Consider the following 72,089-nt stretch of genomic DNA (forward strand, 5'->3'; position numbering starts at 1 on the left):
TTCCTTATACTCCTCAAGCACCTCATTTACTTCATGCTGCCTATAATTATTGTAGATCTCCCTCTTTTTCCGAACAAGATGTCCAATTTCCCTTGAAAACCAGGGCTCTTTACAATTTTTATTGTTTCCTTTCAACCAAACAGGAACATAAAGATTCTGTACTCTTAAAATTTCCCCTTTCAATGTCCTCCATTTCTCTTCTACATCTTTCCCATAAAACAAAATGTGCTAGTTCACTCCTTTTAAATCATCTCGCATCGCATCAAAGTTAGCCTTTCTCCAATCAAAAATCTCAACCCTAGGTCCAGTTCTTTTTTTTTATTTTTTTTTATTTATATTTTTATTATTATTGGAGATAAGTACATAGTCTATTACATCATTACTGTCTTACATTTTTAAAATGATAACATTGACAGTTATTATTACATTGTCTCCAATATTTTTTACATTTTTCTTCGTTTTTTTTTATAACTAGATAGAACTAAAAGGATAGGTGAAATAGAGGGAAAGAAGAGGGAAAGAGAGGGGGAAAATAAAAAAAAAATAAATAAAAAAAAAAAAAAAAAAAAAAAAAGAGAGAGGGGTGAAAAAGGTAATTAAGGAAGAATGGAAAAGTTTGTTTAAGTTTAAAGACATCATTCGAGATATGTTCGTATATTTCAAAGTGTAGTATTTCATCCAATCTTTAGTCCGGGTGCTAGTCAGGTTCCTGTGCTGAACTATTCTGACCCTTTAAGTACTCAATAAAAGGAGACCATGTTCCAACGAATAATTCCTGTTTGTCCAACAGGGCAAGTCTAATTCTTTCCACATTTAAGGTCTCCGTCATTTCTATAATCCACATTCTGATTGTGGGGGCCGTAGGGCCTTTCCAAAATTTTAGGATTAATTTTTTTCCTGTTATTAAACTGTAATCAATAAAGTTTCTTTGTGTTATTCTAAGTGTTTGATTTAATTCTAATATTCCGAGTATTATTAATTTTGAGTTTGGTTCCAGTTGTGTTTTGGTTACTTTGGATATTATACTAAAAATATTTACCCAAAAATTTTTAATTTTTGTACAGCTTGTAAACATGTGCGATAACGTAGCTTCTGAATGTTGACATTTATCACATATAGGTGAGATATGTTGAAAAATTTTATGTAATTTTGTTTTGGCGTAATGTAACCTATGTATTACTTTAAATTGTATTAGAGAGTGTCTGGCGTTTAGTGAACACTGATGTATGTATTGTAAACTTTCTTCCCAAGTGTCTTTCGTTATTACCTGATTTAATTCTTTTTCCCATGCTTGTCTGTGTAAGTCCGTCATAGGGATGTCACTGTCTAATAAGATATTATATATAAAAAGATATTAATTTTTCTGTATTAGGATGCTTATTCCAACATTCGTCAAGAATCTCTGGGTTTCTATTTCGAAAGTTTTTAGAATTTGATTTAACATAATTTCTAAGTTGAAGATATCTGAAATAATCATTCCCTCGAAGTCCATAAACCTGTTGCAACTCCTGAAATGTCAAAAAAGAGCCTTCCTTGTAAAGGTGTCCCATATTTTTAATTCCATTATTCTTCCATTGTGTAAAACCCCCGTCTAAACATGAAGGCTTAAACAATGAATTATTCACGATTGGAAGAGAGAAAGAGATAAGTTATCTAATTTTAATGTATTTTTTAATTGTTTTCAAATTTTTATAGCACTAAATATTATAGGGTTTTCCCTGTAAATTTTCTTGTTTAATTTGGACGTAGCAAATAATATCGAACCAATGTCATAAGGCATACAATCTTCCTTTTCCATTTTTAACCAGTCTGGTTGCTGGTCTATTTCTCCCAACCAGAAGTTCATATTTTTAATATTAACTGCCCAGAAATAAAACAAAAAGTTAGGTAAAACCAAGCCTCCATTATTTTTTGATTTACACAAGTGTCTTTTGCTTATCCTATGATTCTTATAATCCCAGATAAAATCATTAACAATAGAGTCCAATTTTTTAAAGAAGTTTTTTGCCAGGTATATCGGAATCGTCTGAAAAAGGTATAATTTTTGTGGTAAAAAAATCATTTTTATGGCATTAATTTTGCCAACCATTGAGATAGGTAATGTTTTCCAGTATTGGATATTCTTATGTAATTTATTCAATAATGGAGGGAAATTCGCTTTAAATAGTGATGTATATATCTTAGTTACGTAGATACCTAGATATTTAAATTTTTCATTTACTACTTTAAATGGGAATAGTTGTATTATCTGTTTGTTATGTTCCCTTATTGGCATAATTTCACTTTTATTCCAATTTATTTTGTATCCTGAAAGTGCACCAAATTGGTTTATTAGTTTTAATAGGTTTGGGATACTAATTTCTGGTTTAGTGATGTAAATTAATACGTCATCTGCATATAAAGAAATTTTATTCACTGTGTCTTTAGTGTTATACCCATATATTTCCGGATGCCCCCTAATTCTTTCTGCAAGTGGCTCAATTGCAAGTGCAAATAGTAATGGAGATAACGGGCATCCTTGTCTACAACCTCTAGATAGACTGAATTTAGATGAAAGTCTTTGGTTGGTAAGTATTCTAGCCGTAGGATTTGTGTATAGTAGTTTTATCCATGTGCAAAATTTCTCCCCTAGCTGCATCTTTTCCATCACCGAAAATAAATAAGGCCATTCGACCTGATCAAATGCTTTTTCAGCGTCAAGTGAGATTATTGCTAAATCTTCATTAATAATTCTCTTGGTATATATAATATTAAATAATCTTCTTAGATTATAATATGAATACCGTTTCTAAATAAAGCCTGTTTGGTCAGGGTGTATTAATTTATTTATCACTGTACTTAATCTACGTGCTAGTATTTTAGTTAGTATTTTCTGGTCTGTGTTCAGAAGTGCAATTGCTCTGTATGATCCCGGATCTTCCGGATCTTTATCGGCTTTAGGAATAAGCGTTATTATAGACTCATTTAAGGTGTCTGGGAGTTTCTGTTGAGTGTAAATGTAATCATATAGTCTTTGCAAGCGTGGGCTCAGCAGATCATGAAATTTTTTGTAAAATTCTGAACCTAGACCGTCTGGCCCTATTGCCTTACCATTTTTTAGAGAGCCAATAGACTCCTCAATATCCTTTATCGTAATTTCCCTTTCTAATAATTCTCTATCATTTGCATCTAAACCTTTTAAATTACATTTTATTAAAAAATCTGCTATTCCTTCTGGTTGTGCTACCGTTTTAGTTGAATAAAGGTTATGATAGTATTGTAGAAATCTATCATTTATATCTTTGGGCATTTTTAATAATTCTCCTGTCTCTGTTCTAATTTTATGAATTATTTTTTCCCCTTCCATTTTTCGCAACTGGCGTGCTAAGTTTTTTTGTGGCTTGTCTCCAAATTCAAAACTGTAATTGTTTAGTTTTTTGGTAAAGTTTTATTACTTGTTCTGAGTACATTTTATTTAATTTATAATTCAGTACAGCAATTTTATTATGTTTTAACGTAGATGGCGTTCTCGCATTTTCTATATCTAGTAACTTAATTTCACTTTCCAGTGCTTGTTGTTTAATCCTGTTTTCTTTATTATAAAATGCTTGTGCAGAGATTAATGTACCTCGAGCATACGCTTTAAACGTCTCCCACATAAGGGAAGCAGGTGTGTCAGGGTTGTCATTTACCTCAAAAAATATTTGGATTTGTTTAGTAATATATTCCTGGCATGATCTTTCGTTCAAGATTTGTGGGTTAAGTCTCCAATATGTTTGTTTCTCGGACATTCCATTTAATTTAATCATAAATGTTACTGGTGCGTGATCTGAAATTATGATGTTGTGATATTTTGAATTATAAATAAATGGAATAAACGTAGAGTCAACTAAAAAGTAATCTATTCTTGAGTATGATTTGTGTACTGGTGAATAAAATGAATATTCCCGTCCGGTTGGGTTTTCTATTCTCCAGATATCCTTAATATTAGTGGTATTAATAAATGAATTTAAAAATACACTTGAATTGGATTTTGTTTTTTTTTTGCCTTGATGATCTATCTAAGTATGGGTCTAATGTACAATTGAAGTCTCCTCCGATTATTAATTTGTATTGTGCAAATTCAGGAATTTTATTAAATGTTTTGTTGAAAAAAGTGGGGTTATCGAAGTTAGGCCCATAAACATTTAGGAGGATCACTTTTTCTCCATTTAACTCTCCAACCACTATTATATATCTGCCATCCATATCCACTATTATTGAAGAGGACACAAAAGGTATTCCTTTACGAATTACTATTGCTACTCCTCTTGACTTGTGGGAAAAAGAGGAATGATATGATTCGGCGATCCACTTAGCTTTAAGTCTATGTTGAGATTGCTTTTTAAGATGTGTCTCTTGAAGAAATATTATATCTGTTTTAATTAGATTTAGGTGTGCCAAAACTTTACTTCTCTTAATTGGTTCATTGATTCCCTTGACATTCCAACTACAAAATGTTATTCCCTGACCCCTTCTTGTCATGTTAGCATCTTGCATATTGCATCTGAGGTGGTCTATAACCGGGCAGAAGGAACAACACATAGAATCTGACCCTGCTCCCAAACCTCAGATAGATGAATTTAAATTCGAATACATCATTCTTCCGATCATATCTCCTTGCCTTGGTCTTGTTTTTCCATTCAAACCTTGAGTTAGAAAAATATTTGAAGAAAGAAAAGTGATAGGGTTGGTTAGTGTAGGGTGAGGAAAAAAGAACTACATCTACGATTGGTGTAGTTAGTGATAGCCACACTAACGTGGCTAGAATTCTAAGGACTTCCGTAGCCTTTGTAAAACGAAAAAATTCCCAGCTCCGTGCCCGAGGAAGAGGAAAGGAAAAAAAAAAAAAAAAAAAAAAAAAAAAAGAACAAGGGGGAGGAAATTATATTTAACATTCAATAAACTTCTTATGGGAGTATCAAATTTATTTACCTAGTCATACTTATACCCACACAATATATATGCTCCTACCTACGTATGCGCTTATATGTATATGTATACATACCCACATGCCTATTAGTATCAACACGTAACCCTGTAAAAAGGTTCAAGCCACCAAAATGATTTTAAATTGAAAAATAGAGCGAAAAAAAGAAAAGGAAATCCGTCTATCTTAGTTATGATATAGGTTAATTTACCTCTAACATATCTTTCTATATACTATATTATATAATTCCTTTCTTCATTTATCAAAGACTATTAAGTGTCGATCATTGTTATCCATCTTATACCGTATTAACTTTTATAAGAATTAATAATGTTAATAATATTAGTGGAAATAAGGATATTTAATAAGTATTAGTTGTTACCTATATAGTTTGATATGAATTTATATATAATAGCAGTGATTAGTAACCGAAGAAGAGCCCAAACAAAAAAGAGAAAAAAGAGGGAAAAACCCTCGAAAGATCGCAGTTTTTATCCAATGTCCTCCATCATTTTCGGTTTCCAAGTGTCTTTAAAGTTCTTGAACGAATTTTAAAGGTCCTTTTAGATCTGGCGGTCATCGTAGACCATGTCTCCTAAGGAGTGATGTAGATTCTTCAGTCTGGAGGTGTGTTACCGACTTCCTTGGCGAATTCGAGTGCTTTTTCATGGTCTGTAAAAAATAACTCATTGGAATTGTAGGTGACTCTTAGTCTTGCGGGATAGAGTAGGCTGTATTTCAGATCCGGTACACTCTTCAATATTCTTTTGGTCTCATTGAACAGCATTCTTTTCTTGAAGACCTCTGTCGAGTAATCTCGGTATATGCTAAATCTCACGCCTTCAAAAAGAAGTTGACCGCTCCGAACACTTTTTTTCATTATCTCATCAAATTCATGATCCTGTAGGACTTTTACGATTATTTGTCTTGGGTGGGCAACATCTTGCGTACGACGTCGCTGTGCTCTATGGGCACGACCGAGTAGAGGTTTGTGATCCAGTTTTAAGACTTTATGTAGAAGGTCTGCCACGAAATCCCGAGTGCCCATTTCCCTCTCGCTTCCTTCTTTCACCCCTACAATTCTTAGATTCTTACGTCTTTGACGCCCTTCCAGATCAATACATTTATCATTTATTTTGCTCACCATACTTGTGAGACGTTGGTTTTCAATAAGGAGCTGACTTACTGTTTCTGCACTTGTCGCCGCACATTTCTCAAGCTCGGTTATCGCTATTCTGTGTTGATTAAGTTCGTGGCGGATAGGGTCCATCTCTGTTTGAACCTTTGTTTCCAACGAAACGAGTCTAGCTTCCACCGCTTCCATCTGGTTTTTGACCTCTTCCTCCCTCGTCCGCTTCCAGTTTTCAAACATTTGTTCAACTGTGGCGTGTATTTCTGCTTTAAGATCTACCTTGAAGGTGTCTAATTTCTCTCCAAAAATCTTCAGTTCAGCAGCCAAAAAGATTCTCAGATCATCCATTTCCGATTTTCTCCCTTTGGGTTTCTTTGGAAGTTCTTCTTGGGCCATCACTTTCTTTGGAAGCTCTTCTTGGGCCATCACTGTAACTGAGGCCGAGGCTTCTGTAGGGCCTTCTTCTTCCGTCTGGGATCTTCCTTTACCCGATCTTCTTCCACGGGGGGGGGAGTGTTGTATCGACATATCTTGAGTCGCAGGCCTGATGACGTCACGCAGGCTGCCGTTTCAGATTACGATCGCTGCAGGTAGGTCCCGTTTTCTCCCGTTTTTTCCCTTCCTCGAGTCGGAGCTGGTTGGCGCTGGACTTTAGGTCTCCATAGCGCCACCGGAAGTGAGGTTCAGCACTGCCCCTCCTCTAGTAGGTACCTCTATGTATTGCTGCAAAAAAACTATCCTGCACACATTTTACAAACTCCAAACCATCCAGCCCATTTACAGAATGTGTTTCCCAGTCTATGTGTGGAAAATTGAAATCTCCCACTACCTTGTGCTTACTACTAATATCTGCTATCTCCTTACATATTTGCTCGTCCAATTCTCGTTCCCCGTTTGGCGGTCTATAATACACCCCTATAAGCGCTGCTACACCTTTCCCACTTCTCAGTTCCACCCAAGTAGCCTCCCTAGATGAGCCCTCCAATCTATCCTGCCAAAGCACTGCTGTAATATCTTCCCTGACTAGCAATGCAACACCTCCACCTCTTACCCCTCCAATTCCATCACACCTGAAGCAACGAAATCCTGGAATATTTAGTTTCCAATCACAGCCCCCCTCAACCATGTTTCACTGATCGCCACAACATCATACTTCCAGGTGTCTATCCAGACTTTATCTCATCCACCTTTCTTACTATGCTCCTAGCATTAAAATATGCACATTTAAGAAACCCCCCTGTCTCTTATTCTCTGTTTATTTCCTTTTTTTTCTTTCTCCTCTTGTGTCCGAGTGCTTCCATTTTCTGCTTCCTGCCTCCCATTCAGTCTACTAGCTTTCTCTATTTGAGAGTCCCTTGTGCTCGGTATGCCAAGGCCGGCTGAATTTCAGTCTGATGAAAGGTCCCGATGCAAACATCACCTATCCCTGTTCTCCAGAGATGCTGCCTGACCCGTTGAGTTACTCCAGCACCTTGTAACTTTTTCTGCAGGATCTCCTAGATGCTAACCATTTTAACTCCCCTGCCATTCCCACACAGACCTTTCTGACCCGGGCCTCCTCCATTACTACAGTGAGGTCACTCACAAACTGGAGGAACAGCACCTTATATTCCTCTTGAGTAGCTTACAACTCAGAGTATGAACAGAGAATTCTTCAAATTCTCCTAACATTAAAACTGCCCACCCTTCCCTGTTCTCCACCTAGATACATATCAATTTTCCTCTCTCCCTCCCCTCCCATCTATATTCCTTCCACTAGTTGCACTTTACACCCATCTTCTCTACTTATCTCACACCGTTGTGTCTTTCATCTGTTGTTTGTCCAACCATCTGTCTATCAACCTTCATTCACCTATTACCTGTTGCTTTGTCCTAACCCTCTTCTCCTCCAGCTTTCTTCCCAGTCCACACACAATCTATATGTAGAAGAGTCCTGACCTGAAATGTCACCCATCCAAGTTGTCAGAGATGCTGCCTGACCCACTGAGTTACTCCAGCACTTTGTGACTCTTTACATAAAGCAGCATCTGCAGTTCACCATCACTTTTATTGTCTATTATTGGCAAATCCAGAAGTTCAGAGCGGGAAACACAAGATACATTCAGTTCAATAATTGTTCCAGACTGGGATACGGACACATTGGAAGTTGCAGCTTGTTTATGGGACCCGAGTCTGTCAGGGCTGGAGTAGTTGTCTTCAGCGATCAGTCCGGAGCAGGTGGGGGCTGAAGTGGGAAGTAGCAGCAGCATTGAGCCTGGGTCTGGGCAGCAGATTCCCCACACGGTGGTGGATCAGGGTATCAGACATCTCCTCCTGCAGGACTGCCTGAAACAGGAAACACAGATGAACTTCATCAGATGTACTCACGCCGACATTCCCCCTTGCAGGAGGGAGAGCACAGTGCTGGATCACTGCAGTGTTGTGTGACAACATGGAGATGATACACACATCCCCACTCCCAGCCCTCCCACCATATCCCCTGTGCTCAGTCACACCGGCACCCATGGACATTAACAAGGTCACTGACGTAAATGCAGTCCAGTGGGACAGAGTGGAAAGTGCAGGAGTTATGTTAACCTTGTCACCAGCCCTGGTCAGAACACTCATGTTGCTGGCAACTGTGGTGTTAGAGAAGGAGTACATCAGGTTCGGTCGAGTCTGATATTAAAGTCATCAAATGTTGACATTTAATGACATTCTAAATTAGACAGAAGATCTATTGATTGATTGCTCAGCATCCAGGCAGAGCTGGCAAAGGGCAAATCGGATAACAAGACATGGAGCAACAGGTGAAAGTAGTAGGAAGCATGGAATATAATTGACTTATGATTTACAAATGTTAATTATTTAAATGAATTAAAAGCCACATGGAACGTGGGACAAGTGGACAATTCTAGAGTTGAAGATGGATTCAAAGGAAACGCAACTTTGGCAAAAATAATAGTAACCTGGGGATGCAAAGGGTTTGGGAACATCAACAAGTGACAACCAGGAATTGGGAGTATGTGTGGCTTTCTTGGGAGCTCAAAACCTGGTGGGAAAGTGAGTGGTCAGGACACAGAGATGCTGACGTCTAACATACGTGTAAATGTTGACAACATGCTCAGTTTTCCCTTTGTAAAGAGACCCGGACAGGATAAGTCAGTGAATGAGGGAGGTGGAAAGAAGTGGAGATGCGGGAAGTTCATTGGATAGATTGGGAAATGGAAACGTGGTGTGGAGAGATATAGTGATCTTGGTGCCCAACTCAGGCCTAATGTCCAGATTCAGAGTCACTTATCAAAGACAATGTTTCACAGGCATCCTTGGAATCCAGAGTAAAGAATAGAAACTGAAGTGGGCTCCAAGGGTCCTTGAACCCCTCTTCTCCCTGAATGAAATCAAAGCAGATCACCAACCCCAACCTCGTGCAGTCCTTGGTTTGTTAATACCTATTCCACAAATCTTGCATCAAGTATACCCACCAACTATGTATCACAGACTTCTGGGGTGGAGACCTCAATACTTCATGCTTTCCCTCCTCTCTGGGCTTAATGCCCTTTGTCCCGATACAGTGACCCCATTCACAAATGTTAAATATAGGGAAGAGGAGGGGAAACTGGGAATCTTCGGCAACTCTGCATCACTCCAGCTCCCAGGAAACCCCTTGTAAACACAGTAACTGGAAAATGATTGGACACTCGATGTTGGCTTGAAGGAAGGTGGTATTTGTTGAAGCAGAATTTAGCCACCAAGGCAATGAATGTGACTTTGTCATTAGTCCACTAACGAGATACCTCCATCACTGGCACTGCCCCTTCTTGCTGCAGAACTGAATGGTTCCCTGGTCATTTCAGAGTCCTGTGGGTCTGGAGTCACCTGTGGACAAGACCAGGAGAGGCCACCACTCGTACTTTCCAAAGGATGTCACTGACCCAGGGAGTTTGACCACGGTCACTGCTTTCACGGTTAGATAAGGACCAATGAGATGGAGGAGGGAGAGGAATGGCCACAGTGCAACAGGGTGGGGAGGTCCAGGGTCACAAGACCTGTTCCTGCAGCAACTCACCGTCACCTCCCCACAACCCCATCGCCTGGTGCTGCAAGGATGGCAGGCACAAGGGTATCGTAACCAGCTGGCATTACTAAATGCTCAAAGCTTTGCTTTGAAACCTGTACTCACTCTGCCACCCCAGGATGCTCTGTTTGATTATGTCCATCGCTCTGTTGGTTCTGGGGCCCTTCTGAATCTTCTCACGTGATCCATAAAAAGGAATTCTCACAACTGCAGTTTTCTCATCAAACGTTCCCCGATGATCAACTTCCACCGGCTTCTTGTCTGTATCTGAAGACTTCTCCAGGAGAATCACAGCACAGATGTCTTCTCTCTTTCTTCCTCGATTGTCTATTGAGAAATTAATCAATGTTGAAATTGCTTATCCTTGAGTGTTTATACCTCAATTATTTCTACATGCTTAGACACTTCCTGCAAAATGACAATGCAAAGCCAGGTGATTGACCACTCAGCACCTCACAGCTCTCCCCCTATCCCACCTTAGTGTCGCAGTGAGATCACATCTCTCTGTTCTGAGTTCCAGTAAATATCAGCCAATCTTCCTCACCCTTTCCTCAACGCCTCAATGCCTCACCACGGGAATGGATTTATTTTACTGCTGCCCAGGGATATCCTTCCTTGGAGTGTTCCAGGTGTATTCTCCCCAGGCCAAGCACATGGTGACCATCTCAGATCCCAGGACAGAGCTTCATGGTATTTCACTTGTACCAATGCAGCGGCAGGCGAGTCAGCACCTTCTCACGTGATTCATACAAAGGGATCTGCCGATGTTCCCAGAGAATTCTCACAACTGCAGTTTTCTCATTAAACATTCCCAGGTGAGCAACTTCCACCGGCTTCTTGTCTGTATCTGAAAACTTCTCCAGGAGGATCACAGCACAGATGTCTTCTTTCTTTCTTCCTCGATTGTCTATTGAGAAATTAATCATTGTTGAAATTGCTTAACCTTGAGTCTTTAATCTTCAATTATTCTATCACTCTGAGAGATTCCTAATGCTAAACCAGGAGTCGAACTTCCTTGTCATGTCCATATGAGTGAGCTCTGAAATACCTCCCAGTACTCCACAACTATTTGCCACATCTCCTTCCCCAGCTCCATTATATCTCAGTGACATAACATCTAAGCTCCAGTGAGTATCAGACAATCTTCACCCTTTTTTCAGTACTACTCCTTAATCCAGGAGTCCATTCCTTGTATCTGTGCTGCCCAAGGATATTGTTCTTTGACGTGCTCTGGTTGTGGTCTCCCCAGGCCCAGTACAGCAACACACCTCCTCTCTCTGGTCCTCCCTGCCCCCTGCAATGAGTGGCATTGGCCTTTTCCACTGACCTGATGGATGTTTTGTGAGCTCATTCTCCCAGTTCCAGCACATTGGCCACTTTCTCAACATCTGGGACATTTCTCCCACTCGGTTTCCCATAGATTCACATATTATGTCATATCCACCACTTCAGTACTGCCAGGCTTTGCATCCAACACTTAGACACAGGACTGCAACGTCATCCAAGTTATTGCACAGAAACATCTCCACACTATCATGTCCCCTCAGGTTCTAGGTGTCCACTTCAGGTCACCCCTCATTCTTGTGAACACCAAGGAATGTACACCCAAACAGTGCAGCTTCCCTTAGAAACATAGAGAATAGGTGCAGGTGGAGGCCATTTGCCCCTTCTAGCCCACACCGTCATTCATTGGGATCATGGTTACATTGACTTCAGCTCAGCCTTTAACACCATCATCCCACAGAGACATGTGGAGAAACTAACCCTGCTGGGCCTCACCACCACCCTGCGTCACTGGATCTTGGACTGTCTGCCTGAGAGACCACAGTCAGTCCGTGTTGGCAAGAACGCCTCGGGCTCGATCATGCTGAGCACCGGCTCCCCTCAAGGCTGTGTGCTCAGCCCGCTGTTGTTCACACTGCTCACACATGACTGTGCTGCCAGATTCAGGGACAATAAGATGATAAAATTTGCAGATGACACCACAGTGGTGGGACTCATCAGTGGAGAGGATGAAACAATGTACAGGGAGGAAGTAAAACAACTAGGGGACTGGTGCGGCAACAACAATCTAGCATTAAATGTCGACAAAACAAAGGAGATGATTGTTGACTTCAGGAGGTCGCAGCCCAAACACACACCCCTCAACATCAGTGGGACCACGGTGGTGAGAGTGGAGAGCATAAAGTTCCTCGGCGTGTAAATTACAGACAGTCTCACCTGGTCCAGGAACAACACTGGGATTGGCAAACGGGCCCATCAGCGACTGCACTTCCTGAGGAAACTCAAACAGACCTCACTCCCCACCAACATCCTCAGGACTTTTTACAGGGGCACGGTGAAGTCTGTACTCACTTACTGCATGAACACGTGGTATTCCAACTGTAACTGCTCAGACAGGAAGGCTCTGCAGAGGGTAGTGAGGGGAGCAAAGAGGATCATTGGCGTCTCCCTACCCTCGGTACAAGAACTGTTCCAGAGCCGCTGTCTGAAAAAAGCTCTGAGAATAGTTAAGGACAAACTGCACCCCCTCCACACACATCTGGATCTCCTGCCATCAGGCAAGAGATACCGTAGCATCAAAGCCCGGACAACAAGACTGTTAAACCGCTTCCTGCCACAGGATGCGAGGGTGCTAAACAGTCACTCTGTACGCAGTCACCTGATTCTGCCGCTTTGCACTGACATTTTAATAACTCTGGCACTAGCCACTCAAATCAGCTGCCCTGGACATTTTTATTTTATATATTTTTATTTTATTTATTAGAAGTAAATTCAGAGACCAGCAGAGGAGGACAACGGACTTAATTAGGAAAGGGAAAATAGATTATGAAAGAAAACTGGCAGGGACATAAAAACTGACTGCAAAAGTTTTTATAGATAAGTGAAGAGAAAGAGATTAGATAAAACAAATGTAGTTCCCTTGCAGTCAGAAAAAGGTGAATTGATCATGGGGAACAAGGATAAGGTGGACTAATTGAATAACTACTTTGGTTCCTTCTTCACTAAGGAAGACATAAATAATCTGCCAGAAATTGCAGGGGTCAAAGGAGATGGTGGAACTGAGTGAAATCCAGGTTAGTCGGGAAGTGGTGTTGGGTAAATTGAATGGATTAAAGGTCGATAAATCCCCAGGGCCAGATAGGCTGCATCCCAGAGTATTTAAGGAAGTAGCTCCAGAAATAGTGGATGCATTAGTGATAATTTTTCAAAACTCTTTAGATTCTGGAGTAGTTCCTGTGGATTGGAGGGTAGCTAATGTAACCTCACTTTTTAAAAAGGGAGAGAGAATAAGGGGAATTACAGACCAGTTAGTCTAACGTCGGTAGTGGGGAAACTGCTAGAGTCAGTTATTAAAGATGGGATAGCAGCACATTTGGAAAGTGGTGAAATCATTGGACAAAGTCAGCATGGATTTGCGAAAGGTAAATCATGTCTGACGAATCTTATAGAATTTTTTGAGGATGTAACTAGTAGAGTGGATAGGGGAGAACCAGTGGATGTGTTGTATCTGGACTTTCAGAAGGCTTTCAACAAGGTCCCACATAAGAGATTAGTATACAAACTTAAAGCACACGGTATTGGGGGTTCAGTATTGATGTGGATAGAGAACTGGCTGGCAAACAGGAAGCAAAGAGTAGGAGTAAACTGGTCCTTTTCACAATGGCAGGCAGTGACTAGTGGGGTACCCCAAGGCTCAGTGCTGGGACCCCAGCTATTTACAATATATATTAATGATTTGGACGAGGGAATTGAATGCAACATCTCCAAGTTTGCGGATGACACTAAGCTGGGGGGCAGTGTTAGCTGTGAGGAGGATGCTAGGACGCTGCAAGGTGACTTGGATAGACTGGGTGAGTGGGCAAATGTATGGCAGATGCAGTATAATGTGGATAAATGTGAGGTTATCCAATTTGGTGGCAAAAACAGGAAAGCAGACTTTTATCTAAATGGTGGCCGATTAGGAAAAGGGGAGATGCAACGAGACCTGGCTGTCATGGTACACCAGTCATTGAAAGTAGGCATGCAGGTGCAGCAGGCAGTGAAGAAAGCGAATGGTATGTTAGCATTCATAGCAAAAGGATTTGAGTATTGGAGCAGGGAGGTTCTACTGCAGTTGTGCAGGGTCTTGGTGAGACCACACCTGGAGTATTGCGTACAGTTTTGGTCTTCAAATCTGAGGAAGAACATTATTGCCATAGAGGGAGTGCAGAGAAGGTTCACCAGACTGATCCCTGGGATGTCAGGACTTTCATATGAAGAAAGACTGGATAGACTCGGCTTATACTCGCTAGAATTTAGGAGATTGAGGGGGGATCTTATAGAAACTTACAAAATTCTTAAGGGGTTGGCCAGGCTAGATGCAGGAAGATTGTTCCCGATGTTGGGGAAGTCCAGGACAAGGGGTCACAGCTTAAGGATAAGGGGGAAATCCTTTAAGACCGAGATGAGAAAAACATTTTTCACACAGAGAGTAGTGAATCTCTGGAATTCTCTACCACAGAATGTAGTTGAGGCCAGTTCATTGGCTATATTTAAGAGGGAGTTAGATGTGTCTCTTGTGGCTAAAGGGATCAGAGGGTATGGAGAGAAAGCAGGTATTGGATACTGAGTTGGATGATCAGCCATGATCATATTGAATGGCGGTGCAGGCTCGAAGGGCCGAATGGCCTACTCATGCACCTATTTTCTATGTATCTATGTATCTAATACAGTGGTACCTTTTTTCAGGTGCCAAATATATGTTAACATGATACATATTCTGTACAACTCCATTTTTAATATTTTTTTAAAGAGGGAAATGGGAGAAAGAGGGATAATAGAGAGTAGAAATACGTGTAGTATGTATAAAAAAAAAGAGATAGTAAGGGAAAGAAGCAAGAAAGAAGAAGGAGCAATAGTGAGATTAGCAAATTGGCAATAGGAGATGAGTTTTTATATTGTTGATCATCTTCCACCCATGCCCTGGACATTTTAATGACAGTTTTGACCATTTATTATCTAAATGGTGGCCGATTGGGAAAGGGGGAGATGCAGCAAGCTTTTTTCACACAGAGAGTGGTGAATCTCTGGAACTCTCTGCCACAGAGGGTAGTTGAGGCCAGTTCATTGGCTATATTTAAGAGGGAGTTAGATGTGGCCCTTGTGGCTAAGGGGATCAGGGGGTATGGAGAGAAGGCAGGTACGGGATACTGAGTTGGATGATCAGCTATGATCATATTGAATGGCGGTGCAGGCTCGAAGGGCCGAATGGCCTACTCCTGCACCTAATTTCTATGTTTCTATGTTTCTATTTTAATGTTGCTGTTTTACCTGCTGTTAATTATTTATACTGTTTCATCAGGGACATGTTGTATGTGTGATGCTCCGATATTCCCTGGGAAACTTCTCATTTTGCACTGTACAACTGTTGCTTTTCAAGATGACAATAAAGGTTGATTGATTGATCGTCCTCAATCAATAACCTGTGCCTGCCTTCTCCCCATATCCCTAGATTCCACTAGCCCCTAGAGCTCTATCTAACTCTCTCTTAAATCTATCCAGTGATTTGGCCTCCACTGCCCTCTGTGGCAGGGAATTCCACAAATTCACAACTCTCTGGGTGAAAAGGTTTTTTCTCAGTCTTAAATGGCCTCCCCTTTATTCTCAGACTGTGGCCCCTGGTTTTGGACTTGCCCAAAATTGGGGGGGAAACCCCCCAATCTAGCTTATCCAGTCATAGAAACTTAGAAAATAAGTGCAGGAGTAAGCCATTCGGCCCTTCGAGCTTGCACTGCCGTTCAATATGATCATGGCTGATCATCCAACTCAGTATCCTGTACCTGCCTTTTCTCCATACCTCCTGATCTCTTTAGCCACAAGGGCCACATCTAACTCCCTCTTAAATGTAGCCAATTAACTAGTCTCAACCTCCTCCTTTTCCCTTTCTTGTCCCCACCCACCCCCGCCCCCGATCAGTCTGAAGAAGGGTTTCGGCCCGAAACGTTGCCTATTTCCTTCGCTCCATAGATGCTGCTGCACCCGCTGAGTTTCTCCAGCTTTTTTGTGTAACAGTCTCAACTACCTTCTGTGGCAGAGCATTCCAGAGATTTGCCACTCTCTGTGTGAAAAATGTTTCTCTCATCTGGGTACTAAAGGATTTCCCCTTTATCCTTAAACATAGAAACATAGAAACATAGAAAATAGGTGCTAGAGTCGGCCATTCGGCCCTTCGAGCCTGCACCGTCATTCGATATAATCATGACTGATCATCCAACTCAGTATCCCGTACCTGCCTTCTCTCCATACCCCCTGATCCCCTTAGCCACAAGGGCCACATCTAACTCCCTCTTAAATATAGCCAATGAACTTGCCTCAACTACCTTCTGTGGCAGTAAATTCCACAGATTCATCACTCCCTGTGTAAAACTGTGACCCCTTGTCCTGGACTTCCACAACATCGGGAACAATCTTCCTGCATCAAGCCTGTCCAACCCCTTAAGAATTTTGAAGCTTCTATAAGATCCCCCCCTCAATCTTCTAAATTCTAGTGAGTACAAGCCGAGTCTATGCAGTCTTTCTTCATATGAAAGTCCTGACATCCCAGGAATCAGTCTGGTGAACCTTCTCTGTACTCCCTCTATGGCAAGAATGTCTTAATTAGGAAAGGGAAAATAGATTATGAAAGAAAACTGGCAGGGACATAAAAACTGACTGCAAAAGTTTTTATAGATAAGTGAAGAGAAAGAGATTAGATAAAAACAAATGTAGTTCCCTTGCAGTCAGAAAGAGGTGAATTGATCTTGGGGAACAAGGATAAGGTGGACCAATTGAATAACTACTTTGGTTCCTTCTTCACTAAGGAAGACATAAATAATCTGCCAGAAATAGCAAGGGTCAAAGGATATTCCCTAGGACATTGAGGGAAGTTAGTGTAGAAATAGCCGGGGCTATGACAGAAATATTTCAAATGTCATTAGAAACGGGAATAGTCCCCGAGGATTGGCGTACTGCGCATGTTGTTCCATTGTTTAAAAAGGGTTCTAAGAGTAAACCTAGCAATTATAGACCTGTTAGTTTGACTTCAGTGGTGGGAAAATTAATGGAAAAGATACTTAGAGACAAATATATATAAGCATCTGGATAAACAGGGTCTGATTAGGAACAGTCAACATGGATTTGTGCCTGGAAGGTCATGTTTGACTAATCTTCTTGAATTTTTGAAGAGGTTACTAGGGAAATTGACGAGGGTAAAGCAGTGGATGTTGTCTATATGGACTTTAGTAAGGCCTTTGACAAGGTTCCTCATGGAAGGTTGGTTAAGAAGGTTCAACTGTTGGGTATAAATGCAGGAATAGCAAGATGGATTCAACAGTGGCTGAATGGGAGAAGCCAGAGGGTAATGGTGGATGGCTGTTTATCGGGTTGGAGGCAGGTGACTAGTGGGGTGCCTCAGGGATCTGTGTTGGGTCCTTTGTTGTTTGTCATGTACATCAATGATCTGGATGAAGGTGTGGTAAATTGGATTAGTAAGTATGCAGATGATACCAAGATAGGGGGTGTTGTGGATAATGAAGAGGATTTCCAAAGTCTACAGAGTGATTTAGGCCATTTGGAAAAATGGGCTGAAAGATGGCAGATGGAGTTTAATGCTGACAAATGTGAGGTGCTACACCTTGGCAGGACAAATCAAAATAGGACGTACATGGTAAATGGTAGGGAATTGAAGAATACAGTTGAACAGAGGGATCTGGGTATAACCGTGCATAGTTCCTTGAAGGTGGAATCTCATATAGATAGGGTGGTAAAGAAAGCTTTTGGTATGCTAGCCTTTATAAATCAGAGCATTGAGTATAGAAGCTGGGATGTAATGTTAAAATTGTACAAGGCATTGGTGAGACCAAATCTGGAGTATGGGGTACAATTTTGGTCGCCAAATTATAGGAAGGATGTCAACAAAATAGAGAGAGTACAGAGGAGATTTACTAGAATGTTGCCTGGGTTTCAACAACTAAGTTACAGAGATAGGTTGAATAAGTTAGGTCTTTATTCTCTGGAGCGCAGAAGGTTAGGGGGGGACCTGATAGAGGTCTTTAAAATGATGAGTGGGATAGACAGAGTTGATGTGGACAAGCTTTTCCCTTTGAGAATAGGGAAGATTCAAACAAGAGGACATGACTTCAGAATTAAGGGACAGAAGTTTAGGGGTAATATGAGGGGGAACTTCTTTACGCAGAGAGTGGTGGCGGTGTGGAATGAGCTCCCAGTGGAAGTGGTGGAGGCAGGTTCATTGGTATCATTTAAAAATAAATTGGATAGGCATATGGATGAGAAGGGAATGGAGGGTTATGGTACGAGTGCAGGCAGGTGGGACTAAGGGAAAAAAAATTTTGTTCGGCATGGACTTGTAGGGCCGAGATGGCCTGTTTCCGTGCTGTAATTGTTATATGGTTATATGGTTATTATATGGTTATATGGAGGGACTGAGTGAAATCCAGGTTAGTCGGGAAGTGGTGTTCTCTAGCGAGTACAAGGTTAGTCGGGAAGTGGTGTTCTCTAGCGAGTACAAGCCGAGTCTATCCAGTCTTTCTTCATATGAAAGTCCTGACATCCCAGGAATCAGTCTGGTGAACCTTCTCTGTACTCCCTCTATGGCAAGAATGTCTTTCCTCAGATTTGGGGACCAAAACTGTACACAATAAAACTGTACACAGTATTTTTATAATTGTATATGTTTCTATAAGGTACCCCCTCATCCTTCTAAATTCCAGTGAATACAAGCCTAGTCTTTTCAATCTTTCCTCATATGACAGTCCCGCTATCCCAGGAATCAATCTTGTGAACCTACGCTGCACTCCCTCAATCACAAGGATGTCCTTCCTCAAATTAGGAGACCAAAACTGGACACAATACTCCAGATGTGGTCTCACCAGAGCACTATACACGTGCAGAAGAACCTCTCTACCCCTATACTGAAATCCTCTTGTTATGAAGGCCAACATTCCATTAGCTTTCTTCACTGCCTGCTGTACCTGCATGCCAACTTTCAGTGACCGGTGTACAAGAACTCCCAGGCCTCGCTGTACCTCCCCCTTACTTAACCTAACCCCATTGAGATAATAATCTGCCCCCTTGGTTTTGCCGCCAAAGTGGATAACCTCACATTTATCTAAATTATACTGCATCTGCCACGCACCTGCCCACTCAGTCAACCTGTCCAGGTCACGCTGCAACCTCCTAACATCCTCTTCACAGTTCACACTGCCACCCAGCTTTGTGTCATCCGCAAACTTGCTGGTGTTACTCGTAATTCCCTCATCCAAATCATTTATATGGTAAATAGTTGTGGCCCCAACACCGAGCCTTGCGGCACTCCACTCGCCACTGCCTGCCATTCTGAAAAGGACCCGTTCACACCTACTCTTTGCTTCCGGTCTGCCAACCAATTTTCTATCCATGCAACACCCTACCCCCAATGTGCTCTAATTTTAGTCACCAGTCTCCCTTGCGGGACCTTATCAAAGGCTTTCTGAAAGTCTAGATACACAACATCCACTGGCACCCCTTCATCCATTTTACTTGTCACATCCTCAAAATATTCCAGAAGATTAGTCAAGCATGATTTCCCTTTCATAAATCCATGATGACTTGGACTAATCCTTTTACTGCTAGCCAAATGCCCAATTATTACCTCTTTAATAATTGACTCCAGCATCTTTCCCACCACCGAAGTCAGGCTAACTGGTCTGTAATTCCCCGTTTTCTCTCACGCTCCTTTCGTGAAAAGTGAGTTAACATTAGCTATCCTCCAGAACAAAGGAACTGATCCGGAATCTATTGAACATTGGAAAATGATCACCAATGCGTCCACTATTTCTAGAGCCACCTCCCTGAGGATCCTGAGGTGCAGACCATCAGGCCCAAGGGATTCATCATCCTGCAATCCCATTAGCCTACCCAATACTATTTCTCGCCTAATGAACATTTCTTTCAGTTCCTCTACCCCCTCAGATCCTCTGTCCTTCAGTACATCTGGGAGATTGTTTGTGTCCTTAGTGAAGACAGATCCGAAGTACCTATTCAACTCTTCTGCCATTTCCTTGTTGCCCATAATAATTTCACTCAAGTCTGCCTTCAAGGGACCCACATTTGACATTTGATCTTGATAGGACAACAGTCTCACCTCAGGAAGATCATAAGTTCATAAGTGATAGTAGAATTAGGCCATTCGGCCCATCGTCTACTCTCCATTTAATCATGGCCGATCTATCTCTCCCTCCTAACCCTAATCTCCAACCTTTTCCCCATAACTCCTGACATACGTACTAATCAAGAAACTATCTATCTCTGCCTTAAATATATCCACTGACTTTACCTCGACAGCCTTCTGTGGCAAAGAATTCCGCAGATTCACCACCCTCTGACTAAATACACTTCTCTTCATCTCCTTCCTAAAAGAACGTCCTTTAATTCTGAGGCTACGACCTCTAGTCCAAGACTCTCCCACCAGTCCTCTCCATATCCATTCTATCCAAGCCTTTCACTATTCTGTATGCTTCAATGAGGTCCCCCCTCATTCTTCTAAACTCTAGCGAATATAGGCCCAGTGCAGCCAAACATTAACCCACTCACATCTGGGATCATTCTTGTAAACCTCCTCGGGACACTCTCCAGAGCCAGCACACCCTTCCTCTGACATGGTGCTCAAATAGCTCGCAATATTTCAAATGCGGACTAACCAGCACCTTATAGAGTCTCAGCATTATATCCCTGCTTTATGACATAAGCCCCCTCAAAATAAATGCTTGCATTGTGTTTGCTTTCTTTACTACTGATTCGAAACTTCCCTGGACATGGTGAAACTTCCCTGGACTGACTCCAATGCTCCCATATCCTTTTCTAGATAAGGAGAACAAAATTGTGCATAAGGCAGGGATGGGATATTGAGTTGGATGATCAGCCATTATCATATTGAATGGCGGTGCAGGCTTGAAGGGTCGAATGGCCTAATCCTGCACCTATTTTCTATGTTTCTAAATAATCTTCCATCGCATGTGGAAACCATTCAGTCCATCGTGCCTCTGCTGCTCAGAAAGGTAATTGACACAAGGACATCTGATGATGGGGTCATTGCCATGAAACATTATCTCTGTACCTCACATAAGTGTTGGCTCAAGGATAAACATTGACCCTGGACACATGGAACAACTCACCTCCCTTTGAAATAAAGCCAGTGGAGACCTCGGTGTAACCGAGAGAGCAGACACCAGTCGACAGAGCAGGGCAGCCCCAGTGCTGTACGGTGAATGGTGCTTGGGACACACTTGTTACTAGAAGCAGGGCTGGCAACATTGGGTGAATGTTGGGAGTGAGACACCACTCGACAGAGCAGGGCAGTCGCAGTGCTGCACGGTGAATGGTGCTTGGGACACACTTGTTACTAGAAGGACAAAGATACACAGAAATGTACAGAGGCATGGATACACATCCTACCTTCAATCCACTGCAGAGCGTTGCGGAGATCAACAGTTTCACGGGACACTTTGTAGATAAAGAGAACAAGTGGTATCCCCGGATTTTCACAAACGGAAATGTTCAGTAATCTCACAATATCTGTGTGGACATTCCCTTCACCGTAACACTCCACTGGTACAGAAAATAATGTGTTAATCATTCAGCATCTTTCACATCCATTACACACCCCCTCCTCCCCACCCTGACTGTCTGCTGTCTAGTTTCTCACCGCACACTCTCACTCGGCCCCTCTACCTCCCTGCACCATTCTTTGCTATCACACACAATAGACAATAGGTGCAGGAGTAGGCCATCCGGCCCTTCAAGCCAGAACCACCATTCAATGTGATCACATTCAATATGATATGGGGAGAAGGCAGGCACTGGTTATTGATAGGGGATGATCAGCCATGATCACAATGAATGGCGGTGCTGGCTCGAAGGGCCGAATGGCCTCCTCCTGCACCTATTTTCTATTTTTCTATCATGGCTGACTATCCCCAATCAGTACCCCGTTCCTGCCTTCTCCCCATATCCCCATGACTCCACTATCTTTAAGAGCCCTATCTCGCTCTCTCTTGAAAGTATCCAGAGAACCTGCAGAGAATCTACAGCTAATTTCATCTCTCCTGTTCCACTTCCACATTGCCCTTCATTTCCCTATTGTTCCAACATTTATTCCTCTCCGCTTTAACCCCCCCCCCCCCCCCCCCCCCTCCAGAGTTCAATTCTCCACCGGTGTCCGGGGCAGATAATCCCCGGGAATCTACCGAAAGTTTCCACGCCGCGCAGTTTGACACAACCGCCCCTGATCCTTAACTCTGTCCCCTCGATTCAGACTCTGGTCACTGGTGGAAACCCACATCTCCACATCTCCTCCATCGTGTCCCCTGCGGTCTGAGTTGTTTCAATGAACGTTCCCTTATTGTTCGGACACCAGTTCTTGAGCACAATACAGTGCCGGAGGAAGTCGGCATGTCAAGCAGCATCTATGGAGGGAATGGGCAGACTGATGGAGGGTCGCTTTCCACCGGAGATGTTGCCCGGCCCCCTGAGTTCCTACAGCTCCGTGTTGTGCTCAAGTTTGCAGCATCTGCCGTTTCTTATGTTTCTCCCGCTCAGTCCCACCTTGGCAGTGGACGGTTTTCCGCTCGTTCCACCAGGTGATTCCTCGGAAACTCGCATAAAGAGCGGTCAGACTGGTTAGTATCCATGTGATTCCTCGGGAACTCGCATAAAGGGCGGTCAGACTGGTTAGTATCCAGGTGATTCCTCGGGAACTCAGCGCATAAAGGGCGGTCAGACTGTCCACAGCCCAGGTAATCCCTCGGGAACTCAGCGCACGAAAGGCATCCATAGATACGGCGAGAGCAGACAGCGGTATCCACACTCACACCAGAGCAAAACACCAAGCAGGAAACTAATCTGAAGCAAGGAGCGGCTCGATGTCGGTGCACGAACCGATTGCACCGCTCCCCTGTCACTCAGGCCAGAGCAGGGCGGATTTAGATGAAGAGAGGCCTCTAAGGTGTTCTACTTGTGAGGCCCCTTCCACCCCCCAATCACCCACCCCCACGACTAGAGCAAGATGGTCCACCAGATTGACACCGATTTACAGCCCAGCGTGGCCAATGAGACAAGGAGCTGGGAAGCTGCGTTTATTTATTTATTTATTTGTTTATTTGTTTCCAGTGCGAGTGTCGAGTTCTCGGCTTAAAACAGTATTATTCTGAAATGGAGGGCAAGGAAAATTACCGAAGGGTTGTTTAGAGACTACAGCGCATATCTAAATGGCGTCAAGTTGGGAAAGGGGGAAGTACAACGGGATCTGGTGGTGTCCTTGTTCATCAGTCTATGATAGCAAGCATGCAGGTACAGCAGGCAGTGAAGAAAGCGAATGATACACAAAATTGCTGGAGAAACTCAGCGGGTGCAGCAGCATCTATGGAGCGAAGGAAATAGGCGACGTTTCGGGCAGAAACCCTTCTTCAGACTGAAAGCGAATGGCTTGTGGCCTATTCTTGCTATTGAGGGAGCCCAGCGTAGGTTTACAAGGTTAATTCCTGGGATGGCGGGACTGTCATATGCTGAGAGAATGGAGCAGCTGGGCTTGTACACTGTGGAGTTTAGAAGGATGAGAGGAGATCTCATTGAAACATATAAGATTGTTAAGAGTTTGGACACACTAGAGGCAGGAAACATGTTCCCAATGTTGGGGGAGTCCAGAACCAGGGGCCTCACGCAGTTTAAGAATTAGGAGTAAGCCATTTAGAACGGAGACGAGGAAACACTTTTTTCTCACAGAGAGTGGTGAGTGTGGAATTCTCTGCCTCAGAGGGTGGTGGAGGCCGGTTCTCTGGATGCTTGCAAGAGAGAGCTAGATAGGGCTCTTAAAAATAGCGGTTAGGGGAGAAGGCAGGAACCTTCTGATTGGGGATGATCAGCCATGATAATATTTATTGGTGGTGCTGGCTCGAAGGGCTGAATGGCCTACTCCTGCACCTTTTGTCTATTGTCATATGTAAGAAAGGTCTACGACAGTGTCAAAAATATTATACACCTTGCAGGGTTCTCATAGATTTTTTTTCCCTGTTGCCAGCCGGGCAACATTGGCAGCTTTTTAGGTTGCCAAATAACAGTTTAGATCAAGATCAAGATCAAGATTCAAGATTCAAGATTCAATTTATTTGTCATTTGGACCCCTTGAGGTCCAAACGAAATGCCGTTTCTGCAGCCATACATTACAAATAAATAGACCCAAGACACAACATAATTTACATAAACATCCATCACATCGCTGTGATGGAAGGCCAAAAAAAACTTTTCTCCCCCCTGCCACCCCCCCCCCCCCCCCCGATGACAGAGTCAAAGTCAAAGCCCCCGGCTGGCGATGGCGATTGTCCCGCGGCCATTAAAGCCACGCCGGGTGATGCAAGGTCGCACACCGGGTTCTTGATGTTAGAGCCCCCGGCGTGCGCTGGCAGAGTCCCGCGGCCATTCCGAGCCGCGCGGGGCGGTGCTGTAAGGCCCCGCTCCAGGAGCTCTTCGACCCCGCAACTCGGGCGGGAGAAGTCGCAGTTGCGGGAGCCCTGAAAAGCGTTCACCCTACAGGGACCCGCGGGCTCCCGGTGCCGCCGTCCGCCAGGCCCGCAGTTGCAGCCTCCGAATCTCCGGAGGTCGGGCCGCAGCAGCGCTCCACCTGCTCTGGACTCGGCCAGCTCCGCGACGGTGAGGTGAGTCAGTCGGCACCAGAGCCCCCGGTCTTCCTGTTGGAGGCCGCTCCACGTTGCAGCCCCAACGACAACGGAGTCCCGACAAAGAAAAGGTCGGGTCTCCCGTGCAGGGAGATATTTAAAAGTTACCCCCTCCCTCCCACCCCCCCCCCCCCCCCCCCCCCCCCCCCCCCCCCCCCCCACACACCCCACCCCAAAAAAATAACTAAAACGACATAAAAACAACATATAAACTAGACAAAAAAAAATAAAAACGCAGACGGGCTGCAGAGGCCGCTGCTGACGAGAGTCGCGCCGCCTACTAATAGGTGGTCATTTAAGACGGCTTGCATGACGTGTGCGATAATGTGCTCGGACGAAGGTAGTTACCAGTCAGAATTATGCTCAATGAAGCATTCACATATTATTTCTGCGTCAAATAAAGTCACAAACTAAACATATTCACAATCAAGACATGATATATACCACTTGCACCCGCTGAGTTTCTCCAGCATTTTTGTGTACCTATGATATATACCACAATGGCATGCAGCAAAATTACAATACAGTAATTCTTTTTAATTCTTCAACTATTTTTACACATTGCAATGAATGCAATTTATATTCTTTCTTTCCACTTCCAAACAAAATTGTGGTTGAATTATTCAGCGTATGATCAACCTCGGTGAGACCAAGCGCAGGTTTGCTGATCGCTTCACCCAACACCTCCACTCAGTTCGCAATAACCAGCCGGATCTCCCGGTGACTCAACACTTCAACTCCCCTTCCCATTCCGAATCCGACCTTTCTGTCCTGGGTCTCCTCCATGGCCAGAGTGAGGCCCACTGCATATTGGAGCATCAGCACCTCATATTTCACTTGGGCAGTTTACACCCTAGCGGTATGAACATTGACATCTCTAATTTCAGGTAATCCCTGCTTTTTCCTCCCCTACCCAGCTCTCCCTCAGTCCACTGTCACTGCCTCTTCCTTTCTTCTTCCCGTTCCTCCCACCCTCACATCAATCTGAAGAAGGATCTTGATCCGAAACATCGTCTATTTCCTTCGCTCCATAGATGCTGCCACACCCGTTGAGTTTCTCCAGCATTTGTGTCCATCCATTCACACAAGTTCTGTTATCCCACTTTCCTCACCCACTCCCTACACATTAGGGGCAATTTTACAGTGACAAGTTACCCTACAAAGCCAATGCATCTTTGGGATGTGGGAGGAAACCCACACGCGTGCAGGGAGATTGTGCAAATTCAACACAGACAGTGCCCAAGGACAGGATCGAACACAGATCTCTGGTGTGTGAGGCAGCAAGTCCACCAGCTGTGCCACTATATTTTGTTTTCCAACACACAAAAAATGATACGTTGATAACTTTGGTTACTAAAAAAATTAAAATATCCACTTTATTCCATCTGCCATGTCTCTGCCCAGTCTGCCATCCTGTTCAAGTCTTCTGCAGAGTCCCTGCCTTCTCTACACTACTTGCCCCTCCACCTGTTTTGATATAATCTGTAAACTAGGCCACAATCCCCTCATCCAAATCATTGATATATACAACACAACCAGTAGCAGCCCCAGCACCGACCCCTGTGGAACTCCACTAGTTACTGGCAACTAACCTGAATAAATCCCCTTTAGTGTCACGTTCTGCCTTCTGCCATCCGGCCAACCTGTTATCCATGCTAGTATCTGCCCTTGATACCATCGCTCTCATCTTCTTTAGCAGTTTTACGTGCAGTACCTTACCAAGGCACTCGGAAAATTGATCTGTCGGTGTAGCGGCAGAATTTCATATCTATCGGGAAATTAACTACCTAGTCGCTAAATGGATGAGCAGCGATAAGGGGAATATCTTCGATACGCATGCGATCAGAGACCTTCAGAGCTTCTTCACAGATAAGTCTTCAAAAACACAGCATTGATTAATAAATGCTTTATTGTTGTTAGAAAACGGTAAAATATATCCAAACTTCTTCCGACGTTACTGCAATCTTCATCGAACTCCAGCTTATTACTTTAAACATTAGGAAACTCCTCGTGTCTCCGTAACACTGGCATGATCTCCTTGAATGCTCACATGATCTCGCATGTCTTGCATGGTCGCAGGGTTAACCTTCTCCCTACACGCTCCAAACTACACTAAAAACTAAACTTCTGTGCAAGCACATTAGCTCCAAACACACCCAAAAACCCACCCACAATATAACAGGCAGCCTAAAATTTAAAGGCACATGCCACATGCAAAACAGACCAAATGGGATCTGGGTGGGGCTCTGGGTGGGGAAGACAAGGCACTTTGAGTTCAATAGTGATTAACCCCAAATTCCTGATTAAAACCCAAATACAGCTTAAAGTTTAGCCTGTTTCCAGAGTCCATGTTCAGCTGTAAAATAAATGGTTGTAAACAATAGAATGTGAAGAAACATTCTGAACCGTTAGGAAACATATTTATTTTAAAACTTGTTCTTGATTTAGAAGCTATTGCATTACAAAATTGCCCAGTTCCATCACAATACGTAATTTGAGTATAATCATGTCTCATCTCTTCTTTGACTATATAGCAGGCAACAAAAAAGCTTTTAACTGTAGCTCAGTGCACGTGACAATAATAATCTAAACTAAATGTAATGATTCCAAAGTAGTTTGATGCAACTATCAAAATTAATTCAACTGTTATATCAATGGTTACAAACAACTTTATGTAAAGAATTAATCTCCTCATTTATTGGCCCGGAGCAGGTGGGGGTTGAAGTGGGAAGTAGCAGCAGCATTGAGCCTGGGTCTGGGCAGCAGATTCCCCACACGGTGATGGATCAGGGTATCAGTCGACTCCTCCTGCAGGTCTGCCTGAAACAGGAAGCACAGATGAGCTCCAACAGATGTACTCACGCCGACATTCCCCCTTGCAGGAGGGAGAGCACAGTGCTGGATCACTGCAGTGTTGTGTGACAACATGGAGATGATGCACACGTCCCCACTTCGAGCCGTCCCACCACATCCCCTGTGCTCAGTCACACCGGCACCCATGGACATTAACAAGGTCACTAACGTAAATGCAACCCTGGGCTACAGTCCAGTGGGACAGAGTGGAAAGTGCACGAGTACAGGAATGTTAACCTTGTCACCAGCCCTGGTCAGAACACACTTGGGACACAGCACATGTTTCTGGTCACCGTGGTGCTGAAAAGGGGTCATTACAGATTTACAAGGAGTGGTCCCAGCCAGTAGCACTGTCCAGACTGGGAATGAGAAGGACGAGAGTTGACCTGGTGAACGTTCTCAATGTTACAAAAGGGTTTGATGGGAGAAGATGCTTCCACTAGTGGCTGGAACTGGATGCAGGGTCACTGATACAAAACTGTCACAGAGAAATTAAACACAATTCAGGGGAAACTTCACCCCGGAGAGAGGCAGGAAGGTGAAACTCCCTACTACTGGGCAAGGTTGAAGAAGGGGAAGCTGGATAATCAGACAATGGGTGAGGATTGGAAGGACACACTGAGTGGTGTGAGAGAGAGGGATGGGAGGTAGCTGGTGGTGAACAGAAATACCAGCATGAACCAGTCAGGACAAGCGTCCTGATTCCCTGCTGTAAACACTATCCGTGGAACAATGTCCAATGCAGATAGACACAACTTGTTCAATGCCGGATATGGGACTGTCACAGGACAAACAGGTGGATGTGCAACAGTGACCAACAGATGATATGGGACCCACAGTTTCCTTCATCATCTCCCCGTCACACACAGAGGCTGCAGCATGTGCTGCTGGAATTGTATGTCATGTTGGGGGGAGTGATTTAGTTGAGTCTGATATTGGGGTCATAACATCTAGAGAATTGATGACATTAGGGTTAGAGTCCGGTAGGCGGCGCGGCTCTGGCCAGCAGCGGCCTCTGCAGCCTGTCCGCGTTTTTATTATTTTTTGTCTGTGTTTTTGTGTAGTTTTTGTTATTTTATGTTGGGGTGTGTGTGTGGGGGGGTGGGGGTGGGGTGGGAGGGGGGGGGGAAACTTTTTGAATCTCTCCCTGCACTGGAGACCCGACCTTTTCTCGTCGGGTCTCAGGTGTCGTTGAGGCCGCAACGAGGAGCGGCCTCCAACGGGAAGAAGCCGGGGACTCTGGTGCCGACTCACCGTTGCCGTCGCGGAGCTGGCCGAGTCCGGAGCGGGTGGAGCGGTGGAGGAGCGCTGCTGCTGCTGCTGCTGCTGCTACCGGAGAGTCGGAGGCTCCAACGGCAGGTCTGTGGACGGCGGCGTCGGGAGCCCGCGGCTCCCTGGAGAGAGACCGCTTTTCGGGGCTCCTGCAACGGCGAATTCTCCCGCCCGAGTTGCGGGGTCGAAGAGCTCCTGGAGCGGGGCCTTACATCACCGCCCCGCGCGGCTGGAATGGCCGCGGACTCTGCGAGCGCACACCGGGGGCTCCAACATCAAGACCCGGTGTGCAACCTCGCACCACCCGGCGTGGCTTTAATGGCCGCGGGACAATCGCCATCGCCAGCCGGGGGCTATGACTTTGACTCTGACATCGGGGGGGGGGGAGAGTGCAGTGGAGAGATAAGTTTATTTGGCCTTCCATCACAGCTATGTGATGGATGTTTATGTAAAATGTAATTATGTTGTGTCTGGGGTCTATTTGTGTGTAATGTATGGCTGCAGAAACGGCATTTCGTTTGGACCTCCAGGGGTCCAAATGACAATTAAATTGACTCTCTCTTGACTCTTGATACTAGACAAGTCAGAACTTATATTGACATATTGTTTAGCATCTGTGCAATGCTGTGAGGACACATTGGGAAACTAGATAATGAGTGTCAAGAGTTAAACGGTGGCAAATGTTTCAGTGAAATAGCTGAAGGTTTCAAATGCACATTCCTTTCAGGAATCATAAACCTTGTGGGATAAAGGGTCCAGGCAGTGCTCTGTTAGAGTTAAAGATGTTGCAATGGGAGACTTACAATATTGCCTCAAATCATAGTAATCTTGAGGAATTAGTCAAAAGATGGCAGAGAAATTGTGAGGATGCTCATCATTGTTGACATTGTAGATATTGGTGGGAAAGCACACGGTCATGGTTGTCCAAATTGTAAAAAAACAAAACTCTATGGTTGCTGCAAATTATAAATAAGTCAATGAGAACAGAATGTTTTCAAAATGTTTCTTTCACAAAGAGACAAGGACAGAATGAGTGAAGCGGCCAGAGCAAAGTGGTCAGGTAGAGGTAGTGTTTCTGCCTCACAGCAGCAGAGATCCATGTCCGATCCTGCCTGTGGGTTCTAGTGTATGGAGTTTGTACGTTCTCTCTGTGATTGTGTGGGTTTGTAGGTTAATTGGCTTCTATAAGTTGCAAATTGTTCCTAGTGTGTAGGTTGGCACGATCTCGGTGGGCCAAAGGGCCCGTTTCCACATTGTAAAGTCTAAAGTAGACAAAATGTGGAGAAAGTGGAAGTCCATCGACTTGGTTGGAAAAAGGGAGGTGTCTTGGAGACTGATGTTGGTTTTGGAGGAACAACACAGAACTACGGACTGGGATAGGGGCAGTTAGTAGATGAGGTGTATATTATATAAATGGTGTTACCTGCCTCCAAATTAAAGGGGGAGCAGTGTGATGTATGGGATATAATTAGCATATGTTATATCTTGTGTGAGGGGATGCATGCGCTGGGGGAGACTCAAGGTAGAGTCCTGGAATAATGAAGTTTGATAGTTTACTTCCGTATCTGAGTGTTATTTTAAGTCAGTTCCAAGCACCCAAATAAACAACAGTAGGGAAATGCTTTGTATGACTTATCCAAGGCCTGGATTTGAAGAGCAAAGTTTGCAAGGAACCAGGGAGGGCTTGATCACTGTCCAAAGCAAGTTTCAGTAATGAATTGTGGACTGGTCTCAATGCTAAACAATCATCTCCTTATCCTGTGACTGTGACCCATTTATAACTATTCATTGTGGAGAAGGGGAATGGAAACAGGGAAACCCTGGCTACTCTGCATCATTCCAGCTTACAGGAAATCACTGTTAGGCCACTGTAAGGGGGAAATTATTGGATGTTGGATAGGTATATGGACGGGAAAGGAATGGAGGGTTATGGTCTGAGTGCAGGTAGATGGGACTAGGGAAGAATAAGTGTTCGGCATGGACCTGAAGGGCTGAGCTGGCCTGTTTCCGTGCTGTAATTGTTATATGGTTAATTGTTATATGTTATATGTTATATGGTTGTTTTCCTGAGGGAAGATGATATCTGGTGAGCCTGGTTATGTGTCCGGAGAAGATTGGAAAAAACTATGTGGGTCTGGAGTCACCTGTGGACAAGACCAGGAGAGGCCACAACTCGTACTTTCCAAAGGATGTCACTGACCCAGGGAGTTTGACCATGGTCACTGCTTTCACGGTTAGATAGGGACCAATGAGATAGAGGAGGGAGAGGAATGGCCACAGTGCAACAGGGTGGGGAGGTCCAGGGTCACAAGACCTGTTCCTGCAGCAACTCACCGTCACCTCCCACAACCCCATCGCCTCGTGTTGCAAGGTGGGCAGCACGACTCACGTCCCAGAGGCCTCTGCAGTCCATCTGTCTTTTTATTATTTTTTGTCTTGTTTGAATGTAGTTATTATTTTTTTTTGGGGGGGGTGGGGGACTTTTAAAATCTATCCCCTGCACGGAGAAGCCGACCTTTTCCCTGTCGGGTCTCCGTTGTCATTGGGGCTGCACCGTGGAGCGGCCTCCAGCAGGAATGACCTGGGGCTCTAGTCACGGAGCTGCGGACCTACTAACCATCGTGGAGCTGGCCGAGTTCGGAGCGGGAGGAGCAGTGGTGGCGCTCGGCTGCGTCCCGACCTCGGGGACTCGGAGGCTTACCGCAGGTCTGGTAGACAGGAACACCGGGAGCCCGTGGGTCCCTGCTGGGAGACCGCTTTTCGAGGCTTCTGCAACGGCGACTTCACCCGCCCGAGTTGCGGGGTTGAAGAGTACCTGGAGCGGGGCCTGACATCATCGCCCGGCGTGGCTTGGAATGGCCGCGGGACTTTGCTAGCGCACGCCGGGGGCTCCAACAACAAGACCTGGAGCGTGGCCTTGCATCACCCGGCGCAGCGTAAATGGCCGCGGGAAAATTACCATCGCCCACCGGGGGCTTTGACTTTGACTCTGACATCGGGAGGGGAATGGGAAGTGCAGGGGAGAAATAAGTCTTTGCCTTCCATCACAGCGAGGAGGAGATGCGCTGTGATGGATGTTTGTGTAAATTGTGTTGTGTCTTGGTTCTTGTTTGTGTGCATGACTGTAGAAACAACATTTCGTTTGAACCTCAACGGGTTCAAATGACAAATAAATTGTATTGTATTGTAAGGATGGCAGGCACAAGGGTATCTTCAATGTCATTAGAAACGGGAATAGTCCCTGAGGATTGGCGTACTGCGCATGTTGTTCCATTTTTTAAAAAGGGTTCTAAGAGTAAGCCTAGCAATTATAGACCTGTTAGTTTGACTTCAGTGGTGGGCAAATTAATGGAAAAGATACTTAGAGATAATATATATAAGCATCTGGATAAACAGGGTCTGATTAGGAACAGTCAACATGGATTTGTGCCTGGAAGGTCATGATTGACTAATCTTCTTGAATTTTTTGAAGAGGTTACTAGGGAAGTTGACGAGGGTAAAGCAGTGGATGTTGTCTATATGGACTTTAGTAAGGCCTTTGACAAGGTTCCTCATGGAAGGTTGGTTAAGAAGGTTCAACTGTTGGGTATAAATGCAGGAATAGCAAGATAGATTCAACAGTGGCTGAATGGGAGAAGCCAGAGGGTAATGGTGGATGGCTGTTTGTCGGGTTGGAGGCAGGTGACTAGTGGGGTGCCTCAGGGATCTGTGTTGGGTCCTTTGTTGTTTGTCATGTACATCAATGATCTGGTTGAAGGGGTGGTAAATTGGATTAGTAAGTATGCAGATGATACCAAGATAGGGGGTGATGTGGATAATGAAGAGGATTTCCAAAGTCTACAGAGTGATTTAGGCCATTTGGAAAAATGGGCTGAAAGATGGCAGATGGAGTTTAATGCTGATAAATGTGAGGTGCTACACCTTGGCAGGACAAATCAAAATAGGACGTACATGGTAAATGGTAGGGAATTGAAGAATACAGTTGAACAGAGGGATCTGGGAATAACCGTGCATAGTTCCTTGAAGGTGGAATCTCATATAGATAGGGTGGTAAAGAAAGCTTTTGGTATGCTAGCCTTTATAAATCAGAGCATGGAGTATAGAAGCTGGGATGTAATGCTAAAATTGTATAAGGCATTGTTGAGACCAAATCTGGAATATGGTGTACAATTTTGGTCGCCTAATTATAGGAAGGATGTCAACAAAATAGAGTACAGAGGAGATTTACTAGAATGTTGCCTGGGTTTCAACAACTAAGTTACAGAGATAGGTTGAATAAGTTAGGTCTTTATTCTCTGGAGCGCGGAAGGTTAAGGGGGGACTAGATAGAGGTCTTTAAAACGATGAGAGGTATAGACAGAGTTGATGTGGACAAGCTTTTCCCTTTGAGAATAGGGAAGATTCAAACAAGAGGACATGACTTCAGAATTAAGGGACAGAAGTTTAGGGGTAACATGAGGGGTAACTTCTTTACTCAGAGAGTGGTAGCGGTGTGGAATGAGCTTCCAGTGGAAGTGGTGGAGGCAGGTTCGTTGGTATCATTTAAAAATAAATTGGATAAGCATATGGATAAGAAGGGAATGGAGGGTTATGGTATGAGTGCAGGCAGGTGGGACTAAGGGAAAAAACAGTTGTTCGGCACGGACTTGTAGGGCCGAGATGGCCTGTTTCCGTGCTGTAATTGTTATATGGTTATATGGTAACCAGCTGGCATTACTAAACGCTCAAAGCTTTGCTTTGAAACCTGTACTCACTCTGCCACCCCAGGATGCTCTCTTTGATTATGTCCATCGCTCTGTTGGTTCTGGTGCTCTTCTGAATCTTCTCACATGATCCATGAAAAGGGATCAGCCGAATTCTCACAACTACAGTTTTCTCATCAAACGTTCCCTGGTGATCAACTTCCACCAGCTTCTTGTCTGGATCTGAAGACTTCTCTAGGAGGATCACAGCACAGATGTCTTCTCTCTTTCTTCCTCGTTTGTCTATTGAGAAATTAATCAATGTTGAAATTGCTTATCCTTGAGTCTTTATACCTCAATTATTTCTACATGCTTAGACACTTCCTGCAAAATGACAATGCAAACCCAGGTGATTGACCACTCAGCACCTCACAGCTCTCCCCCTATCCCACCTTAGTGTCTCAGTGAGATCACATCTCTCTGTTCTGAGTTCCAGTAAATATCAGCCAATCTTCCTCACCCTTTCCTCAACGCCTCAATGCCTCACCACGGGAATGGATTTATTTTACTGCTGCCCAGGGATATCCTTCCTTGGAGTGTTCCAGGTGTATTCTCCCCAGGCCAAGCACATGGTGACCATCTCAGATCCCAGGACAGAGCTTCATGGTATTTCACTTGTAACAATGCAGCGGCAGGTGAGTCAGCACCTGAGGGGAACAGTTAATGTTTCAGATCAGAACTTCTCTCTAATTAGCTCGTTGACCTGAAACATGAACAGTTTCTGCCCCAACAGGCACTGCTTGACTTGCTCAGCAGGAGATGAAGAATTAACATGGCAAACTATGTAGTTCAGTGTTGTTCTTGCTGTTGGGCTGAAGTTTAAACTTGCCAGCTTTCTTACTGTAAAGTGCTGATGATAGTCCCTGAAGTAAACATCCATTGTTTAGTGATTCAGATATCTCTACCTTAAACATATATATTTCCACAACTCTCTGGGGCAGGGAATTCCAGGGATTATCACCTTCCAAGAGCGAGTTTAGAATGTCCAGCCACTTGTGTTGTATTTATAGCCCCTCATTTGTAGCTGTCCCACTAGTAGAAGTGTCTCAATATCTGTCACATTCCCTCATGGTCTTGTATGTTTGAATAAAGTCACACCTCATTCTTTCACACTCCAACAATAAACAGAAACAAACTGGTTAGAGGAAGTAAACTGTGCATAGTCCTCCAGGTGTGCCCTTATCAACACTGCTTTGGACCAATAAAACATCTCTCTGGTCTGAAACCAGCCCTTTCGCAATAAAGATAAAAATGCCAGTTTAGTTTAGTCAGTTCAGTTTTAGTGTCATGTGTACCGAGGTACAGTGAAAAGCTTATGTTGTGAGCTAACCAGTCAGCAGAAAGGCAATACATGATTACAATCAAGCAATTTACATTGTATAGATAGATATGTGACAAGGGAATGATAGTTAGTGCAAGATAAAGCCAGCAAGGTCTGATCAAGGATAGTTTGAGGGTCACCAAAGAGATAGACGGTAGTTCATCACTGCTCTCTGGTTGTTGTAGGATGATTCAGTTGCCTGATAACAGCTGGGAAGAAACTGTCCCTGAATCTGGAGGTGTGCGTTTTCACACTTCTGTATCTTTTGCCTGATGGGAGAAGGGAGAAGAGGGAGTGGCCAGGGTGCGACTCGTTCTTGATTATGCTATTGGCCTTGCCGAGGCAGCGTGAGATATAAATGGAGTCAATAGAAGGAAGGTTGGTTTGTGCGATGGTCTGGGACACGTACACAATTCGCTGCAATTTCTTGCGGTCATGGATGGAGCTGTCCCAATACCAAGCTGTGATGCATCTGGATAAAATGTTTTCTGTGGTTCATCTGAGAGTTATAGGGGACATGTCAAACTTCCTGAACCTTCTAAGGAAGTCGAGGCGTTGGTGAGCTTTCTTGGTCATTGCTTCAATATGGGTGGTCCAGGAGAAATTGTTAGTGATATTAACTCCTCAGAATTTGAAGTTTTCAACCTTCTTTTCTTGGGCACTGTGGCTGCAAACTGTATGTGTAACACTTTGTTTCCTGATGTCGATCACTATCTCCTTTGTCTTTCTGACATTCAGGGAAAGCTTGTAGTCTCAACACCAGGTCATGCGGGGTTCAATCTCCTTCCTATACTCCGTTTCATTATTATTTGATATCCAGCCCACAATGGTGATGTCGTCTGCAAATTTGTAAATTGAATTAGATTTGTACATGACTGGATGTACTGATAATACCAGTATTTATATCCCTTAGTCCGTTCAGTGGAAACACCGACTAGAATACTTTAAACATTCTTTTATTTCACCCTGGTGACCTTCCTTCTCTGTCCTACTCTGGGAAGCTCTCCCAGCACAATCACAGAGAAACATGTGCACAAACAAAGGAATTAGCATATCTATAGTTGATACAGTGGGAGGTAACTTACAATGGGTGTTAATCTTCTACACCAGTCACTACAGTATCACATGGTTATATTGGTGGAGACAATCTTTCCACCCAAATACAATCATACTCAGCATAATACATCTTAGCCAATCACAATAGCATCGAACATCACATGTTTTACAAGATGTAAGAAAAGTGAAACCTAACTTCAATCAGCCACGAGGTATCCCACGATCAAGAGACAGAGTACTTAACCTAATCCTAGATTATCCTGAGTTCTGCATATTCTCAGTACAAGGAATAACGAAGGAGGCTGAGAACACATCCTTGTGCAGCCCCCGTGTTGAGGATTATCATACAGGATGCTTTGTCCCCTATCCTCACTGATTGGGGTCTGTTGGTCATGAAATCAAAGTTGCAGAGATGAGTGCTGACACAAATTCCCGCGAGTTTGGTGATGGTCGATGGTATAATGGTATTAAAGGCAAAGCTGCAGTCTATGAATAGGAGTGTGACATAGGTGTCTCTCTTATCCAGGTGTTGTAGGGATGTGTGTAGGGCTAGGACATTGGCATCATGGTGTACAATTTTGGTTGCCCAATTATAGGAAGGATGTCAACAAAATAGAGAGAGTACAGAGGAGATTTACTAGAATGTTGCCTGGGTTTCAACAACTAAGTTACAGAGATAGGTTGAATAAGTTAGGTCTTTATTCTCTGCAGCGCAGAATAAAGATAGAGGTCTTTAAAATGATGAAAGGGATAGACAGAGTTGATGTGGACAAGCTTTTCCCTTTGAGAATAGGGAAGATTCAAACAAGAGGACATGACTTCAGAATTAAGGGACAGAAGTTTAGGGGTAACATGAGGGGGAACTTCTTTACTCAGAGAGTGGTAACGGTGTGGAATGTGCTTCCAGTGGAAGTGGTGTGGGCAGGTTCATTGGTATCATTTAAAAATAAATTGGTTAGGCATATGGATGAGAAGGGAATGGAGGGTTATGGTATGAGTGCAGGCAGGTGGGACTAAGGGAAAAATGTTGTTCGGCATGGACTTGTAGGGCCGAGATGGCCTGTTTCCGTGCTGTAATTGTTGTATGTTATATGGTTATATGGTTATATCATCCGTGGACCTGTTGTGGTGGTAGGTGAAATGCAGTGAGTCAAGACTGCTGGGTAGACTGGATTTTTGTTGCATTCCATAACTAGCCTCTCAAAACATTTGATGATGGTGGATGTCAAGGTAGTCGTCTAGGCATGAGGTCTTGCTTTTCTTCAGCACTGGGATGATAGCGGTCAGCTTAAAGCAAGTTGGTACCTCAGAACGGAGTAGGGAGAGATTAAAGATGTCCGCGAATATTCCCACTAGTTGGTCCACGTAACTAGTAAAGACAGGGCCAGGAACTCCGTCTGGGCCAATTGCTTTTCATGGGTTTGCCCTTAGGAAGGCCAATCTAACCTCGGCTACAGTCACCTTGGGGAGAGGCACATTTGAGTCTGATGTGCCAGGTGTCAGCAACCTGCTAGCCTTCTGCTCAAAACGGGAATAGAAAGCATTCATGAATGATGCATCTCACTAATAATGTTGCCTGACCTTGTTGTGCAGCCAGTTATCTTATTCAGACCGTGCCAGATTCTACATGTGTCCGAGTGATTATACTGGGACTCAAGTTTGTCTCGGTATTGTCTCTTGGTGGGGGACAATCCGGCCTGTGGGTTGCTGAAACCCTGTCCTGGATGTTAGGCCTCATTGTGTCCCCTCCCTGTTATAAAAGCAAATTCCAATGGCGTACTCATTCAGGTAAGCTGCACAATCCCTGAATATGAACCAGTCAATTACAAAAGTGTAAGAATGGTAGATTACACTGAGACAGTACACAAGAGTTTCCACATTTGGCGCATTCTTGTACACTTCAAGTTCAACTTGGTTAAAATGTGGAGTTTTAACTTGGCCATAACGTGCCGTTATCCTAACGGTGACATTTATCAGACTTGACTAATATTTTTATAAACATAGAAACATAGAAAATAGGTGCAGGAGGAGGCCATTCAGCCCTTCAAGCCAGCGCCGCCATTCATTGTGATCATGGCTGATCGTCCCCTATCAAAAACCCGTGCCTGCCTTCCCCCAATTTCCCTTGACTCCACTAGCCCCTAGAGCTCTATCATAAATCCATCCAGTGACTTGGCCTCCACTGCCCTCTGTGGCAGGGAATTCCATAAATTCACAACTCTCTGGGTGAAAAAGTTTTTTCTCACCTCAGTCTTAAATGACCTCCCCTTTATTCTAAGACTGTGGCCCCTGGTTCTTGACTCGCCCAACATTGGCAACATTTTTCTTGCATCTAGCTTGACTAGTCCTTTTATAATTTAATATTTCTATAAGATAACCCCCCATCCTTCTAAACTCCAGTGAATACAAGCCTAGTCTTTTCAATCCAGTGATTATAGTAAAACTCACAGTTCAGTGTTCTGCCCACATTTGACCCATATCCCTCTAGTCCTTTTCCATCCATGTACTTGTCCAAATCTATTATTGTACTAAAAGTCTCATCTTGACCACTTCCGGTCTACGTTGTATATTAATTTTAGAAACAATGCTGCCTCATATTGCTATGATTTTTTGGCCTCACAGTCCTCCTCCACTCAAGCAACCCCAAGAATTTTTCCCATCTCTTAAAAAGAAAAAAATTATGACTGTTTATAAACTTGTGATATCAACTGATTGGTCCTCTTGCATGTCAATCACCATGATGAAGGTAACTCCCCTTCTGGGGGGGGGGGGCAGGAGTATAAAGCACCGGATGCCTGGAAGATCGTGAGGAAGATTCCACAACTGTGATTCTAAGCTGTGTCAATTGAACTGTAAGTCTACTGAACTGTGAGTCTACAATGGCCTTGCAATAAATGATTATTTGTTAATGCTTAATGTGCTTGCAATAAATGATTTGTTAGCCAGCGATGTGAAATGATGATTGGTTAGCCCTTACTGTGCTTGGCTTGACTTGCATTGAGTCAATGCACAAGCCCTTACTGCACCCACTGTGCTTGGCTTGATTTGAATTGAAATGGGATGGATTGCATTGTTGGCCCTGCACTCACTGTATTTGGCACTGTGTGTGTGTGTGTGTGTGTGTGTGTGTGAGTCAGTGGGTGTGAGTCAGTGTGTGTGGCTGTGAGTGTGTGTGTGTGATGGGTTATGTGTGTGAGATGGAGGGTATGTGTGTGTGTGCCCGCCAGGCATGAGTGAACTGCCAGCCCACCAGCTGTCAGTGAATGAGTCAACTGCCAGCCCAACATTGGCCTACCTGATACAACTCAAATGACCCAAAAGGCTCGTGCCAGGCAAGCACATTCCTGAAAAAGTGTCTTTCACTGAGATTTCAAGGAGATTTTTTGAAATCTGCATGAAACAAAGATGAAAAATGGCTAAAATTGATTCTCCACCCTCTCCCCCTTCTCCCTCACAGAGTCTCTCACCTGTTTTGGGCAGAATTTCTGGCAGTTTCTGAGCTGCCAGCCCACCAGCCATGAGTGACTGTGCTGCCAGCCCACCAGCCCTGAGTGACTGTGCTGCCAGCCCACCAGCCCTGAGTGACTGTGCTGCCAGCCCACCAGCCCTGAGTGACTGTGCTGCCAGCCCACCAGCCCTGAGTGACTGTGCTGCCAGCCCACCAGCCCTGAGTGACTGTGCTGCCAGCCCACCAGCCCTGAGTGACTGTGCTGCCAGCCCACCAGCCCTGAGTGACTGCTGCCAGCCCACCAGCCCTGAGTGAATGTGCTGCCAGCCCACCAGCCCTGAGTGACTGTGCTGCCAGCCCACCAGCCCTGAGTGACTGTGCTGCCAGCCCTAGAATCCATCCATCCAGAGACTAGCTAGCCCTCTGGAAACCAGTCCCTTCGGCCCACAACACCCATTCCAGCGCTCCAGAAAGCCACTCCCCCCCTCCCCCCACCCCACCCACTGGCCATCAATATTGGAATTGGTGGCGAGGTGGAATATTTCATTGGGGGACCAGCCCTCCCGTGTGAACATGGGACCCAACGGGTCCCACTTAGTCTAGTATCTTATAAATGTGTATATAGTCATCCAAATCATTGATGTAGTTGACTAACAACAATGGGCCCGACACCTAACCCTGAGGCACACCAGTACTCACAGGCCTCTAGTCCGAAAAACATCCTTCCACCATCAACCTCTCTGCTTCTTTCCATGAAGCCAATTTTCTATCCATCACCGATCTCTCCTTCCATCCCATCTGATGACGGATCATTGACCTGAAACATTATCTCTGCAACTCACTGAAATGTTGGCTCGGCGATATAGTGGCGCAGGAGACAAGAAACTCACCTTCCTTTCAAATAAAACCAGTGGAGGCCCTAGTCGAACCGAGAGATTAGTGATAGGGCCAAATGTTACCGGAGGAATGCAAGAGAATGAGAGGGGGGTAAATCAGCCGTGAACGATTGGCGCTGTAGACGCGACTGTTTAATTCATCTCCCATACCTAAAGGCTAACAGAGCAGGGCAGCCCCAGTACTGCACGGTGAATGGTGCTTGGGACACACTTGTTACTAGAAGCAGGGCTGGCAACATTGGGTTAGTGTTGGGAGTGAGACACCACTCGACAGAGCAGGGCAGCCCCAGTGCTGCACGGTGAATGCTGCTTGGGACACACTTGTTACTAGAAGGACAAAGATACACAGAAATGTACAGAGACATGGATACACGTCCTACCTTCAATCCACTGCAGTGCTTTGCGGAGATCAACAGTATCACCGGACACTTTGTAGATAAAGAGAACAAGTGGAATCCCCGGATTTTCACAAACGGAAATGTTCAGTAATCTCACAATATCTGTGTGGACATTCCCTCGACCGTAACACTCCACTGGTACAGAAAACAATGTGTTAATCATTCAGCATCTTTCACATCCATTACACCCCCCTCCTCCCCACCCTGACCATCTGCTTCCCCACCGCCCCTCAATTGTTCTGACACGTCTTCATCCTGTGCTGTTTCCTACCTTGGCAGCGGAGGGATTGCCGCAATGGTCCGTAACCGGAGAGAACAGACAGAAAGACCGCGCGTTTCCACCAACACAAGAGGCAGAGGCAGAGTAGAAACAGGATAATGCCCACGAAAATGAGGAGTCCACAAACCCAAGGTTGGTCAGGGCAAGTGTTACCGGACTCCATCTACTCAACTCCAGCCCGTTCCCCTGTCACCCGGGCCTGAGCTGCCAACGGTCCCAGAACAAGATAAACGCTGCTCCGCTGGGGTTGGATCATCTCCCCGCCCATCATTCGGCCCGCCGTCTGCTGACAAATAGCAGGCGAGAGGAAGCCTCCAAACTCTCTACATCTTGATTTCTTCCGCACTTCTGATGCAGGGTCCCCGATTAAAAGTTTCCGTGTCTTTTTCTCCACTCTGTCACTGCCTGACACGAAGGGTGGGTCCAGAAACAGGGCGATCGGACGTTGCTGCTCTGAATGTGATTGTTGGTTCTCCAAAATATCCCAAATAGAATTTAAACTGGGGGTGGCGGAGGGTGGACTTAAGCAATAAAGGATTCTTGGAGAAGAAGAACTACCTTAAATGTAGTTACGTCTGGTTGTGTAACTATGGTTGGGTGAAGACTATTTCATGCTGTAATAGTGCGGGGGCAAGAATGAATGACTGTACACATCTGTCTTGGTTGCTGGTATCTTAAATTAGATCGAATGCCCTCGTCTGCTCCTAATAGTAGCAATGTTACTACATTTTGAGATTTTTAAAATAAAGTCTGCAATTTATCCCATCAGATGTAGCATAAAAAGAAGTTTGATTTAACACCTAATTTTACTTCAGAGTCACGTGAGTGACTACGTGAAGAACCCGCTCAGTGCGCAGGCGCGGCATTAACGCCCAGCAGTGCAACAGCGGCGGCAGCTGGAGTCAGGCTCTCCAGCTGCAGTATAAAACACGGACCGTTTCAGGTGAGTATTTTGAACAGGAGAACAGAATTACATAGAGAGAGAGTTGACTGCGAACAAAATGACTTCAAGACAAAAGCGATTCTCGATGAAAACTGCCCCCTGCCTGACTCCACCAGAGGAGGGTTCAATATCAGGGCGGCAGCCACAGGCGGCAGGACCGCTCTTTGAGCGCTCCCCAATTCCCGAAGCCGAGCCAACCCCTGTGCCGCTATTTTCAGAACCACGGACAGGGAGGAAAGCAACCAAAAAGACAAATCGGCCGGTTATCTCCGACTTGTCGGAGGAGGAAATGTCTCCACCTAAAAAGAGGAGAGACAGCCGCCTGAGCTGTATTAAACAGCTCCTGGAGCAAATGCTCCACCAAGAAACGCAGCAAGAGCGTTTTCACGGAGGTAGGTCAGTTGCCTCCTCCACAGTGTCTAGTGCACTCCCCTCTGCTCCCTCTATATTCGAGGCTAGCACGGGCGACCAGGCCTGGGCTGGTCTACAACAAGGGCAGGCGGACGAGTGCAGGAGTATGCCAGGGGAGCAGGAACATGAAGAGCTGCTGGGTGTCGTGGGCCGCTACGCGGCAACCCCACGCGCAGGAAGATCACTGGAACCTAAGATGGCAGCCAGCATAAACCACCTCTCCAACAAAGCCCTACAAGAGAAAGTCCTTCTGGAAGCCTTAGAAGAATAGCACCAGACAATTGCGAGGCACTCAAAGTGAAAAGTGTCAACAATCAAATCTGGAGACAGCTGGGGCAGCAGATTCGCAACCAAGAACTAAAACTGCAGCGGATCCTGAGGCTCCTGACATCGGCAATCACCGCCTTTGCTCGTTCCATGGAACACATAGACATGAACACCTGCCAACAGGATGTGTTAGCACTAATGTGCAACACACAATACGAGATCAATATTCTCTGGCGGGACAATATAAGACCTGCCCTCAACCCCAAATATGCGGGGCTATGCAAAACCCCTACAGCAGAAACAGAGGCACTGCTGTTCGGGAAATACCTCAACAAGAGGTTGAAGGACATGGAAGAGGCAGCTAAACCTGTTGGCCTCATGAGGGCAGGCCCGGGAACGAGCAGGACATCGCATCCGACACCCAGCTGGCAGCACCCCTCGGCATCCACCAGTCGACGCCCACAACCAAGGTGAAACATAAACATAGAAATTAGGTGCAGGAGTAGGCCATTCGGCCCTTCGAGCCTGCACCGCCATTCAATATGATCATGCCTGATCATCCAACTCAGTATCCCGTACCTGCCTTCTCTCCATACCCCCTGATCCCTTTAGCCACAAGGGCCACATCTAACTCCCTCTTAAATATAGCCAATTAACTGGCCTCAACTACCCTCTGTGGCAGAGAGTTCCAGAGATTCACCACTCTCTGTGTGAAAAAAGTTCTTCTCATCTCGTGTTTTAAAGGATTTCCCCCTTATCCTTAAGCTGTGACCCCTTGTCCTGGACACATCGGGAACAATCTTCCTGCATCTAGCCTGTCCAACCCCTTAAGAATTTTGTAAGTTTCTATAAGATCCCCTCTCAATCTCCTAAATTCTAGAGAGTATAAACCAAGTCTATCCAGTCTTTCTTCATAAGACAGTGCTGACATCCCAGGAATCAGTCTGGTGAACCGTCTCTGCACTCCCTCTATGGCAATAATGTCCTTCCTCAGATTTAGAGACCAAAACTGTACGCAATACTCCAGGTGTGGCTCCAGGCACTGCAGCGGCTCGACGTTTGCCTTATCGTTGAAGTATGCTGCCTGTTTTTCTTGCCGGACAGCTAGTTGCAGTCCCATAGGAGGGACAGGACAGGATGGGGCTGTAGGAGCAATAAAGGCAACAGCAGTTTGCTTCTTATCAGTCTAGTGTTCAGTAGCTGTGAGGGGGCATAACCGCATGTCCCATCAAGGGGGCTGTTGCAGTATTCGAGGATGGTATACATGGAGTCACGGTGGCTGCGCTTGGCTTTCTTCATGATATTTTTCATGGTTTACACACAGCGCTCCACCTGCCCATTGCTCCGTGGGTAGATGGGACTTGAGGTGACATGGGCAAATTCCCATTCATGCTTGAACTTCTGAAGTGGGATCTTGTTGGGGCTAGATCAATAAATACATGTCTGACACCGACAACATCTTGTAAGAAGAGTTTATTTTCAAATTGCCAACAGAAGCTTCTAGAAGGTTACTTGACCTCAGTCACGAGGCACAGGCCAACTCGACAGCTTGGACTCCTGGCCTCAAGTGGCGCTGGCATTTACATTACATTTACATCACAATGGGGAGAAAGCAGGAACGGGGTACTGATTGTGGATGATCAGCCATGATCATATTGAATGACACTGGCTCAAAGGGCTGAACGGCCTACTCCTGCATCTATTTACAATGTTTCTATGTCTCCTGACACCCGAGGTCCTGACTGATGTCGGACTTAATGTAGCTCTGTCTCTCTACACACTTCTCTCTCCCAGCGTCTCTTAATACCTGAACCTTTAATCTTTCAGCACATAGTCACTCATTGCAGGATATTTAACCCACCAGGTCCAGCGCTTTACCAATGGATGCCTGGATGGTTCGAGCTTGTTCACACGTTTGTTAAAGGTTCTCAGTGACTCTGGTACTGTCACTCTCTCTAGCAGGAAAGTGTGTTCAGGTACTCACCACTTTCCCCCTTCAGATTCCCACTAAGTCTCTAAGTCTCCGACCGCCGGCCTGCGACCAACAACATCCTGAAGCCGCGGTCTCCAGTAAGAAAGCGCCGATTTGGGACCTGAAAGCCGCGGAGTGTGTTCGAATGTCCCGATAAAAGGGCCTGTACATCGGGCCGTCTGTAACAGCGACTGCGGAGGTTTATGGCCCCGACCACGGGTGAACAATGGAGGAGGACTGACTGAACTTTGTGCCTCCCACCACAGTGAAGAATGCTACGGTGGATGTTTGTGTTAGAAGTTATTGTGTATTGTGTGTTCTTTTTTTTTATTGTACCGCTGCTGGCAAATTCATTTCACTGCACTTACATGGGTATGTGATGAATAAAATTGACTATTGACTCTTCCCCCTCACCCTAAATCTATATCCTCTAGTTCTATCTACCTCTTAGAGGGAGAAAAGTGTTGTACAATCTACCCGGTCAAAGCCCCTCAGAATTGTATACCCCTCCATCAGGTTCCTCCCTCAGACTCCTTCACTAGAACAGACCCATGTTTCTCCAGTCTCTGCTCGCTCATAACTGAACCTTTCATTCCAGGTAATATCTCTGGGGAATGGTCTTTGCATCCTCTCCAGTGGGATGAAATCCTTATCATGTTGACCACAACTTTTTTCTGCATTTCTTCCCATTTCTTCAACATTTCTTTCACATTCCAGCACGTGCAGTATTTAGCTTTCCCATTAATGAGCTACAAAGAGTGTTCACATCACCCGGAACCAGGAGCAAACGTGGATCTGGGGTGTTCACATCACCCGGAACCAGGAGCAAACGTGGATCTGGAGTGTTCACATCACCCGGAACCAGGAGCAAAGTGGATCTGGAGTGTTCACATCACCACACAGAATATTCCAGAGACATTGATTTCTGACACCCACAGTATCTTTAATTTTATAAAATTACAATCACAATTTGAACTGTCATGTTTGATTTCAAGGATGGATAGTTCATAGCATTACAAAATTGCACCTTGCAGTAAATCATATATTAAAGAACATAGTATCTGGAGGTTACACAAAAAAGCTGGAGAAACTCAGCGGGTGCAGCAGCATCTATGGAGCGAAGGAAATAGGCAACGTTTCGGGCCGAAACCCTTCTTCAGACCTTGAAGTAGTATCTGGAGGTGATCAGAGATCTGAATTTTCTGGATGTGAAGTTAGAAGACAGGATATACATTAGTCAGTAAGATAAACACATCTCAAATAGGGAAAATTGTATTGTTCATTAAGAAATGTTTCTGATCTTTGAGTTTGTTAACCACTTGCATTTTTATGCAATATCTTCACAAGTTGCTCAACCTGTGCTTGGTAATTTTCGACAAGTAAGGGAAGGGATTGGGGCTGTGACAGAAAGTTTAGGTTCTTTAGCCATGGGTTAAGTATCAGATAACTGGAAGGTCACTAAGATGTCCCTTGTTCACAAACAGCAGCATGGATAACCCTGGGAACTATAGGCCGATGATCTTAGATCAGTGGGAGTGGAGACGTTGGTTAAGAATCTGAAGGAGCAATTGATGTTCACTTGGAAATGTAGGGAGTGGTTGGGGATCGGTGTGGTTTTATGCAGGGAGACGAGGTCTCACAAATCTGAGTTGTTTGAGGAAGAGTAACTAAGACAATTGACAAAGGCAGGGAGGTAGAGGCAGTTTGCATAGAGTTCAGAAAGGCTTTGACATGGTCCCACAAGGTAGGCTAGTGCACATGTTTAAGGTACAGGTGTGTTAGCTAATAGATCCAATATTAGCTTGGTGACAGAATACAAAGGGGAGTGTGGAGGGTTGATTTTCAGACTGGAAGTCTGTAACAAGTGGTGTACCACAAGATCAGAGCTGGTACCTTTCCTGACTTGAATGAAAAAATATGTGATCTATATTAGTAAGTTTGCAGATGTCACAAAACTGTGTTGTTGGTGAAGAAGGTTGTGTCAGAATAAATGGGGCATAGCTGGATCAGCTGGAAAATTGGACAGAGCAGTGGCAAATGAAATTTGGGCACGCTAGAGGCAGGAAAGATGTTCCCGATGTTGGGGGAGTCCAGAACCATAGTAAGAATAACGGGTAGGCCATTTAGAACAGAGATGAGGAAATATTTTTCACACAGAGAGTTGTGAATCTGTGAAATTCTCTGCCACAGAAGGCAGTGGAGGCCGTTTCTCTGGATGCTTTTAAGAGAGAGTTAGATAGAGCTCTTAAAGATAGCAGAGTCAGGGGATATGGAGATAAGGCAGGAACGGGGTACTGATTGTGGATGATCAGCCATGTTCACAGTGGATGGTGGTGCTAGCTCAAAGAGCAGAATGGCCTATTCTTGTACCTATTGTCTATTAACCAGACAAGAGTGAGGTGATACACTTTGGGAAATCAAGATCAAGAAGAACATGTAGAGTAAGTGGCCTTCGTGTTGATGTAGAGATACCTTGAGGTGCAAATCCTTAGCTGGATAGGATGGTGAATCTGGCATTTGGCACCTTAACTTCACCAGCCGGGGCACTAAGTGTGAGAGTTCGGACGTCATGTTGCAATTGTACAAACATTGGGTTGGACCACACTGAAGGGTACTATGTGCAGTTCTGGTTGTCATATCAGGAAGGATGTGGTGGCAGTAAGAGAGCATGTTGTCTGGAATGGAGAGCTGTAGTTACGGGGAGAGATGGGTTAAGCTGTGTTTATGCTCACCAGAATGTAGGAGGCTTGGGTGATTTATATCAGTTGAGAACATTAAGAGGGCCATGGATAGGATGGAAAGTTGATCTTTTTCCCATGGCAGGGAAGTCTAGAATGAGAGGGCATTTGTTTCAGGTCTGCGGGAGAAATTTAAAGGAGGACAGAGGGATAGGATATTCACACAGAGGGCATTGGGTATCTGGAGCAAGCTGCCAGAGGAAGAAGTGGAGGCAGATAAAATTATAATGTTTAAGAGGCTTTTGGATGTGTACTTCGAAAGGACATGTTTAGACGCCAAGTTACAAGCAATAACTGTCTTTTTAATTAACAGCAATGTGTGAGTTGAAACTTTATATCCATATCATTGATAAATTCTCAACATTCATCTGACAGCAGGTTGACACATTGGAGTTTGTAAAGTGAGCTTGTTCAGCCACTGTGGTCCGGAGTTGGTATGAGTTCCAGTTCTACAGTTGTGTACACGCTTGGCTCTGTCCATTACGCTGTAATTTTCAGATAGCGGTCGATGTTTCTGATCATGTTTTCCAGAGCATACAGGGCAAGAATACATTTTATCATTGTGATATGATCACCATTCCATTGATTGGAAACCACAAACATGCATTGCTTATCCATTCCAGTAGATGCTGAAAACTGCTCAAACTGAGGGGAAGAAAGGAGAGAAACAAGTATTTCTGAATGAGTTCTACTTCAGGTTTGACAAGCAGAAACGTAACCCTGGTACCCCCTCCCCCATCCCCAACAAACACAGCCAGACCCCAGTCTGCAAAGACTGGGCCCTTCTACACCCACTCCTCCCCATTCACCACTTCACACCTACTTAAAGCAAGACTCCAGTCTGAAGAGACTGGACCCTTTCCCACCCCAACCAACACTTCACACCCACTCACAGCCTGACCTCAGTCTGAAGAGACTGGACCCTTCTGCACCCACTCCTCCCCATTCACCACTTCACACCTACTTAATGCAAGACTCCAGTCTGAAGAGACTGGACCCTTTCCCACACCCCCCCCTCCAATAACCCCTTCACACCCAGTTTACCCACACCCTCCATGCTGAACGTTTGAATATGTGTGTGTTTATGATTGTGTTTATAGAAATTAGGTGCAGGAGTGGCCATTCGGTCTTCGAGCTTGCAAAGTCCGCCATTCATTGCCACATTTCATTTCATGAACTCAGTCGTCCCGTAAACCTGCCTTCTCTCCATACCCTCTGATCCCTTTATCCACAAGGGCCACATCTAACTTCCTATAAAAAAGTCAATGAACTGGCGTCCTACCGCCTGTGCAGAGAGTTCCCTTCCTGCGCTTTCGACTCTCGTGAAAAAAGTTCTCCTCATCTCGGTTTTAAAGGATTCCCTCCTTAAAAATAAGCTGTGACCCCTTTTACCTGTCAGCTTCCAACACATCGAAACAAAGTTGCAAGAGAGGAACACTGAGCTTTTCACTGTGCAAGCCCCTTAAGAATTTTGTAATCTTTCTATAAGAACGGGCTCAATCTCCTAAATTCTAGAGAGACGGGTGCAAGGTCTATCCAGGGTTTCTTCATCACAGACAGTCCTGAGCAGACCCCAGGGTCTGCACTTGGTCTGGTATACCTTCTCTGCACTTCCTCTGGGCAATAATGTCCTTCCGATTTGGAGACCAAAACTGTACGCAATACTCCAGGTGTAGTCTCACCAAGACCCTGTACAACTGCAGTAGAACCTCTCTGCTCCTATACTCAAATCCTTTTGCAATGAAAGCTAACATACCATTCGCTTTCTTTACTGCCTGCTGCACCTGCATGCCTACCTTCAATGACATTGTACCATGACACCCAGGTCTCGCTGCATCTCCCCCTTTCCCAATTGGCCACCATTTAGATAATAGTCTGCTTTCCCGTTTTTGCCACCAAAATGGATAACCTCACATTTATCCACATTATACTGCATCTGCCAAATATTTGCCCACTAACCCAGCCTATCCAAGTCACCTTGCAGTCTCCTAGCATCCTCCTCACACCTAACACTGCCCCCCAGCTTAGTGTCATCCGCAAACTTGGAGATATTGCCTTCAATTCCCTCATCCAGATCATTAATATATATTGTAAATAGCTGGGGTCCCAGTACTGAGCCTTGCGGTACCCCACTAGTCACTGCCTGCCATTGTGAAAAGGACCCGGTTACTCCTACTCTTTGCAAGTGTGTTTATGATTGTGTTTATAGTTTGTTTGGTTGTTTGTTTGTTTGTCTTTTTGCACAAAGTCCGCGAGCATTGCCACTTTTCATTTCACTGAACATCTCCGTGTGTGTAAACTTGACTTGAACAACATCACTTCTCCATCATCAACAATAAAAATAGAGGAGGTGGAGAAGCTTGTCGGAAAACAGAAATGCCGGAAATCTCCAGGATCGGACAATGTTTCCTTCTCTACGCTCAAGCTCTGTGCCGTACAACTGGCAGCGGTCTACACAGACATTTTTAACCAGTCCCTGCAAACCTGTGCAGTCCCTGCCTGCTTGAAAGTCTCCACCATTGTCCCTGTACCCCAAAAGGCCAGGATAACAACAGACATGTCTTAATGACTAGAGACCTGTCGCACTGACCTCTGTAGTATTGAAGACCCTTGAAAGGCTTGTGCTGGCCAAGCTGAAAAAATCTCACAAACCCCTGCTGGACCCTCTACAGTTTGCATATCGGGCCAATAGATCTGTGGATGACGCAGTCCTGGGGCCTGCACTTCATCTTCCAGCACCTAGACCGCCAGTGTCTATGCGAGGATTTTGTTTGTTGATTTTAGCTCTGCGTTCAACACTATTGTGCCAGAGCTACTACTCTCCAAACTTTCCGATTTGACTGTGCCTGAACCCCTCTGTCGGTGGATCACCAGCTTCCTGACACACAGGGAGCAGCATGTGAGGCTGGGAAAGCACATCTCGGACGCGCAAACCCTCAGCAAAGGAGCACCGCAAGGCTGAGTGCTCTCCCCTCTCCTCTACTCTCTCCACAGCAATGACTGCACCTCCACTGACTCCTCTGACAAGCTTCTCAAGTTTGCAGATGACACAACCCTGATTGGACTGATCCAGAATGGGGAGGAATCTGCCTACAGACAGGAAGTGACACAGCTGGCGTCCTGGTGCCATCGCAACAACCTGGAGCTGAATGCTCTTAAGACAGTGGAATTGATTGTAGACATTAGGAGAGCTTTCCCTCCTCTCACCCCACTCACCAACAACAACACCACAGTCACATCTGTGGAGTCTTTTAAGTTCCTGGGAACCATCATCTCCAAGGACCTTAAGTGGGTGGCTACCATCGACTCCATAGTCAAAAATGCACAACAGAGGATGTACTGCCTACGACAGCTGAGGAAGCACAATCTGGCACAGGCAATGATGGTCTAATTCTACACGGCCATCGTAGAGTCTGTCCTAACCTTCTCCATCATGGTCTGGTTTGGCTCAGCCACCAAACACGATACCTGGAGGCTGCAGCGAATAGTACGATCAGCAGAGAAGGCTATTGGCTGAACCCTTTCCCCCATTGACGAACTGTACACTGTAAGGGCCAGGAAGCGAGCGGGCAAGATCATCTCTTACCCCTCCCACCCTGGCCACAAACTCTTTGAATCACTTCCCTCCGGATTGTCAAAACTGCCACAGCCAGACATAAAAGCAGTTTTTTTCCACGAGTAGTAGCTCTACTCAATAACCAAAAATCTGTAGCCTCCTTTTGCTCTGGTATTTTGTTTGGTTCACATGTTTGATCAATGGTGTTTTATTATTAATGTTTAATGTTTTATGTGTCATTCGTAACTGTCACTGCATGCCATGTTGTCACTTGTGGGCGGAGCGCCAAGGCAAATTATTTGTATGTGAATTCTTGGCCAATAATCTTATTCATTCATTCATTAACATCTTCAATCCCTTAACTACATTCATGTGAAGATGAATCTTGGGTCCAACTCCATAGCTCCCTAAAAGTGATAACACAAGCAAATAGATTGGGAAAGAAGGTGTACATTATGCTTTCTGACATCTGTTGGGGCATTGAGTATAAGTAAAGAAGTCAAGTGAGTGAGCAACTCCATCAGGCTCCAATAATGTTGGGTGCCAGGGATAGTTGTGGAGGAAGATACCTGGTTGTGTTTAAGAGGCTTTTAGATAGGCACATGAATATGCAAGGAATGGAGTGGTATTGGTCACAAGCAGCAGAGGAGATTGGTCCAACAGTACAGACACTGTGGGCAGAAGGACCTGTTCCTGTCCTGTATTCTTCTATCTTTTATGGCAAGATTCGGGATGACAAAGGATACTGAGGGTTTGATCCAGAAGAAAGCAGGAGGCGGATGGCAGTTATTGGCAAGTGAAATCAACTGACCGAGTCTCTTGGCAACTCCCTCGTCCCTCGAGGAGGATGAGAGATGTAGCAGAGAACTTCAGCAATTTAGATGGACACAAAGAGGGCATGAATTAAGGAGATAAAGTTATCAAGAGCAAAAGAGTAGCCAAGGAAAGTGTGGGTCCACTGGGAGTTAAAGGTTCCATGTTTACTGCCAGGCTATGTGGCAGGATGCTAAATAATTTCAGAATGACAGGCAGTGACTAGTAAGGTGCCGCAAGGTTCGGTGCTGGGACTCCAGTTGTTTACAATATATACTAAAGATGTATATGAGGGAATTAAATGTAACATCTCTAAGTTTGCAGATGACACAAAGCTGGGTGGCAGTGTGAGCTGCGAGGAGTTTGCTATGGGGCTGCAGGGTGACATGGATAGGTTGTGTGAGGGGGAAACTTTAACTTTTTCTATGTGGGGGAAGGGGGGCAGGGTAAGGGGGGAACCGTTTCCCAGTCTCTTCCTGGCGGGGACCCGACTATTTCTCCGAGTCGCGTCTTCGCCCCCCACCTCGCGGCCTCCCAGCTGGATCGGAGCGGCCTTTGCTGCCGGGGACCGGGAAGCGGACCAGGGCTGCTACAGTGGCGGCGCAGCGCTGGAGTCAACGCAGAACGGGCGATGCCTACCCGGGTCGCCGTTTGGAGCTCTGGAGCATTGGGCCGTTGCTCCAACATTGTGGAGCTCTGGTGCGGAGAGCTTCCAACGCGGGCGGCACTGACCGTCATCACGGAGTCCTGGGGCGCCTTGCAGAGGGCCGCTAGCAGCAGTCTCCACCCGGCGCGGCCTGCGCACTTTGGAAGCCGCCGACTCCGGTAGGAGGGGGCCAACTGGTTTCCACGTCGCTGAGGACGTCCCGCAGCCCCGACGTCAGACTTGTATCACCGCAGCGAGCGTTCCTGGACATCGGGCCGCCCGTAGCTGCAACTGTGGAGGGCTTGGGGAGGCCCTGACAACGAGGAACAATGGAGGAAGAGACTGACTCAGGTGCCTTCCCACACAGTGGGAAACTGATTCTGCTGTGTGGGGATGTTTTATGTTAAATTCTATAGTGTGTGTTCTTTATACCCTTTCAGGCTTAAACCCTCCCTTTACCACCTCCAGTTTAAATTCCAGTTGGAATATTTTGGACCCAAGGACCAAGAAGCATGACAGACACAGTGTAATGTGAATTAATGCGAGGTTATCCACTTTATTGGCAAGAACAGGAAGGCAGATTATTAGATAAGTGGTGTCAGATTAGAAGGGGATATGCAACGAGACCTGGGTGTGCTTGTACATCAGTCACTGAAAGTAAGCCTGCGAGAGAATATGCGAGAATCCAAAGGGTTTCTACAGCTATATTAATAGCAAAAGGATAACGAGATATAAAATTGGTCCATTAGAGAGTCAGAGTGGACAGCTATCTGCAGAGCCAAAAGAGATGGGGGAGATATTGAACAATTTCTTTTCTTAGGTATTCATCAAGGAGAAGGATATTGCATTATGTGAGGTAAGGGAAACAAGTAGAGTATCTATAGAAACTATAAGATTCAAAGAAGAGGAAGTACTGACACTTTTGAAAAATATAAAAGAGGATAAGTCTCCAGGCCCTGACAGGATATTCCATAGGACATTGAGGACAGTTAGTATAGAAATAGCAGGGGCTATGACAGAAATATTTAATATATCATTAGAAACGGGAATAGTGCCGGAGGACTGGCGTACAACGCATGTTGTTCCATTGTTGAAAAAGGGTTCTAAGAGTAAACCTAGCAACTATAGACCTGTTAGTTTGAATTCAGTGGTGGGCAAATTAATGGAAAGGATACTTAGAGATAATATATATAAGCATCTGGATAAACAGGGTCTGATTAGGAACAGTCAACATGGATTTGTGCCTGAAAGTTCATGTTTGACTAATCTTCTTGAATTTATTGAAGAGGTTACCAGGGAAATTGATGAGGGTAAAGCGGTGGATGTTGTCTATATGGACATGAGTAAGGCCTTTGACAAGGTTCCACATGGAAGGTTGGTTAAGAAGGTTCAATCGTTGGGTATTAATGGTGGAGTACCAAGATGGATTCAACAGTTGAATGGGAGAAGCCAGAGAGTAATGGTGGATGGCTGTTTGACAGATTGGAGGCTGGTGATTAGTGGGGTGCCTCAGGGCTCTATGTTGGGTCCACTGTTGTTGGTCATATACATCAATGATCTGGATGATGGTGTGGTAAATTGGATTAGTAAGTATGCATATGATACTAAGATAGGTGGTGTTGTGGATAATGAAGTAGATTTACAAAGTCTACAGAGAGACTTAGGTCATTTGGAAGAGTGGGCTGAAAGATGGCAGATGGAGTTTAATGCTGATAAGTGTGAGGTGCTACATCTTGGCAGGACAAATCAAAATAGGACGTACATGGTAAATGGTAGCAAATTGAGGAATGCAGTTGAACAGAGGGATCTAGGAATAACTCTGCATAGTTCCCTGAAGGTGGAATCTCATGTAGATAGGGTGGTAAAGAAAGTTTTTGTTGTGCTGGCCTTTATAAATCAGAGCATTGAGTATAGAAGTTGGGATGTAATGTTAAAATTGTACAAGGCATTGGTGAGGCCAATTCCGGAGTATGGTGTACAATTTTGGTTGCCATATTATAGGAAAGATGTCAACAAAATAGAGAGAGTACAGAGGAGATGTACTAGAATGTTGCCTGGGTTTCAGCAACTAAGTAACTGAAAAAGGTTGAACAAGTTAGGTCTTTATTCTTCGGAGCGCAGATGGTTAAGGGGGGACGATAGAGGTCTTTAAAATTATGAGAGGGATAGACAGATTTGACGTGGATACGCATTTTCCAATGAGAGTAGGGAAGATTCAAACAAGGACATGATTTGAGAATTAAGGTACAGTTTAGGGGTAACATGAGGGTGAATTAAGTTTAGGGGTAACATGAGGGGGAACTTCTTTACTCAGAGAGTGGTAGCTGTGAGGAATGAGCTTCCAGTCGAAGTGGTGGAGGCAGGTTCGATTTTATCATTTAAAAATAAATTGGTTAGGTTTTTGGACGGGAAAGGAATGGAGGGTTATGGTCTGAGTGCAGGTAGATGGGACTAGGTGAGAGTAAGTGTTCGGCACGGACTGGAAGGGCCGAGATGGCCTGTTTCCGTGCTGTAATTGTTATATGGTTATATGATTTGAGTTTAGGAGCAAGGAGGTCCCACTGCAGTTGTACAGGGCCCTGGTGAGACCGCACCTGGAATACTGTTTACAATTTTCGTCTCCTAATTTGAGGAAATATATTATTGCTATTGAGGGAGTGCAGCGTAGGTTCACTGAGTTAATTCCCAGGATGGCGGGACTGACATATGATGAAAGAATGGATCGACTGGGCTTGTATTAGCTGGAATTTCGAAGTATGCGAGGGGATCTTACAGAAAGATACAAAATTCTTAGAGGATTGGACATGCTAGATGCAAGAAAAACTTTCCCGATGTTGGGGGAGTCCAGAACCAGGGGCCACAGTTTAAGAATAAGGGGTCGGCTATTTACAACAGAGATGAGGAAATACTTTTCACACAGAGAGTTGTGAATCTGTGGAATTCTCTGCCACAGAAGGCAATGGCCATTTCACTGGATATTTTCAAGAGAGAGTTAGATTTAGCTCTTAGGGCTAAGGGAATGAAGGAACGGGGTACTGATTTTGGATGATCAGCCATGATCATATTGAATTGCAGTGCTGGCTCGAAGGGCTGAATGGCCAATCCCTGCACCTATTTTCTACGTTTCTATGTTAAATGAATCTTTCATATTCACCAAGAAGATGATGTCACTGACAGTGAGGTCAGGGAGAGGTAGGCACAAAATGCTGGAGTAACTCAGCGGGACAGACTGAGATACTTTGATAGTGTGGACCAGGTCAGTATTAAGAACGTGCGCTGTTGATGTTTTGGAACACATAAGGGTGGATAATTCCCCAGGGCCAGATGAGATTGATCGCAGGTTGCTGTGGAATTAGATGGCTGAGGCCGTGGCTGAGATTTAGCTACATCGTTAGTTGCAGGTGAGATTCTGGGAAACTTGCGAACATTGTTAGTCAAATAGAGCAGCAGAGATAAGGCAGGTAACTATACACCATGAGTCTTACATAAGATTCTTACATACACCATGAGTCTTACAAAAGTAGTAGGGAAATGATTGGAGATAATTCTACACAACAGGATTTGTTTGGATTTGAAACTGATCAGGGATAGTCAGCTTGAGTGTAAGTGGGGGAAAATCTGTCTCACTAATTTGACTGAGATTTTCGATGAAGCAAGTAAGAAGGTTGATCAAGGCAGAGTGGTAGACATCATATAACCATATAACAATTACAGCACGGAAACAGGCCATCTCGGCCCTACAACTCCGTGCCGAACAATTATTTTCCCTTAGTCCCACCTGCCTGCACTCATACCATAACCCTCCATTCCCTTTTCATCCATATGCATATCCAATTTATTTTTAAATGATACCAACGAACATGCCTCCACCACTTCCACTGGAAGCTCATTCCACACTGCTACCACTCTCTGAGTAAAGAAGTTCCCCCTCATGTTACCCCTAAACTTCTGTCCCTTAATTCTGAAGTCATGTCCTCTTGTTTGAATCTTCCCTATTCTCAAAGGGAAAAGCTTGTCCACATCAACTCTGTCTATCCCTCTCATCATTTTAAAGACCTCTATCGAGTCCCCCCTTAACCTTCCGTGCTCCAGAGAATAAAGACCTAACTTATTCAACCTTTCTCTGTAACTTAGTTGTTGAAACCCAGGCAACATTCTAGTAAATCTCCTCTGTACTCTCTCTATTTTGTTGACATCCTTCCTATAATTGAGCGACCAAAATTGTACACCATACTCCAGATTTGGTCTCACCATTGCCTTGTACAATTTTAACATTACATCCTAGCTTCTATACTCAATGCTCTGATTTATAAAGGCTAGAATACCAAAAGCTTTCTTTACCACCCTTTCTATATGAGATTCCACCTTCAAGGAGCTATGCACGGTTATTCCCAGATCCCTCTGTTCAACTGTATTCTTCAATTCCCTACCATTTACCATGTACGTCCTATTTTGATTTGTCCTGCCAAGGTGTAGCACCTCACATTTATCAGCATTAAACTCCATCTGCCATCTTTCAGCCCATTCTTCCAAATGGCCTAAATCACTCTGTAGACTTTGGAAATCTTCTTCATTATCCACCACACCCCCTATCTTGGTATAATCTGCATACTTACTAATCCAATTTACCACACCTTCGTCCAGATCATTGATGTACATGACAAACAACAAAGGACCCAACACAGATCCCTGAGGCACCACACTAGTCACCAGCCTCCAACCTGACAAGCAGCCATCCACCATTACCCTCTGGCTTCTCCCATTCAGCCACTGTTGAATCCATCTTGCTATTCCTGAATTTATACCCAACAGTTGAACCTTCTTAACCAACCTTCCATGAGGAACCTTGTCAAAGGCCTTACTAAAGTCCATATAGACATCATCCACTGCTTTACCCTTGTCAATTTCCCTAGTAACCTCTTCAAAAAATTCAAGAAGATTAGTCAAACATGACCTTCCAGGCACAAATCCATGTTGACTGTTCCTAATCAGACCCTGTTTATCCAGATGCTTATATATATAATCTCTAAATATCTTTTCCATTAATTTGCCCACCACTGAAGTCAAACTAACAGGTCTATAATTGCTAGGTTTACTCTTAGAACCCTTTTTAAACAATGGAACAACATGTGTAGTACGCCAATCCTCGGGGACTATTCCCGTTTCTAATGACATTTGAAATATTTCTGTCATAGCCCCAGCTATTTCTACACTAACTTCCCTCAATGTCCTAGGGAATATCCTGTCAGGACCTGGAGACTTATCCACTTTTATATTTTTCAAAAGTGTCAGTACTTTTTTTACTTTGAAACTCATAGCTACCCTACTAGTTTCCCTTACTTCACATAATTCAATATCCTTCTCCTTGGTGAATACCGAAGAAAAGTAATTGTTCAATATCTCCCCCATCTCTTTTGGCTCTGCAGATAGCTGTCCATTCTGTCTCTCCAATGGACCAATTATATCACTCGTTATCCTTTTGCTATTAATATAGCTGTAGAAACGCTTTGGATTTACTTTCACCTTACTTGCCAAAGCAACCTCATATCTTCTTTTAGCTTTTCTAATTTATTTCTTAAGATTCTTTAAACATTCCTTATACTCCTCAAGCACCTCATTTACTTCATGCTGCCTATAATTATTGTAGATCCCCCTCTTTTTTCCGAACAAGATGTCCAATTTCCCTTGAAAACCAGGGCTCTTTCCAATTTTTACTGTTTCCTTTCAACCGAACAGGAACATAAAGATTCTGTACTCTTAAAATGTCCCCTTTAAATGTCCTCCATTTCTCTTCTACATCCTTCCCATAAAACAAACTGTCCCAATTTACTCCTTTTAAATCATTTCGCATCTCATCAAAGTTAGCCTTTCTCCAATCAAAAATCTCAACCCTAGGTCCAGTTCTGACCCTCTCCATAAATATATTGAAACTAATGGAAATTGTGATCACTGGACCCGAACTGTTCCCCAACGCATACCTCCGCCACCTGTCCCGTCTCATTTCCTAACAGGGGGTCCAGCACCGCCCCTCCTCTAGTAGGTACCTCTATGTATTGCTGCAAAAAACTATCCTGCACACATTTTACAAACTCCAAACCATCCAGCCCATTTACAAAATGTGTTTCCCAGTCTATGTGTGGAAAGTTGAAATCTCCCAGAATCACTACCTTGTGCTTACTACTAATATCTGCTATCTCCTTACATGTTTGCTCTTCCAATTCTCGATCCCCATTTGGCGGTCTATAATACACCCCTATAAGTGTTGCTACACCTTTCCCACTTCTCAGTTCCACCCAAATAGTCTCCCTAGATGAGCCCTCCAATCTCTCCTGCCAAAGCACTGCTGTAATATCTTCCCTGACTAGCAATGCAACACCTCCACCTCTTGCCCCTCCAATTCTGTCACACCTGAAGCAACGAAATTGGCAGGGGTGCTGAGGAAAAGGATTTCTTGGAATGTATGCGGGATAGCTATCTAAATCAACATGTAGCGGAACCAATGAGAGAGCAGGCTATTTTAGACTGGGTATTGAGTAATGAGGAAGGGTTAGTTAGCAGTCTTGTTGTGCGTGGTCCCTTGGGCAAGAGTGACCATAATATGGTTGAGTTCTTCATTAGGATGGAGAGTGACATTGTTAATTCAGACACAATGGTTCTGAACTTAAAGAAAGGTAACTTTGAGGGTATGAGACGTGAATTGGCCAAGATTGACTGGCAATTAATTCTAAAAGGGTTGACGGTGGATATGCAATGGAAGTCATTTAAAGACTGCATGGATGAACTACAAAAATTGTTCATCCCAGTTTGGCAAAAGAATAAATCAGGGAAGGTAGTGCATCCGTGGATAACAAGGGAGATCAGGGATAGCATCAAAGCGAAGGATGATGCGTACAAATTAGCCAGAAAAAGCAGCATACCGGAGGACTGGGAGAAATTCAGAGACCAGCAGAGGAGGACAAAGGGCTTAATTAGGAAAGGAAAAATGGATTATGAAAGAAAACTGGCAGGGAACATAAAAACTGACTGCAAAAGTTTTTATAGATATGTGAAAAGAAAGAGATTAGTTAAAACAAATGTAGGTCCCTTGCAGTCAGAAACAGGTGAGTTGATCATGGGGAACAAGGATATGGCGGACCAATTGAATAACTACTTTGGCTCCGTCTTCACAAAGGAAGACATAAATAATCTGCCGGAAATAGCAGGGGACCGCGGGTCAAAGGAGTTGGAGGAATTGAGTGAAATCCAGGTTAGTCGGGAAGTGGTGTGTGTTGGGTAAATTGAATGGATTAAAGCCCGATAAATCCCCAGGGCCAGATAGGCTGCATCCCAGAGTACTTAAGAAAGTAGCTCCAGAAATAGTGGATGCATTAGTAATAATCTTTCAAAACTCTTTAGATTCTGGATTAGTTCCAGAGGATTGGCGGGTAGCAAACGTAACCCCACTTTTTAAGAAGGGAGGGAGGGAGAGAGAAAACGTGGAATTACAGACCAGTTAGTCTAACATCGGTAGTGGGGAAACTTCTAGAGTCAGTTATTAAAGATGGGATAGCAGCACATTTGGAAAGTGGTGAAATCATTGGACAAAGTCAGCATGGATTTACGAAAGGTAAATCATGTCTGACGAATCTTATAGAATTTTTCGAGTATGTAACTAGTAGCGTGGATAGGGGAGTGGATGTGGTGTATCTGGACTTCCAGAAGGCTTTCGACAAGATCCAACATGAGATTAGTATACAAACTTAAAGCACACGGCATTGGGGGTTCAGTATTGATGTGGATAGAGAACTGGCTGGCAAACAGGAAGCAAAGAGTAGGAGTAAACGGGTCTTTTTTCACAATGGCAGGCAGTGACTAGTGGGGCACCACAAGGCTCAGTGCTGGGACCCCAGCTATTTACAATATATATTAATGATCTGGATGAGGGAATTGAAGACAATATCTCCAAGTTTGCGGATGACACTAAGCTGGGGGGAAGTGTTAGCTGTGAGGAAGATGCTAGGAGACTGCAAGGTGACTTGGATAGGCTGGGTGAGTGGGCAAATGTTTGGCAGATGCAGTATAATGTGGATAAATGTGAGGTTATCCATTTTGGTGGCAAAAACGGGAAAGCAGACTATTATCTAAATGGTGGCCGATTGGGAAAGGGGGAGATGCAGCGAGACCTGGGTGTCATGGTACACCAGTCATTGAAGGTAGGCATGCAGGTGCAGCAGGCAGTAAAGAAAGCGAATGGTATGTTGGCTTTCATAGCAAAAAGATTTGAGTATAGGAGCAGGGAGGTTCTACTGCAGTTGTACAGGGTCTTGGTGAGACCACACCTGGAGTATTGCGTACAGTTTTGGTCTCCCAATCTGAGGAAGGACATTATTGCTATAGAGGGAGTGCAGAGAAGGTTCACCAGACTGATTCCTGGGATGTCAGGACTGTCTTATGAAGAAAGACTGGATAGACTTGGTTTATACTCTCTAGAATTTAGGAGATTGAGAGGGGATCTTATAGAAACTTACAAAATTTTTAAGGGGTTGGACAGGCTAGATGCAGGAAGATTGTTCCCGATGTTGGGGAAGTCCAGGACAAGGGGTCACAGCTTAAGGATAAGGGGAAATCCTTTAAAACCGAGATGAGAAGAACTTTTTTCACACAGAGAGTGGTGAATCTCTGGAACTCTCTGCCACAGAGGGTAGTTGAGGCCAGTTCATTGGCTATATTTAAGAGGGAGTTAGATGTGGCCCTTGTGGCTAAAGGGATCAGGGGGTATGGAGAGAAGGCAGGTACGGGATACTGAGTTAGATGATCAGCCATGATCATATTGAATGGCGGTGCAGGCTCGAAGGGCCGAATTGCCTACTCCTGCACCTAATTTCTATGAAATCCTGGAATATTTAGTTTCCAATCACAGCCCTCCTGCAGCCATGTTTCACTGATCGCCACAACATCATACTTCCAGGTGTCTATCCAGACTCTAAGCTCATCCACCTTTCTTACAATGCTCCTAGCATTAAAATATGCACATTTAAGAAACCCTCTGCCTCTTATTCTCTGTTTATTTCCTTTTTCTTCTTTCTCCTCTTGTGTCCGAGTGCTTCCCTTTTCTGCTTCCTGCCTCCCATTCTGTCTACTAGCTTTCTCTATTTGAGTCCCTCGCCCCAACCATTCTAGTTTAAAGTCTCCCCAGTGGCCTTTGCAAATTTCCCCGCCAGGATATTGGTCCCCCTCGGGTTCAAGTGCAACCCATCCTTTCTGTACTTGGAAGGTAGACAAAATATGCTGGAGCAGATGCTGGAGACATCATCTACTTGGACTTCACTCAGACAGTTGACAAGATCCCGTATTCTAGGCTGGTCCAGAGGTTAAGGCCAATGGAAGCTAAGGCAAGATGGCTAATCTGATGCCAAATTGACTTTGTGATAAAAAGGTGGTGGAAATCTGACTAGTAGTGTATCATCGGGATTTGAGCTGTATGTTACATTTTTTAATAAAGCATCATGGCTTGTGTCAATAGAAGTGAATCTTGTCAATTTGAATGATCATGCTCAGTGAAAAGACAATGGCAAGAGGAAGAAGCATAAGTAAGGTTTAGGACAAGACCTTTGGGGAATATAAAGAAAGCAAGAACTAATTAGGGAACTAGGTATATGACATGCCTGGACACTTGGTAGATGGAATTCAAATTTGGCTTGGCCATATAAGGCAGACAGTAGTGGTGGAGGGGTGTTATTGTGGAATTGTGGTTGGGGAGGAAAGTTGTTAAACGATACAGCAGAATGTAGATCAGTTGGAAAAATGGGCAGAGAAATGGCAGCCAAAGTTCAATCCAGACATATGTTACATTTGGGAGATGAAATGTAAGAGAAGAGTAGACATGACATGTCAGCACCATGAAGAGCATTGATGTACAGTGATCTTGGGATCCATGTCCATAGTTCCCTGACAGTGTGAACACACATAGATAGGGCAGTAAAGGTGTACAGCATACTAGCCTTCAACAGTCAGGGTGCTGAGTGTGAAAGTTGCCCAAGTCATGTTGCAGTTACATACAACTTTGGTTTTGCTGCTTTTGTAGTATTGTGTGATGTTCCAGCCACTCGTTTAACAGAAAGCTGTGGAGTCTTGTGAGAGGGAGCACAAGGTTAGGCCGCCTGATAAAAGTGTATAAAACAATAAGCCGCATAGTCAGGCTGTGGAGTCTTGTGAGAGGGTGCACAAGGTGAGGCAACCTGATGAAAGTGTTTAAAACAATAAGCCGCATAGTCAGGGTAGACAGTCCGAACCTTTTTCCCCAAAGTGGAAATGTCAATGTCTAGAGTCAGAGCTTTAAGCTGAGTGGGACAAAGTTGAAAGAAGTTGTGTGGGGCATGTTTTTTATCCATAGCATTGTGACTATCTGGAACATGCTGCCAGGGGTGGTGGTGGAAGCAGATATGGCAGCAATGTTTAAAAGGCATTTAACAAACGCAGGGATCAGAGGGATATAGACCGTGTGCAGGCAGATGGGATTAGTTAGACTGACATCATGTTAATCAGCACACATATGGTGGGCCGAAGGGCCTGTTCCTGTGCTGTATTCTTCTTTGTTCACTGTTATATATTCAATCACAGTTTGTCTGGGTATTAATAGGAGGAATATCCAAGAAACCAGAACATTTGCAAGTTCCAGGAATAGTGGATGATTAGACCTTTGCTGTCATAATATCTTTACTCCCGACACAACAGATTATTACCTTCTGCTGCAGGGGCTTGTATTCATAAATCCACGCATGGTTCTTCTCCTTTATCGCTAACTTTTCAAACTTGGTCCCAATCACAACCCTGTGACCACCTGGAAGAGACATTTGATTGATATTAGTATTTCGCTACCACAGAACAACGAGAAATATTACACTGATCAAAAGAAAGCACCTACATTTCTGTGCTGCGATGGTCTGGAATTCCTGAAAATGCTTCATTTTATCCCCACTGATGTTTCCCACAGTGATCATGTCAAAAATGAAAGCAACTCCGTGAATGGCATTTCCCGGAATGACTGGATACTCTTCAGGAGAGGTCGGATTGAAATCTTGCAGCTGAATTAGACAAGGAATTAGACAAGGAAGAAGTGGTTACAATGAGAGCTACAAGAACACTGATCCTCACAGTTAAATAGCACTGAGGTTGATGCTGACTGGATGTAACTGTCCTGTCAGACACAACCCATCCATCCCCTTCAAACATCTACTGACATCCACGTGGACACATTGCTCACTCTTGGTTTGTTATCAGTGGGGTCTCTCTGTATCAGACAAACTCCAGCTGAAAATGTTGCTCTCCCTAGTGGTCATTATCCATTTCCTTCCCTTGTGAGTTACCTCTGGCCCGAAGAGCAGATTTGGAGTTTGCTCTGAGCTCCTCAGTATTCAGTCCATTACTCTGTACCTTACACCTGCGTAAATATAGGGGGCCTGGTAACAAAGTTTGCAGACTATTCAGTAATTGTCCCTGTGTGGATGAAAGTTTCAGATCACAGGATGATATAGATAATTGGTCAGTCAGCAAAAAAATGTAACATTGAATTTGTGCCAGTGTGAGCAGTTGGTTGTGTGTCTCAGTAATCTGGTGAGAAGTGTAGGTACAATGTCTATGCTTGTGGCTGATATAAAGCCAGGTGAGGGGATGCAGGAGGCTTCTGGTGTATGGAGTAAGTGAACAGGCAAGAACATGGCAGATGGAATACAAGGTGGGAAAATGTGAGGTCTTCATAGCAAAAGGATTTGAGTAAAAGAGCAGGGAGGTTTTACTGCAGTTGTACAGGGTCTTGGTGAGACCACACCTGGAGTATTGCATACAGTTTTGGTCTCCTAATCTGAGGAAAGACATTTTTGCTATAGAGGGAGTACAGAGAAGGTTCACCAGACTGATTCCTGGGATGGCAGGACTTTCATATGAAGAAAGACTGGATAGACACGGCTTGTACACACTAGAATTTAGAAGATTGAGGGGGGATCTTATAGAAACTTACAAAATTCTTAAGGGGTTGGGCAGGCTAGATGCAGGAAGATTATTCCCGATGTTGGGGAAGTCCAGAACTAGGGGTCACAGTTTAAGGATAAGAAGGAAGTCTTTTAGGACCGATATGAGAGTAGTGAATCTGTGGAATTCTCTGCCACAGTAGGTAGTTGAGGCCAGTTCATTGGCTATATTTAAGAGGGAGTTAGATGCGGCCCTTGTGGCTAGAGGGATCAGGGGGTATGGAGAGAAGGCAGGGATGGGATACTGAGTTGGATGATCAGCCATGATCATATTGAATGGCGGTGCAGGCTCGAAGGGCCGAATGGCCTACTCCTGCACCTATTTTCTATGTTTCTATGTTTCTTTGCGGCACAAATAGCAAGGTAGAGTAAACGGTGAGATCAGCTTTTCCAGGTTTACAAAACATGGAACAGTTCAGTATAGCACAGGAGAAGACCCTTCATCCCACAATGTCTGTGATGGGCATGATGCAAAGATCCATATCCCTCTATTCCCTGCATATTGACGTGCCCATCTAAAAGCCTCTCAAATGCCACTATCGTATCAGAATGGTAAAACATTCCAGGCACTCACAACACCCGGTGTATAAAAAACGCCCCTCAGTGTAAGAAAAAGTGTTAAAATGCTCAAATGGGGCAAGGCCAACTTTGAGGGTTTGAGAGGAGGTCTTGTTCAAGTTGACTGGAGCAGGTTATTTGAGGGGAAAGGAACATCAGCCCAGTAGGATTTTGTAAGTGTGCAGACAAAAGTTCAGGACATGTACGTCCCTGTTAGAATGAAGGGCAAGGCAGACAACCGTAAGGAAGCTTGGCTGACGAGAGAATTTGAAGCATTGGTCAAGAATAAGGACACATGGGACAGGTATAGGCAACTTGGATCAGGTGTATCCCTGGAGGAGTTTCAGAAACTAAGGAGTAAACTGAAAAAGGAAATCAGCAGGTCAAAAAATGGCCAGGAGATAGATCTGCCAGATAGCATTAAGGAAAATCCCAAGTGGATTTATAAATACATAACGGGGAAAAGGGTAACCAGAGAGTGGGACCTCTCGGGAATCAAAGCGGTCACATCTGTGAGGAGCCACAGGAGATGGGCAAGGTCATCAATGAGTATTTCTCCTCTGTATTTGCCGAGGAGAAAGACAGGAAAACAGAGAAACTTGGGGCAGTCAGTGGAAGTGTCTGGAGAGCAGTCAGTGATACCGTCAAAGAAATCCTGAAGGTGTAATTGTTTTTTACTTTTTACTTTTATCAATTGCTCCATTAGCTTCCCCACCACCGTCAGGCTAACTGGTTCCCTGTTTTCTCTCTCCCGCCTTACTGAAAAAGTAACATGTAATTGTTATATGGTGTATGGTTAGATGATATGAAGGTGGACAAATGTCCAGGGCCTGATCAGATATATCCGAGGGCATTGTGGGGAACTAGAGAGGAAATTGCAAGAGCCCTGGTTGAAATTCATGTCGTCTTTAAATACAGGGGAGGTGCCGGAAGACTGGAGGGGAGCAAATGTGCCTCTATTCAAGAAGGACTCCAGGGAAAATAATGGGAACTATAGGCCAGTGAGCTAACATCTGTAGTGGGGAAATTACTGGAGAGTATTCTGAGGGGTAGGATATACCGGCATTTGGATGGCCAAGAGCTGATATGGGACAGCATGGTTTTGTACGTGGGAGGTCGTGTCTCATAAATCTGATTTCGATTTTTGAAGATGTGACCAAAAAGGTCATCTGAGGAATAGTTGATGGAATTTATTACAGAGAAATATAGAGACATATGAGGTGTTGCACTTTGGGAAGTTTAACTTGGGCAGGACCTACATGGTGAATGGTGGGGCTCTGGGTAGTGTTGTGGAGCAGAGAGATCTAGGAGTGCAGGTGGATGGTTCCGTGAAGGTTGAGTCGCAGGTAGATCAGGTGGTCAAAAAGGCTTTTGGAACATTGGCATTCATTGGTCAGAGTACTGAGTATAGACGTTGGGGGGCCATGTTACATAAAAACATAGAAAATAGGTGTAGAAGCCAGCATTCATTGTGATCATGGCTAATCATCCCCTATCAATAACCCGTGCCTGCCTTCTCCCCATATCCCTTGACTCCACTAGCCCCTAGAGCTCTATCTAACTCTCTCTTAAATCCATCCAGTGATTTGACCTCCACTGCCCTCGGTGGCAGGGAATTCCATAAATTCACAACTCTCTTAGTGTGAATTTTTTTTTTCTCATCTCAGTCTTAAATGACCTCCCCTTTAATCTAAGACTGTGGCCCCTGGTTCTGGACTCGCCCAACATTGGGAACATTTTTCCTGCATCTAGCTTGTCTAGTCCTTTTATAAATTTATATGTTTCTATAAGAACCACCCCTCATCCTTCTAAACTCCAGTGAAGGCCTAGTCTTTTCAATCTTTCCTCATATGACAGTCCCGCCATCCCAGGGATCAATCTCGTGAACCTACGCTGCACTGCCCCAATCACAAGAATGTCCTTCCTCAAATTAGGAGACCAAAACTGTACGCAATACTCCAGATGTGGTCTCACCAGAGCCCTATACAACTGCAGAAGAACCTCTTTATTCCTATACTGAAATCCTCTTGTTATGAAGGCCAACATTCCATTAGCTTTCTTCACTACCTGCTGTACCTGCAAGCCAACTTTCAGTGACCGGTGTACAAGGACACCCAGGTCTCGCTGTACCTCCCCCTTACCTAACCTAACCCCATTGAGATAATAATCTGCCCCCTTGTTTTTGCCGCCAAAGTGGATAACCTCACATTTATCTATATTATTATACTGCATCTGCCACGCATCTGCCCACTCACTCAACCTGTCCAGGTCACACTGCAACCTCCTAACATCCTCTTCACAGTTCACTCTGCCACCCAGCTTTGTGTCATCTGCAAACTTGCTAGTGTTGCTCCTAATTCCCTCTTCCCACTCATTAATATACAGTTTATGGTAAACAGATGCGGCCCCAACACCGTGCCTTGCGGCACTCCACTCCCCACTGCCTGCCATTCTGAAAAGGACCCGTTTACTCCTACTCTTTGCTTCCCGTCTGCCAACCAATTTTCTATCCATGTCAACATCTAACCCCCAATGTGCTCTAATTTTAGTCACCAGTCTCCCGTGCGTGACCTTATCAAAGGCTTTCTGAAAGTCTAGATACACTACATCCACTGGCACCCCTTCATCCATTTTACTTGTCACACCCTCAAAAAAATTCAGAAGATTAGTCAAGCATGATTTCCATTTCATAAATCCATGTTGACTTGGACTAATCCTTTTACTGCTATCCAAATGCCCCATTATTACCTCTTTAATAATTGACTCCAGCATCTTTCCCACCACCAAAGTCAGGCTAACTGGTCTGTAATTCCCCGTTTTCTCTCTCGCTCCTTTCTTGAAAAGTGGGATAATATTAGCTATAATCCACAGGAACTGATCCTGAATCTATTGCACATTGGAAAATGATCACTAATGCGTCCACTATTTCTAGAGCCACACCCCAAGGACCCTGGGATGCAGACCATCAGGCCTACGGGATTTATCATCCTTCAGTCCCATTAGCCTACCCAATACTATTTCTCGCCTAATGAAAATTTATTTCAGTTCCTCTACCCCCTTAGATCCTCTGTCCTTCAGTACATCTGGGAGATTGTTTGTGTTTTCCTTAGTGAAGACAGATCCGAAGTACCTATTCAACTCTTCTGCCATTTCCTTGTTGCCCATAATAATTTCACCCGTGTCTGCCTTCAAGGGACCCACATTTGACTTTGTTACTCTTTTTCCCTTAACATATCGAAAGAAGCTTAGACTGCCCTTCTTTATATTCCTGGCCAGCTTCCCTTCGTACTTCATCTTTTCAGCCCATATTGCCCGTTTTGTTTCCTTCTGATGTCCTATGAAAGTTTCCCAATCCTCTGGCTTCTGGCTACTCTTGGCTGTGTTATACATCTTTTCTTTTAGTTTTATTCTATCCCTAACTTCTCTTGTCAGCCATGGTTGCCTCCTACTCCCCTTAGAATCTTTCTTCCTTTTCAGAATGAAATGATCCTGCGTCTTCCGGATTATGCCCAGAAATTCCTGCCATTGCTGTTTCACCGTAATTTCAGCTAGGATCCCTTTCCAGGATCCCTTTCCAGGATCCCTTACCAGTCAGCATTTGTATACAACTTTTGTGGGACTGCATTTAGAGTATTGTATTCAGTTCTGGGCACCATGTTATAGGAAAGATGTTGTCAAGCTGGAAAGGGTACAGAGAAGATTTACAAGGATAGACAGTAGACAATAGGTGCAGGAGTAGGCCATTCGGCCCTTCAAGCCAGCACCGCCATTCAATGCGACCATGGCTGATCATCCACAATCAGTACCCCGTTCCTGCCTTCTCCCCATATCCCCTGATACTGCTATCTGTAAGAGCCCTATCTAGCTCTCTCTTGAAAGTATCCAGAGGACCGGCCTCCACCGCCCTCTGAGGCAGAGAATTCCACAGACTTGCAACTCTCTGTGAGAAAAAATGTTTCCTCATTTACGTTCTAAATGGCTTAGCCCTTTATCTTAAACTGTGGCCCCTGGTTCTGGACTCCCCCAAGAGCAGGAACATGTTTCCTGCCTCGAGTGTGTCCAAACCCTTAATCTATTAAATTAAAAGTATCATCTTGACCACTTCCTGTTTGCACTGTGCTTTCATTTTACAAAAAACGCTATGACATATGGATGTGATTTTCTGGTCACCTTTCTCAGAGTCCTCCTCCGCTGCACAGGCCCCGAGGATTTTTCCCATCGATGAAAAATAAAAGACTTATCAATGTATAAAAAAACTTCAGATTCTCTCTCCTGTCAATCACTGTCATAAAGGCCACGTTCCTTCCGGTGGGAGGGGGGTGGGACTATAAACCGGGAAGGGTGGGCGTGACTCAGTCTGTCTGCAAGATGGAGAGGGAGAGGTCATGACTCTCTGTCTGACCTGGGAAACTACAGAACACTGTGAGTATGCAATGTACTTGATTTGTTAGCCCTTAATGAAAATGAAATGAGTTGTTTATATAATCATATAACAATTACAGCACAGAAACAGGCCATCTCGGCCCTTCTAGTCCGTGCCGGACACTTATTCTCCCCTAGTCCCATCTACCTGCACTCAGACCATAACCGTCGATTACTTTCCTGTCAATATACCTATCCAATTTATTTTTAAATTATAAAATCGAACCTGCCTCCATCACTTCCACTGGAAGCTCATTCCACACAGCTACCACTCTCTGAGTAAAGAGGTTCCCCCTCATGTTACCCCTAAACTTCTGTCCCTTAATTCTGAAGTCATGTCCTCTTGTTTGAATCTTCCCTACTCTCAATGGGAAAAACTTATCCACGTCAACTCTGTCTATCCCTCTCATCATTTTAAAGACCTCTATCAAGTCCCCCCTTAACCTTCTGCGCTCCAAAGAATATAAAGACCTAACTTGTTCAACCTTTCTCTGTAACTTAGTTGCTGAAACCCAGGCAACATTCTAGTAAATCTCCTCTGTACTCTCTCTATTTTGTTGACATTCTTCCTATAATTGGGCGGCCAAAATTGTACACCATACTCCAGAATTGGTCTCACCAATGCCTTGTACAATTTTAACATTACAACCCAACTTCTATACCCAATGCACTGATTTATAAAGGTAAGCACTCCAAAAGCTTTCTTTACCACCCTATCTACATGAGATTCCACCTTCAGGGAACTGTGCACAGTTGTTCCTAGATCCCTCTGTTCAACTGCATTCCTCAAGTCGCTACCATTTACCATGTACGTCCTATTTTGATTTGTCCTGCCAAGATGTAGCACTTCACACTTATCAGCATTAAACTCCATCTGCCATCTTTCAGCCCATTCTTCCAAATGGTCTAAATCTCTCTGTAGACTTTGGAAATCTACTTCATTATCCACAAAACCACCTATCTTAGTATCATCTGCATACTTACCATGGCCTGCCCGGTGCTTAAAACTGCAATGGCAATGGAAATGAAGTGAAAATGCAATCTGTTTGGCTTGAGCCTGTCCTGTGCTTAAAACTGCAATGGCAATGGAAATAAAGTGAACATGCAATGTGCTGTTTGGCTAGAGCCTGCCCTGTGCTTGAAAGTACAATGGCAATGGAAATGATGTGAAAATGCAATCAGCTGTTTGACTTTAGCCTGCCCTGTGTTTGAAAGTGCAAAGGCAATGGAAATTAAATGAAAATGCAATCCACTGTTTGGCTTGGCCTGCCCTGTGCTTGAAACTGCAATGACAATGGAAGTGAAATGAAAATGCAATGAGCTATTCAGCCTGCCCTATGCTAGAAACTGCAATGCAATTGGAAATGAAATGAAATGAGTTGTTCGGCCTGCCTGAAGCCACTAATATCGGCCCACAAGGCCCTTATTAGCTGAGAAACCAGTCCCTTTTGCCCAAAATGCCCCTAATAGCCCAGGAGGAGCATTTTGGCCCAAAAGGCCCGTACCAGGCCAGGAAAGTTCAGAAAAAGTGCCTTTCACTGAGATTCCACTCAGATTTTTTTAAAGGGCCCCTTAGGTGCCGCTATTTCATCTTTTATGATTGACTCCATTATCTTTCCCACCACCAATGTCAGGCTAACTGATCTATAATTTCCTGTTTTCTCTCTCCCGCCTTTCTTAAAAAGTAACATGTAATTGTTATATGGTTAGATGGTTATATGGAATGAACTGATCTTAGGAATGAACTGATCCTGCACCTTTTGTATTATTCCCAGAAATACCTGCCATTGTTGTTCCACTGTCATCCCAACTAGGGTATCTTTCCAGAACTAGAGTTTGTGAGCTATGCGGAGAGGTTGAGTAGGCTGGAACTCTGTTCCATGGAGCACAGAATGTGGGGAGATACAAACATACAAAACAGGTGCAGGAGTATGTCCTTCGGCCATTCAATATGATCATGGCTGATCATCCAACTCAGTATCCTGTACCTGCCTTCTCTCCATACCCCCTGATCCCTTAAGCCACAAGGGCCACATCTAACTCCCTCTTAAATCTAGCCAATGAACTGGCCTCAACTACCTTCTGTGGCAGAGAATTCCAGAGATTTGTGAAAAATGTTTTTCTCATCTCGGTCCTAAAATATTTCACCGATATCCTTAAACTGTAATCCCTTGTTCTGGACTTCTCCAACATCTGGAACAATCTTCCTGCATCTAGCCTGTCCAACCCCTTAAGAATTTTGTACATTTCTATAAGATCCCCCCTCAATCTTCTAAATTTTAGCGAGTACAAGCCGAGTCTATCCAGTCCTTCTTCATATGAAAGTCCTGACATCCCAGGAATCAGTCTGGTGAACCTTCTCTGTACTCCCTCTATGGCAAGAATGTATTTACTCAGATTAGGACACTAAAACTGTACGCAATACTCCAGGTGTGTCTCACCAAGGCCTTGTACAACTGCAGTAGAACCTCCCTGCTCTTATATTCTATAGATCTTATAGAGGAGTATAAAATCGTGAGAGGAATATATCTGGCAGATGCACAGATACTCATGCTTAGAATAGATGTATCAAGGACCAGAGGACATAGGTTTATGGTGAAGGGGGGAA

General features: G+C 44.5%; 2 protein-coding genes across 6 annotated transcripts in view; both read right to left on the reverse strand.

The window, feature by feature from the left end:
- Positions 1 to 8,108: 8,108 nt before the first annotated feature.
- On the reverse strand, positions 8,109 to 22,987 carry LOC129693413 (uncharacterized). 4 transcript variants are annotated; one of them, XM_055630239.1, is made up of 4 exons: positions 22,759 to 22,987; positions 21,330 to 21,446; positions 10,243 to 10,464; positions 8,109 to 8,405 (listed from the first exon to the last, which is right to left on the reverse strand). In XM_055630239.1, exons 1-4 carry the CDS (start codon positions 22,985 to 22,987, stop codon positions 8,380 to 8,382), a joined length of 594 nt encoding a protein of 197 aa, XP_055486214.1. In that variant the 3' UTR covers positions 8,109 to 8,379. The 4 variants fall into 4 exon arrangements, with proteins under 4 accessions (XP_055486214.1, XP_055486213.1, XP_055486216.1 ...); XM_055630238.1 differs by lacking the exon at positions 21,330 to 21,446 and adding an exon at positions 21,610 to 21,762; XM_055630241.1 differs by lacking the exons at positions 8,109 to 8,405; positions 10,243 to 10,464 and adding an exon at positions 10,472 to 11,044.
- Positions 22,988 to 47,762: 24,775 nt separating this feature from the next.
- The window catches only part of LOC129693414 (uncharacterized), a 32,171-nt gene continuing 7,844 nt past the window's right edge, over positions 47,763 to 72,089 (reverse strand). For both annotated transcript variants that reach the window (XM_055630243.1, XM_055630242.1), the window contains 3 exons: positions 63,400 to 63,559; positions 63,218 to 63,315; positions 47,763 to 48,126 (listed from right to left, as the gene is read on the reverse strand). In XM_055630243.1, the coding sequence (XP_055486218.1) occupies positions 47,962 to 48,126; positions 63,218 to 63,315; positions 63,400 to 63,559 (423 nt within the window). In that variant the 3' untranslated portion in view covers positions 47,763 to 47,961. The remainder of the gene's footprint in view (positions 48,127 to 63,217; positions 63,316 to 63,399; positions 63,560 to 72,089) is intronic.

The sequence above is a fragment of the Leucoraja erinacea genome, unplaced genomic scaffold (assembly GCF_028641065.1).
Source record: "Leucoraja erinacea ecotype New England unplaced genomic scaffold, Leri_hhj_1 Leri_287S, whole genome shotgun sequence".
Taxonomy (NCBI): Eukaryota; Metazoa; Chordata; class Chondrichthyes; order Rajiformes; family Rajidae; genus Leucoraja; species Leucoraja erinaceus.

Coding starts and splice junctions, on each gene's coding strand:
- LOC129693413 (XM_055630238.1), bottom strand. CDS start 22,987: ATGGATGCCTTTCGTGCGCTGAGTTCCCGAGGGATTACCTGGGCTGTG. Junction 21,763..22,758: donor GAAAACCGTCCACTGCCAAG/GTGGGACTGAGC, acceptor TTTCTGTACCAG/TGGAGTGTTACGGTGAAGGG. Junction 10,465..21,609: donor CGCTCTGCAGTGGATTGAAG/GTAGGATGTGTA, acceptor ATTTCTCAATAG/ACAATCGAGGAAGAAAGAGA.